The sequence below is a fragment of the Bidens hawaiensis genome, unplaced genomic scaffold (assembly GCF_021521415.1).
Source record: "Bidens hawaiensis isolate Kalapana, Puna unplaced genomic scaffold, B.hawaiensis_p1.1 tig00062292_1, whole genome shotgun sequence".
NCBI classification, from domain to species: Eukaryota; Viridiplantae; Streptophyta; class Magnoliopsida; order Asterales; family Asteraceae; genus Bidens; species Bidens hawaiensis.
The window spans coordinates 14,048-83,788 of record NW_027501175.1 but is presented as its reverse complement, the minus strand read 5'-3'; the positions used below and the strand labels follow the sequence as shown (position 1 = coordinate 83,788).

The following is a 69,741-nucleotide window of genomic DNA, read 5'->3' as shown; positions in this document are numbered from 1 at the left end:
AAAAAACGAACTGGTTCCAGTCACTTCTTCGTGGCCATTTCAGAAGTGGGCCATCGATGTGACAGGCCCATTTCCTACAGCAGCAGGAAATGTTCAGTTCCTAGTGGTAGCCATCGACTACTTCACCAAGTGGATAGAAGCAAAACCTTTAGCACAAACAACCGCAAAGCATATCAAAAAATTTATTTGGGAATTTATAATTTGTCCGTTTTGGACTTCCACAGAATTTGGTGAGCGGATAACGGCACCAACTTTGCTGACAAGAAGCTACAACAGTGGCTGAAAGAACTTCAAATCACCCACACCTTTACCTCAGTGGCACACCCGCAAGGTAATGGTGAGGTGGAGAGAGCAAACAAGAGCATCGTCGAAGGCATCAAGAAAAGACTTTTGAAACACAGATCCGGCTGGGTGGACGAGCTTCCGCACGTCCTTTGGGCAAACAGAACGCTGAAGAAGGCCAGTACGGGGAAACCCCGTTCAGCCTCACTTATGGCACGGAAGGCCATGGTCCCGGTCGAAATTGGTCTACCCTCACCAAGGGTCTTGAGTCAGCCAGAAGACAATGATGCGGAAAGACGGTTGGATCTTATGCTAACCGAGGAACGCAGAGATTTAGCCGCAGTGCGTGAAGAGAACTACAAACGACAAATGCAAAAGTACTACAACACGCGGGTAAAACTCTGCAACTTCAAGGAAGGAGACTACATACTGCGTAACAACGAGCTTCGAACCAAGAACGCCCAGGAAAGTTGGCCCCAGTCTGGGAAGGGCCATATGTTATCAAACAAGTTCTGGGAAAGGGCGCATACCGGCTCGAAAGGCTCGATGGCACTCCCCATCCCAAGAACATGGAATGGAGCTCAATTACGCAAATGTTATATGTAGATCAATTCCAATACTTGTAAAGAAAAGGCCAAGAGCCACTTCTAATGGAAATGATTCTCCTTTCATAATGTGTTTACCTTTATTCTTATGAACTCCCCACTGGTGCCGGTGTTTACCACAAAGGGGGAGAAGTAAGTCGTTACGTGTGGAAGGCGGCAAAACCCGCATAAACACAACGTTAAAAATAAGGGAAACCTACACGCAGGTAGGATGTAAGTAAAGTTTAGCCATCCTTGTAAGTGCAAGTGACGGTCTTATCCGCACACATCACAAATAAGGAAGCAAAACTTTAAACTATCATTTACCACGTTCAAAGGTATCCTAAAAAAAAAAAAAAAAAAAAAAAAAAAAAAAAAAATACAAAGAAAAAAGGAAACCCTACACGCAGGTCAGGTATGGGTAAAGTTTAGCCATCCTACCAAGTGCAAGTGACGGTTCTATCCGCACAATCACGAAGGAGGAAGCGAAACTTTAACCCACTATCAACCACGTTCAAAGGTTAACTATCCTAAATACTTAGAAATGAGGAAAACCTGCACGCAGGTCCAGATAAAGGTTAAAGTTTAGCCATCCTACAAGTGCAAGTGACGGTTCTACCCGCACAATCACGAAAGAGGAAGCGAAACTTTAACCCATCATCAACCACGTTCAAGAGGTTAACTTATTCTAGAACACTTGGAAAATTGCTAACTTAAACTAAGTATGCAAGTCATGAGTTTATAAAGCAGGAATCCAAAGAAGGAAATAACAATCTTATACGCAAAAAAGATTTATATTTCAATAATATATTACAAGAATGGCCGGGTTACTACCCGCCTAGAAGAGAATCTATACAAGTTTAAGCAATGGAAAGGGATCTTCGGGTCCAAGCTTCAGGGCCGCCTCCACTAGGACCCGCTCCGTCAGAAGAACGGGTGGTTCGAGGAAAGCTTTGAGGACAGCTAACCCTCATCAGCAACAGCTACTTCATCCACCTTTTCCACCACTGGATGCGGGAAGGCGGCGTATTGGTTCAATGCTTGGTCGTAAATGGCTTCGGTATCCACATCGAACAAAGGGAAGTTGGAAGGCGGGACGCCTTTCTCAACAAACCCCTAGACCAAGCATGAAGCCGCCTTTTCCCTATCATCATGAGAAGCGTTGAGGGCTGCATCATAGCATCATGCTAGGAGGTCTCTGAAAAGACCCGACGCACAACCTACAGAAAAAAAATACAAGTATTAGAACCTTTTCTTACAAAAGAAATGCGTGAAGATAAATCTAAACATACCTGAGGCAACGCTTCTCGAAGAAGCCATCGGAGGGCAGCTTGAGCTTCGGTATGGGCGCGTCGGCTTCGCTCTTGTTAAGGTTGGCAAGTAAAACTTCCTTAGCGGCAGCCTCTTCGACGCCCTTAAGCTTCCGCTCGGTTTGGTTCAAGCACCCCCCTCTGGTCCAGGATTTCCTGGAGTTTCTTGGCATCTTCCATTGCCAAGGCATCATGAGCGCGTTGGAGAGCCTCTAATTTGCCTTTCAGCTCCTCATTCTCCAACGCAGAGGCTCAGCAACGGCTTCAGCCTGGGCAGACCCTCTCAGTTGCGTTTCGCGCAGTTTCCCTGGCCAGCCAAAGCTGTTCATTCACAGCTTGGGCAGCCTTGGAACGGGCCTCGAGTCGCGCCTGAACTTCAACCTCGAGGGCCTTGAAGGCCTTCTCCCTTGGTGGCGGCAGCTGCCGCCAGCTGTTGGTTCTCCTCCCGGAGAGCACGCGCTTCAGATACGTCTTTGGCGCGAGCTGCTTTCAACTTGTCGTTTTCACGACAAAGCAGCTCGATGCGCGGCTGCATCCGGGCCTGGAGAACCCGAAGCTCATTGGTTAGCCTACCCTCCTGGTAGCTAGCCATGGCTTCCCCCAACGCACCATGAGGAGCAGCGTGGCGAGCCAGTCCACGCACTCCACAGGGGTACGAAGGGTTGTTCCTCGGCGTATGTTCCATCGTGGAACATACACTTCATTGGAATCCGACACTGCAAAAGAAACAAAGACAGTAAGGAAAAGATGATAAAAAAAAGGGGAAAAACAAAGGAACCCTACGCACCTGTAGGGTCAATGACAGGCCGATATCCGCCAAACCCATCACCTGAACCTAAAGGAAATCCATCCAACAGTCAGGCAGATGGGAAGGTGGCAAAGATCGGCGGGAAGCCCTGCGCGTACCTGATGGTCCGGCTGTCGGTGCCGGTGGCGCGGGCATGGTGGCAGCCGCCGTGGGTCGCCGTCGTGGTCTCCGCCGCGGTCCGCCGCCTCCTTAAAAGCAGCAGTAACCGCCGGTTCCGTGAAGGATGCTGTAAAAAATCGCACTCAACGGCCGGCGGTGACGTCATCTCGGCCGGAACAGTTGGCTCGATGGAACGAGCAACTGGACCAGCGGATGCAGGCGCAGGCGACTGGGTCGACGCCTCAGGAAGCGTGACCGAGCCTACCGTCATTGGCGAGGAGGTACTCCCCTGCGTTTCACCCAGGATTGCGTCAACATCCACGCCTGCACAAAGAAGAAAGTGTTAAAAGAAAATTATGAAGTGACAAATCTACAAAGGCATTATGATTATACTTACGGGTTTTCTTGACCCTGAACGTACGGACGGCGGGGAGGAACCCGATGGAGCCGGCCTCTTGGTACCCGGTCACCGTCGTCTTCGTTGGTTCTCCCGGAGGTAACGGTCCGTAGCCTCCGGAGCAGTGGTCTTCTCACCACCCCGGGCTTCCCCGCACCTCTTCACTATCTGACTCCGTGTCAGATAGAACCACTGGATCAGCTGTGGCCTTCTCCTTCCCCTTCACGCCGGCAGCAGTCTTCTTCTTCCGCACAAGGGGAGGACCATCTGCGGATTCCTCAGAAGAGATAGGATGTAAGGATTTCCAACAGCGGGTACAGCATTGAGGGGTTCGGGATAAATATCTCCTTACCTGGCCGCCGGTGGCTCAGGATCTCTTGGCCCGGCTATAGACCTCCACAAAACCTATCCGCCGTTTGCTCCAGGATGGGCAACTCATTGTCGTCCAGAGCACGAGTGCCCACCCGCACGGGACAGTCAGCCTCCCGCGGGAACAGGAGCGACTCCAAATTATTCCCCTCTGAAAGAAAAAGAAACAGTTAGAAAATAAACTAATATCAGCAAGAAAGACAAGACATACCATAAGGAATAGAGTTCAAACCGTATTCGAGAAGGATAGGAAACCGAGACGCATCCTTCCATACCGGCTCATCCAGCAGCACCATCCGGACTCCGCAAACCGGTAAACCGGAGATTGGACCCGGGATATCTTCGCGAACCATTCCGCCTCCATGGTAGCTGGAAGCGTGAAGGCTCGGAAGCGCTTGACCCTTCTTGAACTTCATAGCAATGGGGATGGCGCGGGCAGAGATGTAGAAGAACTCCCCTCGCTTCCACGATCGGAGACTGCGCTCGGTCACGCAGATCTTCAAACCCTTAATACGGTTGTCAGGGTATACCACCCCTGGACGCACCTCCAAGTATAAAAAGTTATCAGGCGGTCCACGTAGGGCTCAATACCCAGAATCCGGCACACCCACTCGAAGTGCCGGACCTTGGCAATCGCCATCGGATGCACCTCGGTCAGGTGCACCCCGTGCCTCTCCAGGACACGGTACATAAACTTTGTCAATGGGAACCTAAGGTTTCCATAAACAAAGAATGCAGCATATACCCCGATCTTGCCACTGGGGGCATCGTACACGGTCTGGTGAGATTCAGGAAACTCAGGCTCGAGAGACTCGAGCATGAACCTTCCTGACGATGTACTGGTACTGATCGACAGGTAGAGCACACTGGCACTCGCCAGCAGTACTCCTATCGTCGGCTACAGCTTCAGCATCATGAGAAGACATTTTTGCAGAAAGAAGAGTGATTTCGGGAAAATGCTTGCCTGAAAAAGGGGAGTATTTGCCGGAAATCACTAAGAAGAAGAAGAAGAGAGGTGAAAGTGTGAATTGCAAATACCCTCTTCCCCTTTATATAGTAATCGCAATTAATGCGGTGAATTTAAAGCGGAGGAGAGAGAAATCGACAGTGCAATGAAACTATGACACGTGGCAAAAAGCAAGCTGGCAACAGCTGTTGAAAGGACGTGCCAGTAACTTCGCGCCACGCGCCCGAAAAAACACGCCCACAGCGCCTGAAAAAGCGACTGGAATGGACCATGTTCTGTCACGTCACCATAACTTCCTGCACGTCCTGACACAGTCAGAAGAAACTGTCGCACGACGTTTCAGATGTTTGGATTGTTCTTATCCTTACCAACCTTTTGAATTTCAAAATTCAAAAAGATTCAAAAGTAAGCGGGAAAACACCCCTTACCTTGGCAACAAGTAACCATAAGACGGACGCGGGTACAGTGTTAAGGCAAAACCCTTCACATACCTTGCACCCGCAGGGGAATTGAAGCCAAGAATACCGGCAACAAAGTAACTACAAGACGGGTGCGGGTGCAGTGTTAAGGAAAAAACCCTTCACATACCTAGCACCCGCAGGGAATTGATGCCAGGGGCACCTTGAAAGTAAAGTAACCGTAAGACGAGCGCGGGTACAGTGTTCAGGCAAAACCCTTCACGTACCTAGCGCTCCGCAGGGAATTGAAACCAAGAAGGATCTTCTGGGCAATGCTTGCGGAAACGGAAATAACATCCCCGCCATAGCGGGAACGTCGAGAACTACATTGTTTGAGGCTCCAGGATGGAATTGGTGGTTTAAACATAATTGATCACTATGTTCAAAACCACTAAAACCTCAAGGAGAATCCACACAAGTGAAACTCAACGCTCCTGACTTGCGAGAAGGTTACATACCTACCCGCATCATACCCAAAGATCAAGCAAAAAAAATAAAAATCGGGAATTTTTGCAAGTGACATTAGGAAACCCGCGGGAAGAATCCCCACGGAGAACCTTAAAACTAAACCCTTTTCAAAACCCCTTGCTTAAAGTCCAAAAGTTCACCTCACTTTATTAAACATTCGTGAGAAGAACATTGGACTGGGGGGACTTGAAGAGGTAGGTCCCAGCAGAGACCAGTTGGTCCCGAAAGACTCACCTTGAACAGGGACGTCTGCGCAAAGGCCATCTGCTCCCGCAGGACCCACCATGCTCATAGAATCTTACGCGCAGTACGCAAGCTGTACACGCAGGGAAAGCCTCCCAATGGTGAAGTACCCCGCCTGTTCCCGCAGTTGCGGATACAAGCCATCAGGGAAGGCTACCCGCAGACAGCAGGGCTACACGCACAAGACACTAGCTACTTCAGCAGTCACGTGAAGGAATGAGCAGGGCGGGAACAATCCCGCCCAAATGAGCCAGTCTGATTCTGAAAGATCTTTTGTACCATACCTACCAAGGTATGGATAGGACAGACGATCTGACCAGAACAGCCCATGAGCCAATCACAGGGTGACAGCTCACCGACAACAGTGCGAGGAGGAGCACCCTCTAGTACTGTTTGTCACTATTAGCCGCTGCCTACTCACCAACCCTTACTGTGGAGCATGCGCAGCCTACAGTTGGTGGAATAGTGTTACTGTTGGCCGTAACCTATTCACCAACCAGCATGGCCTGCGTACAATCCACAGTAAGTGGGACGTGCATAGTCTACAGTTGGTGGAATAGTGCAGCCGACTTTGTTACTGTTGGCCGTAACCTACCCACCAACCAGTATGGCCTGTGCGTAATCCACTGTTGGTTGAACAGGAATACTATTCAGCCGGCTGTACCTTCTAGAAAACCTACCTTCGGCTATAAATACTCCAACATCTTGGAATGGTAAGATCATCTGCTATCCAGTTATCTAGCAATCTCTTAATATACACTTATATTCAGAGCAACCTAGTCTGATTCTCACGCCGGAGGGTGGTCACAAGGAGGAACCCCCCCCCTTCTCAGTGACGAGCTTACGGTGTTTGTTTTGCAGGTCTCCTGAAGAACAGCCTTCTCAGCTAGACCTCATTCGTGGGAAACATTACTTAACCCCCAGATTATCTATAATCTGTACCGGGTCACTTAGTGTTTCTTCAAGGATACATCTCATTACAATTTCCAGTATGCATGTTAAGACATTTGTTGCTTTATATCTAGTTATTTTCTAGCATGGTATATATGTGGTTGGGTTGATTGGTTCTAGCCTTTTCAAATAATCTCGTATATCATGATAGGTTTTTGAGTGTTAGTGTCACTTTTTATACGTGTCGCTATGTAAGTGTAGATAGATGTGCCATTGTGCTCGGTTATATTCACCGGTATAACAGGGTTATTTTATCGTGATATCCCTTGAAAACGTCGACTTTTTATGTATTTAAGTTTTTGATATTATCGTATAGTCTTTTTAAAAAAGTGAAGTATACTACAGATACTCGAGATTTGAAAACGTGGTTAATGCTATCTTTTTTAGTTTTAAAACTATCTTTGGACCAATATATATGAGTAGATGATGAGTTCCTGGAATGGCGTCCCGGTGGGACTTAAAACAGGTGTTGAGTAGAACGAGTTGGTGGTCTTTTCACCGTCGCACGTGACGGACTTTGACCATAGTACACCGGTAGCCTAGGTGATCGGGTAAGAGATGATGCTGTCTGGCTGGTGACCTCGGAATCGGTCTTTGTGTGCGTTGATTGACATTGTTGGTTACTTCACTTATGGCTTGAGGTTTGAAGAGATGTCTGGAATCTTGAGGATTATTATTAATATGGACAAAATGAAGGTGAAGTGAAGCCAACTAGTGATAACAATCTGGTAATAATTTAGAGGATTATGAAAATGTTACTGCCGCTTAAGTGCTTAACTTTAAGTTGACGAAGTGGAAGTTAGGATCTTTTGGTCGGATGGAGTGATTTAGAGCATGTTTGGAATTGAGTTTCAAAACAACTTATTGTCTTATTGGTCGTTTCAAAAGGCAATAATTAAGTTCAAAAATGTTTGACAATCACAAAACCTTTCATATTTTAGTTTTTTAAAATGGTTAAAAAGTTGTTTTCTAAAAGCCACAAATCCTGATTTTTTAAATTAGTTTTTTGAAAAAGAAAATATGTCAATAAGTTGTTTTGAAATTCAATCCTAAACATGCTCTTAGCGGTGTTAGTGTTTTTTTTTTTTTACACAGCTAAAGATATTATATAAAGTTATACACCACCTCTAAAGAGGATCAAACACATGACCTCTAAATTCGCATTAAGCCAGCATTACCACCACATCAAATGGTGGTTTCGGTTTTTCTTGCTTCGCTTTTTTTATATTTTTTGATAGATGATGAAGAAATTGGGTTCATTGTGAAAAAACAAGAATTTTAACAACCTAGGTATTTATCGAAATGTAATCTGGCTTCTCATTTTAACTGAGTTGAGTTTTATAGAACCTAAAACTGATTAGTTATTTTGTGGCCACCCACCACCGTCCTCGTCACCACTAGGGTGGTGGTGGTTGAAGGTTAAATGGTGGTGGCTGGGGCACTTGTGGTTGAGATAGGCGGCGCCGACAATTGGGTGTGTGGTAGTGGTTGGTGGTGTCCGGGGCGGAGGTGGGTGGTGACGATGTGGGGTTGTCAGTTTTGGGGGTGGTTGGTTGGGATGGGAGTGGTAACCAGGGTGACCGGGTAATGGATGCGGGCTGTGTGTGAATTTCTTCACATTTTGAAATGGTGTTGAATTCATTTAAATAAATAAATTTGATGGAATTAATTTCTATTCGAGTTTAATTCTATAGTAACCAAACAATTAACTATGAAATTGAGATTCCTATTCCAACAAATTCAGCAATCCGAACACATTAAGATGTGATATTCAAATTTCTTGAATTCCATTTAATTTTTTGAATAGAAATTATAATCTTGTATGTAATCTTTTTATCACACCCGCACACATTTTTAACAAAAAAGGTAAGCAAATAAACAAGAAATTATATACTCAAAATCAAAACGGTAAGAAAACGACATAGAGGTTGTGTGGACATAGTGGTTAGTCAAATAGAGGTGTGACATATTTCAACACAACACACAAATTGTCAAACTGTGGTTTGTCATATCTAACACCATTAATAAAAGATCGTGTGTGTATGAATTAACCTGTTTAATGTGTTTAATTAAATAGGTTGGTCCACCGACCCATGTAATTACCTGTTAACCCCTTTTCGACACGCTTAACCTACTTTTAAAATCCGTCTATTTGATTAGCGCGTTTACAACTTCATTATTACCAACCAACACTTAAAACCGGTTAATCAATATCATTTTCTAGTTAGGTTAAAAGGTGAATAGGCAGGCTACTAATATTAACTGTCATCTTGAGTTATCGCTAGCTATATCTTCTTCTACCGGCTGTTGTGTTGGTAATTACATTACAGGTGCAACTCTTTCTCAATATTAGTTTTAGTTAGTTAGTATCTGCTGCTTCTTATGATCAAATAAATACTAGTCATAGGTATGTATTCGTTTCGATTCGATTCTCTACTTACTCAGTTTTCGCACAATTAGGGCTTCATTCTATAATATCTTCTTTCTTGTTGAATTTACTTTTGATTTAACATAATTATGCCTCAATACCAGCAACCAGTATTTGTTTAAACCCTAATTTTAAAGCCAAACTTGAGCATTTTCACCATTATGCACTAATTTAATGGCTCAAGGTTTCATTTCGGAGTTTATTCAGCCTCTTTAGACTGTAGCTAATATCAATTATAATATTCTCCGGTAACATCATCACTTTTACTTATACAAATCAGTTTAATAAGTTTTTATTTTGGACTAGTATAACATTAAATTTTAATGTTTCATATAAGTAACTGTTTCTAGTAAATAGTTATATCATAGTTGTCAATAGCGTTAGCTATAGCGCGCTACGTAGAGAAGTGGCAGTTCTCCGCTATATGATGCTTATAGTGACCACAAACTCACAATGCGTAAAAATAGTGACTGCTCAGTTTTTTTTTTTAAATATAAATAGCGTTTTTAGCCCCCCCACCCCATCCCACCACAAAACCAATTAGCACCTCAATTTTAGGTTGGCGTTTCTAAACATGAAATAGCAGGTGCTATCTCGTCACTATTGCTACATATCTTATAGGTAGCTTGTTGCTGTTGACCACAATTCTCTGTTGACAACTATCAAGTATGAACTATATATATAAACTTTTAGTTTGATAAATTTATATTTATTTTACTTTCATAGGTATGATTAGTGAGAAAATAACACATCTAGGATGGTTTTATGGAACTTCTTTTACAGCAACCCTTGCACGAAAGCCCCTTGCTCCGATAATTAAAACCACCATCAAGTTAAAGAACCCGAGAACTCAGATCTTGTACCGGTGTTGCAGAACAATGTCAAACACAAACGGGACAACTTTATCATCATCAGCATCAAGTCAACCAGTTATGGTTAAGGAAAACATTGATTTAACCGATAAGGAAAAGCAGATATTTGATCATCTTCGCCACGTTCTTCGTCACTTCAATCTTGAAAACAAGCTTCGTGTTGCTGGTGGGTGGGTTCGTGACAAGCTGTTAGGGAAGGAATTTTATGATATTGATATCGCTATTGATAATATGTTGGGACGAGAGTTTTGTGAAAAGGTGAATGAGTTTTTAGTATCTAAAGGTGAACAAACGCAAGGGATTGGTGTTATTCAAAGCAACCCGGATCAATCTAAGCATTTGGAAACCGCAAGGATGCGTTTGTTTGATGTTTGGATTGATTTTGTGAACTTAAGATCTGAAGATTACTGTGAAAACAGTAGGATTCCGACAATGCAATTTGGAACCACGGAACAAGATGCTTATCGAAGGGATTTGACGATTAACTCCTTGTTTTATAACATCAATACGTGCTCGGTTGAAGATTTGACTGGTAGAGGGTTGGATGATTTGAAATCTGGTAAAATCGTGACACCGTTACCACCAAAAGAGACGTTTTTGGATGACCCGTTGAGACTTCTTAGAGCCATTCGGTTTAGTGCTCGGTTTGAGTTTGAAATGGTGGAAGAGTTGAAACTTGCAGCTGCAGACAATGATGTGAAATCTGCTATTTGTGATAAGATTAGTAGAGAACGTGTAGGTCACGAGGTTGATCTTATGGTAGGTGGGAACCAACCGGCTAAGGCAATCGCTTGCATATCCGAGTTAGGGTTATTTTGGGTCGTCTTCACACCACCCAAAAGTTCTGACCCATTGATCTCAAAAGATCATGATCGGGTTTGGGTTGATTATATGGATTTAGCATGGAGACACATGATGAAACGGGATGTAGTGAAATTTTTAGTGATGAACAACGAAGGTTATATTTGTATGCATCATTGTTTCTTCCGTTTAGGAAAACCGTTTACTTAGATAGTAAAAAGAAAATCGTACCTGTAGTGAACTATATTATTAGAAATTTACTTAAGTTGAAAGCGAGTGATGCTGATGATGTCATGAGGTTGCACGCGGTAGCGGAGAAGATCTTGTCTTTGATTTCTTTTATATTATCTAGTGACGATATGCAAACTGGTGAAATCGGTTGGGAAACCGAGGTTATAGATGTTGACGTGTCATTGAAATTAAGAATCTTGTTAGGTTTGGTGGTTAGGGAAATTAAAGATTTATGGAGGGCTGCTTTGATGCTTTCTACTCTTTTGTATAACAATGATTCTTCTGGCGAGGTTATTGAACTGGATTTGGAGCAAAGAAGACAAGTGTTTAGAGTGGTTGAGGAAGAGATTTTGAAATTAGGGCTGGATAAAGTGTGGGAAATGAAACCTTTGATTAATGGGAAGGAAATAATGAGAGTTTTGGAGCTTGAAAAAGGAGGTCCGGTTGTTAGCGAATGGCAATGGAAGTTGATACAATGGCAGCTTGCTTATCCGTCTGGATCTGTTGAGGAATGCATTGATTGGATGACACAGTTGAAGCGTGCTAAAACATAACGCGACTCAAAATACCATCTTGTAGTGTTCTTGATGGTGAGTAGATTCTTAGCTACTTGCTTTTGTTTAGAATTTAATTTCCACCATTAAAATACATAGAATCATAGATCATTGTACTGTTATTGCTTGGATTTATCTTCAAAGTTTTGATTGGAATTGAAAATATAGTGCAATGATTTGTGTAAGTTTGCAGATATGATATGGGTCAGTGGATCAATTATGATAGGTGTCAAAAGTGAACCAGAACTCTGGGTGGCAATCTGGACCCGTTCCAGTGATTTTAAAACCGGATCGTACGAAGCGTGAAACGATGGTGTTACCGCTCCGGTTTTGTCACTTAAAACCGTTTGTCTAATAACAGGACGAGTATGTTTTTGTCACTTAAACCGCTCATCTTTGTCACTTAAACCGCTCGTCTAACAGGCTGACTGTTTTTTATCTGAACAAGAAATTTGGATATTGTTGGAGTTGGAAGGTTCTATAAATGGTTTTCTATGGGATTGAACTCAGGAACAGTTGAATAAAATCATTTAAATTTACTAAATTAGTTATTACGACATCAGGTTTATACATCCAGTCTAACCGATCCGACTAATGGACCAGTAAAACCGCCGGTTGGATGTCTGGTTCAATTTAGTAAACATTGTCCATTTCTCAAAGAAATGGTTGATTTGGGTAAAAAATAATTCGTAACTGAGTTCATTTGGGTCAGCTCAAGTTAGTCAATTTCGGTCTATAAAAATAAATCAACAAGTCAAAACATGTATATCAAACATGTTAACTTAAAAAGGGTTCAGATAGGGTAGTATCACTCATGACTATATTGTTTGTCTCCACCAGATGTCACCAATGCCATCAACGCATGACACCACCACAACCACCGTGGCGCTTCCACCACCACAACACCTCCATGGTCACTACAAATAATATGGTGGGTGAACCTATTTTTATACCCTTTTTTTTCTTTTTTTTCCTAAAATGGCTCATTTTAGCCCGGCTTCATTTTGCCTACAACTCGGTTTGACATGAACTCATTTTGGTTGGAACTCGTATCTACCCAAATCCGTTCAGATCCGTCACTAGAACGGACCCGTTTGAACCGCCCAGCTTCCGATCTTAAATATCACCAGTTTTCTGTGGCCTAAACCATATGTGTCATCTCTAATTAAATATATATATCACCAAATTCTACAAACTTTAGAGCAAGAAATGGGGGATACAAGATAACTAGGCCACCTCCTAACATGTAACATCCTGATTTCTTCTGCTTTTTTTGACCAAAAACCCTGGGGAGCATTAAAATGCATCTTAGTATATAATCTATAATGCCATGAAGATATATATATATATATATATATATATATATATATATATATATGATAATACAAAACATACCTGAAACTGTAGCGGCTCATATTCTTTAATTCAACTGCCTGATCTTTAACCATGTAAAGTATACTTACTCCAAATATATATCTATTTCAAATAAAATACCAACAATGTAAATAAAAAATAAAATCCGTAAACAACCACGAGACTTGAAAGATTTATTCGCGAAGCAGAAGCCATCAGTTGCACGTTTCCCGAGAAACTTCCAGAAGGACCTGTTGGTGACGTGGAATTACGGATCTCATTGTTTCTGCATACTCCAAAAGGTGCCCCAGCCTGCAAAAAGTCAAAAGTCAATCAAGTCAACACATGTTACTTAGGAAAAAGAATTGTAGCTAACTCAAAGTCAACAAAAGTCAGCACACTAATAATGAACCTGACACGCAGTAACCGAAACACACCCGCATAACGTATGACCATTCATTCTATCCAAAGCATCAAAGACACCTCCTCCATCACTCCTCTACAAAACTCACCAAGTTAAGAGTATTATGCTAAGAAAATAATTTACTATTTTACCCCTGGATCTTATAAGTGTGAATACCATGTAGAAGTTGACAGCTAGGAAGTTGGGCATGGTATTCCCAGCTGACTTGTAACACGTGGCAACCATATTCATCAATGGAGCTGAATTTTCCTTGCAAGCTTCGGCCTGTACCGGCATTGTTGGGAAGTAGTTTTGAAGGAAAAGAGATGCGGTTTTTGAAGTAAGCGGTTTTGATTCTTTTCGGTTCGGGCAAGAGCCTTGTTTTACTCCCGGGTCCCCAGCTGACAGGTGGTTACATTTAAGTTTTTATGATTGACAAAACACAAATAATATACACAATAATTGCTACTAGGGGTCTGCATAGGTTGGTTTGATGGCCAAAACTGTACCAATAACCGAAATACAGGTTTTCGAGTTTTTGAAAACCATCGGTCCAACATATTGAATTTGGACTGAAACTTTGTGCCTAAACATGTTTGTTAATTAGTGGGTAAATGGTTATTAAACATTTGGGCCTAAAATTTTTGGCTACACGGTTTGTTATCTTTTTTAAAAGTACTGAACATTCAAATATAAAAATTATAATCCATAAATTCAATAACAAAACTTGGTTTTTTAGGTTTTTACAGGTTCGGTTCGGTTTTTGGTGCACGCTAAACCATAACCAAGCCGTAAATTCGGTTATCGAAATCACATAAAACCAAACCGTCGTTTTTGGACTGGTTCGATTATTTCAGTTATTTCAGTCACGAGTCGGTTATTTCGGTTTTATACACACCTCTAATCGCTACTTCTACAAAGACTGGTTGACAAGTAATACGTGTAACTTACGTTCATTTTCCACCATGTATCTCCACTGATATGCGATACCTTCAGTAGCTTCCTTTGAAGAATCAGAAGTGAAAACCAGTAACCTGTGATTATCTTGTGCCATATTAGTCACAGTTGGCCAATCCTCACCCTTTTTAGGCATCCTGGAAACCGGAAACCAGTACTTGTCCAAACCCGCATCCGTGAATAGTTTAGTCAATCCTTTAGGCGTATGCACGTAATCCTCGATTATAATCGTGACAATCTCACTAGGATTTGAACTTAAGAACGCCTCCACTTCCCTCAATGTGTTAATTGCAGGTTGCTAAACAAAGCATAACAAGTATTAAGCAAGTTTGACTTTTGAGGTAAAACATAAGCTACAAATATCATATTAGCGGGTCGGTTTTTGACTCAAACCGAACTATAACTAAAATTCAGTTTTTGGGGTTCAAAAACCATCAGGTTTAAGTTTCTTCTATTCACCATTTCATCTTGAAATTTTTGAGCCAAAAAAATAGCCCAAAATAATGAATTTGGCCCTAAATTCTTTTTGTTAATTAATGATTATTATTATCAGTTTGGAACTAAAATTATTTGGTTATAGAGCTTAATAATTTGCTGTACATTACTTAAAATTCGTTTTTTTTTGTTTCAGTTCTGTTCTTTTTTGGTTGGTGGAAAAAGTGAAACCAAAATGAAAATTGGTTTATGAAAAAACATAAAACCAAACCGTCGGTTTTATGTTCGGTTTCTGTCACATCAGTTATGCTGGCTACGGTTCGGTTTTTTATAGATAGCAAAAGCGAAAGCAACACTAAAAACCAGTTTTTGAAAAAACATAAAGCAAACCTTCAGTTTTATGTTGGGTTTCAATTACTTGGGTTATGTGACATTGACTATTCCGGTTACAATTTGGTTATTTTGGTTTCATGCGCACCATACAAAGATAGAAATTGTAGAAAACATGCTTACGAAGGCGGTGATGTTGTAACACTGGCCATGGAGCGAGTGACAGAGCCAGATATCGTTCTCAAAATCATACATATCCAACATCAGTCCTCTAACTCCATTCTAGCATAACACCAATTCAAACAGACACATTAATCAGAAACTAAGTTCAGCAACAATAAAAACAATAATTGGATAAAACATATACATACTCTTAATTGGTTGGTGACAGAGTCTTCTTGATTGTAAAATGTGATCCTCTGAGGACCAGATAACAGGGGAGCATCCAAAATTGAGAATGCATTATGTGCTACAAGCCACGTGTACTTGTTGAATGGCAATCCATTAATCTGAAAGTTGAAGTTAAAAACTGAATTTTGATCAAACCATTGTGAATTAATGAGTGATTATAACGGGAAATACTTACAATGGCAGTGGGGATATTAGCTTGGCCTCTAATGCACAAGGGTTGATTTTTACCCAGTTGAGGGCAATTGCCGCAGTAGAGGCCAGGTGCACAATCAGTTGCGGCAGAGCATGATTGTAACATCTGTTGATATTTTGGCGGTTAATTCGGTTACAAATTGTATAAACTTAAGGGAGAAAAATGCGGCTTGTTCAAATTTATTTTATTCTAAAAGTTTCAATTTGCTATTTCCGTCCACAGAGTTACATTTTTGGTCATGTGGTTTGTCAGGAGTAGGACGAAAACTGCAGTGAAAATGAAACTATAGAGACGGAAATAACAAATTTTAAACTTTTAGAATAAAATAGAAGTAAATTTGAACAAGTCACATGGACACGAAAACCACATTTGTCTCTAATAGAATAAATGTATAGAGATTGAGAAACCTGGCAATCGCCTGAGATGAACAGCAGAAGAAGAATAAGAAGAAGTAATGATTTCTTCATGAGATGTGCTCTGCTCTGCAAAACCCAAAAAGTTAAAAGAAAATGGGTGGGGATTAATTAAATTAAAGAGAGAAAAAGCAAAAGTTGCTTTATTTTAGGAATTGGAATTTAGAGGAAAGAAGAAGGCTTGGTACAGACAAGGGAAAGTTATGAGGTTCCCACCACCCTCCATAACTGTTTGTTTGTTTTTGTGTGTGTTATGTGGTCATAGTTTCACACACAGTAGTGTATGTGTATGTGTGAATGACAATGGTGGACTGATTATTGTTTGTTGTAATTATTAAATGCATGCATGTTCGCATGTCTTGGAAATAGGTCACCAGAAACCATTTATTTAGACCAAGTGTATAGTGGCAACGTTGTCACTAACATTATGGACAAAAACGCGGGGGTACACCGCCCCCCTCCCCCGGCGTTATGGGATATTTTTTTGGCTGCGTTGTATATAAAACGCGATGAAATGGCACACAAATAAAAAAAAGAGCCGTTGGGCCATTTTGGAGCCGTTGGGTTTTTAAAAAAAAAATTATATTAATTATATTTATACTATATAAACAAACCAAACTCATTTTTTTAACACATTCCTTCCACTTCTATACCAATTTATATCTTTTATACAAATATTTATACCATCATGTTTCCGAATAACAACCAAAATATTTTCGGTTTCGGTCAATATGACCGTCAAGGTAACCAAAATCCACAACCGAACCAATCTACCGCCCCAACGCCGACCGTACCCGTCCCGCATATGTTTGACCCGCAAATGGCCGCGTACTTCGCATATCTACAAAACTCTATGCCAAACGCGGTGCCCGGTTTCCAAAACCCAACGACAAACATTTTTGCCGGTTCGGGTTCCCAACCCGCCCCGGAGACCCAACCCAAGGTCGAGTTCGTGCCGGAGACACAACCCGTCCCGGAGACCGTAGGCGGTTCAAGCCAACGCGGACGTCCGAGAAAACACGGAAAGAAGGCCGCCGGCGAACCTCGGGTTAAAAAGACGGTGATAGCGTGGAGTATCGACAAGTGCGTACTATGTGCTCGTGCTTGGTGCGCGATATAGGAAGATGACAAATGCGGTAGGTTTTTAAAATACATATATATTTTTTTAAATTTCTTATAACAAACATTAAACTTGTAATGTTTTTATTTTTAGCGAACTATAAAAAAATTGGGGTATTTTGGCACAAAATTATAGAGTTGTTTCACAACCTTGGCGGGGACTCACGTCGAGAAAAAAGATTCGTTACTATCGAAATGGGGCGACATAAACACCAAATGCTCGGCTTTCCATACGGTTTTCTCTCGGATGAATCGAAATAGGAGTAGCGGTGTCTCGGACGCGGAAGTCATGGAAAACGCGTTGACTGAGTTTCAACATACGATCGGCGGGACCTTCAACTACTTTGGCATTTGGAAAGACCTATTGAGGTTTCACCCAAAATGGGGCATGGTGTTGGATGCCGAAGCCGAAAGTGGTCCGCGTAAAAAAAGTCTAAAACATCGTCTTCAGTTGATCCAGACATGCCCCGTTCCGACGCTCGAAACTTCAACTTAAGCGATAATGATGCCGTGAATACTACCGAGATGCCTCGACCGGGGGGTAAAAGAACCAAAGGCAAAGGAAAGGGGAAAAGGGTCGCTTCGTCGTTGGCAACGTGTTCGAATCCCGAATTGGAAAGCCAATTCAAATTAATGAACTCTCGACTCCAAGATTTACACGAACTTGGAACCCAACGACTTCAAGTAAATTTGGACGCCGTTGACCTACTTAGAAGGAATGAAATGGATAAAGACATCGAGGTTTTATCAAACGAGCTATCCCAAGACGACCCGATAGTCCAATCTCTAAAAGCCACTCGACGAGCGAAAATTTTAGAAAAATATAAATAAGTTTAGTTTTATTAGTATTATTTATGTATTTTTTTAATTTGATGTTTTTTTAATTTAGTTTTTATTTGGAAGTTTAATGTATTTTTTAATTTTATGTTAATTTATTTAAAATTTTATGTTAATTTATTTAAATGATTTAGTATTTAAAAAAACAAATAAAATTAATAATGATTGGGCGCCACGTGGCGCATAATGCCTAGGAGTAGAGAGTTATGACTACAGCCTGTTTTTGTAAAAAATCATAACTCTGACTGGGCGCCACGTGTCGCATAATGTCTGGTAGTGAAGCTTTATGACTACACATGGTCTATATAGGTGAAACACAGACAGGTTATAATTCATTAAATTAAATTATACGATAATTCTCATATCGACCATTTTGAGAGACAGGGAGAGAGATAAAATGGCACTATAGATTTGGACTGTAGCAATATTTTGGTAACGTTTCAACGAGATTTCTCTGTCAATTATAGACTGGCATGTGTAAATTAACTCACAAGACCAAACGAAAAGTTGAAAATGTAGAGGGAGCCGTCCAAAATTTTCCATTAAACGTTTAGCTCAAAAGGAGTCGTCCCCGACTGTTTTTTTTCTTTCTACCCGATCCGTACAAATTCCCAGCCTTTTGAAATTTGTGCCTTTTGAAATCCGTATGCTAAGGCGCATTTAAGAAGAATTTGTTCCAAGGAAACAAGAATCATTATTTTTGTTCTTATAAGTTTATGTTTCATCTACATCTCCATTTCTTTTCTGTCATCCATTTCTCTTCAAATTATCATATTCATCCAAAATAATCAAGTTTAAGAGGGGCGATTGTGTAGAGGTTGCTGATATGGGTCCTGGATTCATTGGTTCCTACTGTGACGGCAACATAATCCCAACGTTCGGAAACGACTACATTGTTCAATTCCGTACCCTACTCAAATTACGACACTAAAATTAAGTGTTATGTGTTTCTAATGTAACTGTTAGATGTTATGTATTTCTACACTAAGTGTTCTTAGTATTTTGTTATTAAGTGTTTTATCTAGTTATGTGTTTCTTCTTGTTTTTTCATAGTTACTTAAGGGTCGTTAATTGAGTTTTTGCATAAAAAATATATAGAAAACAGAAAGAACTAAAGTACATTAAAAAGGATTAATACATTAAAAAGAAACAACAAAATACAACACTAAAATGAAAATTCCATCAATTAAAAAGGGTTAATACATTAAACAAGAGAAACAACAAATTTCAACACTGGAATTAAAATTCAATCAGTTGATTTCCACAATTATTAACTAATAATTAGTTAATCACAATTACTAATATATATAAAAAAGAAAATTTGGTGACATTGATACACAATTGGTCCACTTGACAATATTTCATTAGGCCATTGTTTTTTATATAATTTTTGTTTTTTTTGGTTTTGCTTTTCTTTTTCTAAATTTTTGATAATTATATTTCTAACTAGTTTTGTCATATTTTTTATTTGTTTTATTTTAGTTTCGATCCGTGACGCGTGATGGAAACTGACCTAATTTGCGTACACTTACCACATTTTGTTTTAGTTCTAGTACCGTAACGAATAACGAAAACCAACCCAATGCCAATTTTTTTTTAGTTTCCGGTTTCGTAACAGAGATGAAAAACCGACCGAATTTGCATAAACTCACCATCTCAACGTCATGGATCAACAACACTCGAGTTTTACCAACCGACGCCACCCCATTGATCCATCTCAATTTTTATAACTTTTTGGTTTTAGTTCCCATACAATAACATACATAACCAAAACCGACCATATTCACGTCGACTTACTTCCTCAACACTTAGGACTTGTAATGCTTGGGTTTACCACCGTCCAGATTTACCGACCTGCCCGGCGCAATGCGCCAGGTAAAAAACTAGTTATTTATATTAAGCATGTCGGATTCGACATAATTATTATTTAATTTAAGAAGGCAGGGTCCACCTTAACAATATTTGGAGAAAGACGTCAGTGTGGACGGGATTCCAACCTCATAAACTTATAAGAACAAAAGATATGAATCGCGTCTTCTTGGAACAAATTTTTTTTTGAAAGACGGTATTTTATATAAATAAAAAAACAGTCATAGCAAGTAGCAAGAACAAAAAACACAAAACATTACAAATAAAATAGAGGGTTCTTAAGCCACTTGATCCTATAAATATTACATTTACGATTTCTGCAACTATACCATGAGAACGAGAAATGTAAAATTTCATCAAATATCGTTTCTTTGTTATGCCGGGTCTTCTCAAATACCAAGTCATTTCTGAATCTCCAAATAATCCACCAAGTGACAAAAATAATCATCCCGATCAAATCTTGGAACAAATTCTTTTCAAGTGCGTCTTGGCAGAAGGATTTGTACGGACCAGGTAGAAAAAAAAACAGTCGGGGAAGATTGCTTTTGAGTTGAACATTTAATGGAAAATTTTGGACGGCTACCTATGCATTTTCAACTTTTTGTTCGGTCTTGTCAGTTACTTTACACGTGTCAGTTTATAATTGACGGAGGAATCTCGTTGGAACACTATCCCAAGTGTCGTCTCAGTCTAAATTTCTAGTGACATTTTTGGGAATATTAAGAACTGTGGGTCATTTTCTTTTCTCTCTCTAAAAATGGTCCATTTTTAGAATCCTCCCTTAAATTAGACTATATGGATGGAGCCCCTATAAGGGGTGTTTTGCGTCATATTACGTTAGATAATCATAGAGTCCTCTTACAATAAAGTGGTGTAGTTGATTGAGCCCCTTCAAATAATTACCTTATTATTATATTAGTAAAAACAAACAAAAAAGCAACCAATTACCTTCATCTCCTCCCTTCCTACGCTTTGTGGAAACCTCCCCCCCCCAACACACACACACACACATCAAAGCACCCCAATGCGTCCAGCGGTAGTGTTCCCGACTCTTTGGAGACATTTTGGGTGGGAAAACGCCTCACTACACATGGTCTTATAGAGTTCCTGTGTTTTTGAAACAAATACAGAAACACGAAACATTCTAGGACAAGTAAAGTATATGTCATGTAAACGGGCATGAGACTAAGTGTTGGATTACTTTTGAAACCATTTGCGGTTATGAGATTTGATGATATACTCACCCGATAACATAAATTTGTTTGCCCAATTACATACCTCACATGATTTCCATTATTATTTTTATTTATGTAAGTATAACTACTCTATTTATTTTAATTGTCTTTCCAAATCTCGAAATTATCACCATCCCACGCCATTCCCAAATGTAACTGATTAATTCTTTCCTAATAGATACCCGACGGGTATACTTGAAACCCATAAGTATACACGATACCCAATATATAATTACCCCCGATAAATGCCCAACGGGTTATAGGTCAGGTCAAGCATGAGGGATTGGAGGAAGCATACACGATTTATTACATCAGGAGTCTTGGATTTTCAATTTCTTCCTCCTCTTCTTCAATAATCTGAAGTTGAGGTTGTATCACCATTTATGGTGAAACTGTGGTGAAAATTGAGGTGGTGTATAGGAGTGAGTGTTGTTTGAAGGTGTTGAATTGTTTGGGGCTTCACTCGCTTCAATGTTGGTGTGTTGGTTGTCGATGGATTGCCATTGGTTATAATAATTATTTAGAAGATGATGGTTGACGTAGCTCGTTTGAATCACAATGTACACTAATATAAAACTGATATAAATCTTGAACCGAACAAATGACAATGCACACCAACTTTATGATTAACGTTCGTAAAAGTTGACCATTGATGGACATCTTTTGCCTTTATACTAGCTCAACTTTGAAAAATTGAAACTCTGTGTGCATTACTTAGAGGCTGTTTGGTAGCATGTTAATTGGTTATTAAGAGGCTACATATTAATGATTTATAAGCTCTTAGTGGTTAAAATGAAACCTTAAATATGAATGGTTAAAATGTAACATAACCATTCATAGACTATAAACTATTAAAATGCAATCTTTTAATGACCAACCAACGCTTTGATATAAGAAACTAAATCGATGTAAATTGACCAATTCAAGAGTTAAGATTATCTGTGTATCGTGACTTTAATGTAATATTTATGTACTTTAATAATAAGTTTGTGTTTCTTGTTATTTAAATTGAAAGATAAATAAATATAGTTTGAAGATAATGTTGTTACTTATGATAAAGTGATAAAGGTACTTTTGTAATCTAGTAAAAGAATTGTAACATTGATATATCCAATAGCATTGATATGATCACCGGACTCACTACTCCATCTAATATTAATATATATATATATATCCAGGCCTACCGTCGCGTCACACCTTATTCCGGCCACGGTCGATCTGTGTCTGCAATTCCGACCCATCGGAGGCTAATCAGTCAAGTAAGTAAGCATCACTTTTGAACATACGTGTTCGAAAATTGGATTAAATGCATTCATTACCAACTTATTATCATACTGCACTTAGTATTTGATAGTTTTGAGTCTCACAAAAGAAACGGTAATCTCTATTTTTAATTTTTAAGCATGTGTATGAATGATATTGCAAAACTTGAGCTTTCATGTAAATGTTTCAAGGATGATAACACATCATAACCTATTACTCACCTTTGTTTTAGTTTATTTTTTTTTTATTATGATTGTTCTCTTACATTATACCAATGGGCTCTATTTGTTTTATGTTGTTACGTAGGTAGAACTCGATGGCTTATTCTTCATCTACTCAGTTGGTATGTATCTCTTCTTCATTTTTTGTTTCTTTACCTAATTATGTTATGTTGTTACTGAATTTTCCAACTAACATTGTTGTTTCAGTTGCTATATGGTTGGTTTTAAGGTCTTAAACTGTTATCCATATAAAGACTTAAAGGCCAAGTATTCTAAAACTTGTAAGTGACCCTCATTCCTCTAGTATGATTCTTTCTTTTCAGCCATATATTCATTATCACCAAAAGATACATATAAGATTATCATCATGTTTTATATAATCATAGTGATTCCGTTTCCTAAGGGGAACTAAATTACATTAACTACTTATTTTATTTCTTCTGCAATAGCATATCAGGTTCTATAAATGCTCTTCAACTACACAATGTTTTATGCAGATGGTATTCGACAATGCCTTATGTTTGATAAAAGGAAAATCCTGTGTTCGCTTAAGCAGACATTTCATCTGGATGAGATGTTTACTTGCAGAACCAACTGTTATAAGTTGCATAACAGGTGCAAAGTTTTGAGGTCTGTCATAGTTAGATCAGAAATTGCTGGGACTGGATCCCCTGCAGCTGCCTATAAATATCCAGGTTCTTCACATTTTCCCTTTTCATGACCTTTTTTTCAATTGGATGCTGCTAATTATAGTTATTAGCGTGTTATTGTTACGGTTTATTATAATTATATGCCCCCTAGGCCCAAGTTAGGTTTCTCTAGGGTTTCTAGGTTTCCCATAGGCCTGTAAACGAACCGAACTTTCAGTGAACCGTATGTGAACTGATCGGCCGAAAGCCTGTTTATGTTCATTTAAATAATAAACGAATGAACATGAACAAATGCCTCGTTTGTTTATGTATGTAAAAGTGAATGTTTGTTTATCTATGTTCGTTTATGTTCTTTAGTTTAGATTTGTTTAAGCTTGTTTGCTTACACATTTATTATGTTTCTTAGGCCCATCATGTTTATGCTAGTGTTTACTTTTAAATTTTTATTGGTGTTTACTCAGTTGTATTTGTTCATCTGTTTTCAGTTATGTTCGTTCGTTTACATTTGTGAACCGTTTGTTTATACTATTAACATGAGCACACTCATGTTCTCAATGAATGATACGAACAAGAACAAGAAAAATCTTGTTCATTAATTATTTATGTCTGTTCGGTTAAAGTCAAATGATCGAACACTAACATGATCTGTTCGTGTTTATTCGGCTCATTTACAAACGTTTTCACTTGTATATATTGGAGTTTCTCCTCCATTCTAATCACAACATTCCATTAAATATTAATTCCAGTCTCTTTTACAGACGAAGAATTACAGTTGACCTCAAAACTCAAAGGAGTTTGTTTCTATGCCGTTACATCCACCGTTGCCATATTTTTATTTATCTTGATGGTATTGGGGCATCCGTTCGTGCTTTTAAAAGACCGTTACCAAGGAAACTTTCATCATTGGATAGCCAAGTTATGGGCTTCGATGACCATCTTTCCGTTTTTCAAAATAAAAATCGAGGGTTTTGAGAATCTTCCTCCAAAGAATCTTCCAGCTGTGTATGTGTCCAATCACCAAAGTTTTTTGGACATATATGCCCTTTTGACACTTGGCAGACACCTTAAGTTCATTAGCAAGACTGCAATTTTCCTCTTCCCTATTGTTGGTTGGGCCATGTTTATGATGGGTGTTATTCCACTTAAGCATATGGACAGCAGGAGCCAATTGGTATTGTCTTTAAAAAGCATTATTTGACCCTAATTGACACAAAATAGTTTATAAATTTGACTTATGTTTTATGAATAATAGCAAACTCTAAGAAGATGCATGGAGATCGTCAAGAATGGTGGATCTGTTTTCTTCTTTCCAGAGGGTACCCGCAGTAAGGATGGACGTCTTGGGACTTTTAAGGTGAGACTGACTTACAGGCGTAAATGAGGCGAGCCGAGGCCGTCTAGGCTCAAGCCGGGCATGCTTAGTTTATGAGAGTTCGCGTTCGACCTCGGCTTGTTTAGTGCTCTAGTTCTAAAGCTCGAGATCAGCTCACGAGTAAATTTTTAAGCTCGAGTTCGCTCGTTTATTATTTATCCAATTAGCTTAATTTTATAATTATTTCAATATATAAGTATAATTATTAATTTTATATATAACAGAATATATATTATTTTAATTATTTTTATCATAATTTTAATATATTAAATGAAACTTATATAAATAAAATCTCGATATGTGAAGCTTGGGCTCGTTTATTAAACGAGCCTCAAAAAAAGCTCGCGCTTGAGCTTGATTCGAGTTTTTAACAAGCCGGCCTCAAGTAGCTCATGAGCGGCTCAACTCGCTAGTGGTTTATCAAGCTCAAACTCGTTCATTGGTTATTTCATAGTTAATTATTTTATTTATATACATGTATAATTTTTTTATATATATTTATAATTTAATCATTATATAATAAAGTCTCTTTTATCTAGTTATTTTAAGCTTAATAATCTCTAAGCTATCTTGAGCAGCTCATGAGTGATTCAGCTCGTTTACACCCGTGATCTACTTCAGGGCCTTTTAGGAGCTAGATTTCTTATTCTGGAAATGACTTGCACCTACTGATTACAAAATTAATATTGCAGTTTGTTGCGAACATACTGAAGAGTAAGATTTGTTTTTGTGTAGAAAGGTGCATTCAGCATTGCTGCGAAAACAGGAGTACCTGTGGTTCCCATTACTCTTGTTGGAACAGGCAAGATAATGCCAGCTGGAATGGAGGGTATATTAAACCCTGGTTCAGTCAAGATTGTAATCCACCAGCCAATCCAAGGAGATAATTCCGACACACTATGCAATGAGGCCGAAAAAGTAATTTCCAATGAGCTTATTCACCAAGGTTAATGGTATACCTCAACAAATTTTGTTCGATTCGGATCTGGTATGATAGCCTGCTTCCCTGCATATCTTTTAGTTCTTGGTTGCAAACTTATTGTAGTGATGGTTCCTGATAGACAATTTGTACTAGACTAGACATGCTAGTTAAAAAATATCTGAGCTTACTTTAAGTGAGAAAGAACATATTAAACGTTCCTTTTATGGTGAAGCTATGGGATACGTGATCACAGCTCGTGTAATTCTTATAGTTTCGTGTATGAACGCCATATTTTTGTTAGAATTTGATACTCTTTTGTTCTAGCCATCGTTCATATTTCTTTGTTTTTCATCTTCAAAAGTTCATAATTTGTTGTTACCAGTATATAGATGTATAACTATACATATTCAAAAATTACATAATCGAACGTAAACATAATGGATCAATGAGAAACCCAAGGTCCGGTTGCTTTTCAAACAATAAAAAATGAAAAAAATAGAAGGTCGATTACTTACTAATCACCGATTTGACCGACCATAAATTAATAGGTCTGATTAGGTGAAATTGCATCTGTCTAGGGCCAATTACTGATTAAAAGCATTCTATATTCGATTTTTACAACACTACTATCAACTAGGCATATATTGTTACAATTGGTAACTTATTAGGGTCAAAACATGTAATGTAAGACGAGATGAGAACATGTGCCAGTAATATTTTTACCAAAACATCGACAATGTACACACCATTTGAAATGCATGCTTGGTTGGATTTGACTCATATATGCGTTAGTCTTTTGGTAAGCAAAAGCGTGGTCAAGTAGGAACGCAAGTGGTTAATGTGGACTCTAGTATTGCCATGGATCTTCATAGTGTTGAAGTCCAATATGAGGTTAAGAAGAACGTGTGGCGACTGACGAGCACATAAGTCATCTATGAGTCTTGCTATTGTATGTGTAGAACTAACCACAAGTAGAAGGTGACAAACAATCCTACCATTTTTGGTAACTCATAAAAGTCATAATACTAGAATCTGATAAATATAGTCGCCTTAATTATCACCTAGTTGCTAATCTCATATCAAGACCTATCATCACTACCAGATCAATGTTACATCGATACCTTGTTATTTACATATTTGATTTCCATCGTTGTATGACAAATCGACCCAGTTAAAGGTCTTTAGGGAGGATTAAATATATGAAGATTTCAAACACCAAATATTTGTATTTAGTGCAACTAGCTTTCGAACCCGTGTATTACACGGGATTTGTCAAATAATAAAAATAATTTAGATTCTTTATTTCAATGGTGATTCTCAAAATACTTATAAATTAATTTAATATAGATTTAATAGAAAAAACAAACGGATGATTAACAAAAAGTACTAAGAGAGCATGGTTATAATGGAAACATCAAGAAATTTTTTTAAAAAAGTACTAAAGTTGCGTAATTGGTCAAACCTCGGGTATGAAAATGAAACTTAATTCAATAATGAATAAAATTCACATGATGTTATAACCCATTTGACAAAATGGTTTAGACCCATGACCCATGAATAGCTAGAATGAATGAGATAAGATTAGGAATTAGAAAAAATATGGGCTTGACACCTAAACTTCAACATTTTCTTTTATTAGTTTTGTTAGATGTAAGATTGGACTAATTAAGTGATACTTAAACCATGTATATATAAACTCAAACAATTAATTAAGAAAAATAGATATTTTAATAGGATGGCTGGTTTTCACTTGTTAAAACTGTGTTATATGAAATATCACGTCTCTTTCTTACAACTCCACCAGTTACCACTTGCTCATTGGCATGTTGTTTTCCCCCTTAATATATAATTTTTTTTATTTTTACTAATGACTACTAAAAAAAATTAATAATAATAATAATAATAATAATAATAATAATAATAATAATAATAATAATAAAATGGGTAAAAAACATGGGCCTTAGGATCCATGCAATAACTCACCCAGAAGGAACACAACATGAACATATTTATGGTCTTTTATTATCCACACACACAAACACAAAAACCAACACTTGGTTGTGGATTCAATTCAAACAAATGAAAGCCGGCGGTGGATTGGTGTTCGGAGTTCCACGCGCCGCCGCTCTGCCCACGCTACTCCTCCGCCGCTCCACATTCCGATGCTACTCTTCTTCTTCTTCTTCCGGTATGGTGATTCTTGCTCGTCTCAAAACATCTATTATTATTATTATTATTAATATTATTTAATAAATGCAGATCATGTTTCATTTATAAAGGATGTGGCTGTAGCTCAGCCTCCTGAGAATCTGCATCATCTTCTAAAGATGCTTCAGGTCAGAGGTAATATAACATTCTTCTAATGAATATTACAGTTAACATTACTATTTGAGTTGGTATGTTACTTGTGAAAATTGTTATACAAGCCCATATGATAGGTGGTAAATGTTAGATATGACTTTATCTTACAAATGTGTCAGTGTTGTGCTCTGCAAAAGTTGTACCGGTTGTGTGATATTGGGAAAATGTTATGCAGGCTACGAGCCCATATGATATGTGGAATAAGTTATACGGGCAGTATTAATAGCAAGGTTTTTATATGAGCCCGTATGACATGTAGAAAACACTATACCAGCTCATATGATATGTGTAAAATACTACCCGAGTGATATGCTTTTATGTGACGGTGGTGTGTTCTGCAGAGCTTATACAACCCGTGTGGTGGTGTACATATATATATCAACACCCTATATTCATATCTAACTATATCATTTTGTGACAGGTGAAACTATAACTTCTCCCGCCATGAAGCAAGGGATGATTCCCCTAGCAATTCCTCTATCCAAAAACAATTCAGGTTTCTACTTTTGCATAACTTCTAAAAACTTAGAAACAGTGAAACATCATACAAGCTAATAACCCTTTGTTCTAGGCTCTGTAACTGCATTGTTGAGATGGCCAACAGCCCCACCCGGGTAAAGAAATTTACACTTTTGCCCTTCACCATGGAGGTTATTCCGTAAGCATAATCCATTTTTCCATTTACAGGATGGAGATGCCCGTGGTGGAGGTCCGTAGTTATGGCGTGTGGCTTTTGGCCAAGACTGTGAGTTTGCACTTATTTTCAGTTGTATATTATTAGTTACTAATTATTACTAGAGTTTTATTTTGTTTAGACTATAGCCCACAAATATATTATTATTTCAGTCCCTTTTACGCATATTGAAAGTTATGAATATGATCAATTTCAGGTAGACCAATATATTCATAGAATTCTAGTTGAAGAAGATGCTAATGGTTCTAATGAAGGTGTTGATCAGTTGTTTCAAGCTTCAGGTGTAGTGGGTGAAAAGCTATATACAAAGGGGGATTTTGCAAAATCTGTTAATCCAAATTTAGATGTGTATCTTCTCCAGAAGGTACTGAGAATATGATGTTCTTAATATTAATTTGGATTTAGAGACAGTTTTAGAACAATATAAGTTAGAGGTGGAAAATGGGTTGGGTGTAAATAGTGTTAAAAAGGATTTAGAGACAGTTTTAATATTAATATTAAATAGTGTTAAATTTAGATGTGTATCTTCTCCAGAAGGTACTGAGAATATGATGTTCTTAATATTAATTTGGATTTAGAGACAGTTTTAGAACAATATAAGTTAGAGGTGGCAAATGGGTTGGGTGTAAATAGTGTTAAAAAGGGGATCAAGTTGAAACATATCATATTTAGTACCTAGTGAGGTAGGTTGTGTGAAGTTGACCCGCAACTCTTTCTTATGCATTAGTTAGGATTATAAGGATAGTGTGATTACAAGCATAATATGATCTTTGAATTAAGATGATTATGAGGCACTATTAAATTAAGTATAAGAGCATTCCCATCCTATCCACTATTTCCTGTGAGTGGGCTTTTTATAATTTAGGAAGTGATTTAGAGAATTAGAGTGTTGTGAGTGAAGGTGACAGATAATGCAACGATTTTTCTGTATATTTGAAAGTTCCCGTGGCACCCTATAATTTTTTTAATATTTTTTGAAAGTGGTTGTGAGTGGAGTAGAGAAAAAATCTAGTGATTTTTCTGTATATTTGACAAATTCCTGTAGCACCCTATACATTTTTTAATATTTTTTGAAAGTGGTTGTCAGTGAAGTTGAGAGAAAGTATTATGATAAAGGTATAAAAAAATTATTTAATTGAGAATGAGAGAGAAAATGTAGTGATATTTAATATAATTTTGGATTTGGAGATTAGGAAGGGATGAGAAAGCTCTAATATATAAGTTATACCTAAAAGATAACCCAAATTTTGATCTGTGTAAATTATAAATTTGGTGGAGTATTAGTTATGCATTATGCATATCCGAATATATTATAATTTTCTTTTTTGCTTTTTACACATTAATGTGTAAAAAATACAAAATTTGTGTTTCTTTAAAATAAATGAGCTGAGCCACAAGCTTGCTCAAGCTTTTTACAAGATGAGCAGAGCTCGAGTTCAACTTCCAGCTCATCAATGTAAACGAGCCGAGCCCGAGCCCAACCTGGTTTGGCGAAGCTCGGCTCATTTAACAGCCCTAACGCAATCCAAGTCATTTATTTAAAAGTAAACAAATATATGCTGGCAGGTCGGTCTGTTTCCAGACATCTTGGAATGCAAAGTGATGAACCATTTCAAAAAAGGAGATCATGTAAGATGACCGTTTAGTCCTTCATACTTAAATTTAATCATCTATATCTGTCACAAGGTTTCAGCCATGGTGACTGGAGAATTCTATACCAAAAAGGACCATTTTCCTGGATTCGGACGACCTTTTGTTTTCAATGCCGAGATTTTACTCAAGTACGAGAATCTATGTCAACGCTGATCTGGATTAAATCAAAGTTAAATAATATATTTTTTATTTATGAAGCCGATGCTGATATTATTTGTAGGGTAGGGCGAAATCCAGAAGCTAAAGATGCTGCACGAGGGGCGTTAAAGTCACCGTGGTGGACTTTAGGTTGTTCATACCAGGTGTGGTTGTTAAGGATTGAAATTTTGATCGGTTGTTTTCAGCTGTATTAACTGATTTTGAAACTGTTTTTAATGAAGTTTTTTTTTAGAAAGTTGCTGAGATAGCTGAATGGGATGATGAACAAATTGAGTTTATTAAGGAAAAGGTGTCGGAGCAGGGAAAACAAGAAGATTTGTTGAAAGGGAAAGATGCTCTTCAGGTGAAAATATTGTTACTTATATCGGGCCCCATGGGTGTTAAGGTCTGGTTTTGACGGTTTTTAGGTCTACTGGGAGTCACCGTTAGTAAAGGTTTTTCTCCATTGTAAACCAAACCAAATTATTTGTTAAGAAACTGACTGTGACACCAAACCGTCAAAATGGGTAGATGAGTAATTTTAGCCACGGTGGCATTGCAGTAATACTTAATGATAACAGTGGGTAAATAAGTAAATTTACTGTTTTTAACCAATTTCTGAAAAGTGCAGATTTCATTGGATGAAGCTGCTTTTCTGTTGGACTTGGCATCGATTGATGGGACATGGGATGAACAGCTGGAACGAATTGCTGAATGTTACAGCGAGGCTGGGCTCCCAGAAATTGCCAAATTTGTGAAATATAGAGACTGATATTAATATAGCATTTAATAATGAATACGGTGAGGATCAATGCTACCTGGAAATATGTTTCTGGTTTTTTTGCATACAAGTGATTGCGCATGCTCCCAAATACAAGATTTTGAAAATGTAAGACAAAAAACCTTTGTTCTTTGCAGCTTTTATATTTGTTATGCAAGTGACGGTGTACATCTTATTGAAGTCATAATTGACAAAAACACTGGCACTTCTAAAGAAACTTTGTACGGTTCTCTATTTAAAAATGGTTATATAATGGGCGCGGCCTTATAACCAGTTATTTGGTTATACATGATTTTATTCCTTTATGAATTCAGTTATTTGGTTATACATGATTTTATTCCTTTAGGAATTTGGAACAGTTTAAAACTACAGAAAATGATTTGGTCAAAAGTAAAAGCCAAATGTAGTTGTATGAAAATTTGAATGGTAAAGTCACAGGTTCACTTCATTTTCATTCCCCATGCAATCATAGTCTTCTCATTTGATTGATATTTTATTCTGAAGCCATGCTCTTTGCTAAATAAAGTATGTATAGGTAACTTCAATCACATAGACCTACAAGAAATACTCATTGTGTCTGTTTGGAAGGTAGGTAAACACTACACATATACCCCAAGTATTCACAAATCACAAGATGTTTGTGTGTTTTACAACTATTTATATCTCGCAAATTCTTTTCAACTATATGGTCTTCACTGTTCATTAAAACCAGCACATTTGCCCCTTTACACTAATTGATATTTAAAAAGGATTTGAAGTGCGTGTGACGGACGGGGAAAAGTTAAAGTTCATGTAATTATAGCAAGAAAAAATATATTAATATGCAGAAACACAAGAATCTTGTGACATCTTTTTGGTGTCTATCCTAAACATTGCGAGAGGGGTAGGTGTGATTATAAAATGAGCAATGTATTATGTGGTAATGTTGGTTATGAAAAGAACGCCCTACACATGTATATTCAGTTTTTATAAAAATTACAAGTTAACAATGGACTGAAAATACTGCTCATAAGTTTTAAGATAAACGAGTGAAGAGACTGCAACCAGTGAGATTCCCGACTCTTTAACTTTACTTTTCACATGTAAAGTAATAGTAATATGATAACATAAGGTGTAACTATGGGAATTCAAAAACAAAAATTAAACGTTATTTAATATCAAAATCACAAAATAGTAAATACATTTGGCTGGTCACCACCATCATAAGCCTCTAGATGTTGAGAACTCCTTACCGTATTCTTAATTCGATGAATATGTAATGATCTAAGTTGACAAGTCTGTCAAGTTTTCTAATTGCATTGTAATTATAATTGACAAAATGTCTTGGCTAAGAAGTTAGGGTTAGTCTGTATAAACCGAGTTATGATTAGACATTATAAAACATATGAGATGCAACCAAATTATGATTTATCAAGAGATAAACCGAGTTATATTTGAGAGATTGTAATCAATTTTGTTATTCGTATTGGTTCGTTAAAAATAACAAAATGGTTTGTAGATTTGGGCCGGACACCACCATCACGGGCCTCTAGAAATAATATTATTGCTGCTGCCGTATGTATTATAATGTTTAGAGCCGGTCCAGAAAGTCGGATAACCCTAACCTAACCACCGTGAGCCGATTGAGCCAGCACTGCAGTAACACCAACAACACCACCTTCATCTAAATCTAATACCTTCCAATCAATTAACCTTAATAATAATAATTAATCATCTACACCACTCATCACACTCTCTTTTTTAAATTTCAATATCCAAACATTCACAGTTAGTTAGGGTTTTCCTGTTGTTGATTAATTATTCCTTTATAAACTAATAATTCACAGGCTAAAAAGACCGGAAAACAATCCGAGATATCCGAGTTTCGAGCTTAGCTCGACGCGCTAGGCTTGAATATTATAGATGTTACAGCAGATGGCAATTGCTTCTTCAGGTTTATGTTTAACTGTTCAAACTAGAAGAAGCTTGTTTGGCCGATGCTTGCTTATGTATATGTTACAGAGCGTTAGCCGATCAGTTGGAAGGCGATGAAAACTTGCATGCAAAGTATAGAAAAATGGTTGTGCACTATATCATGGTAACATAACATTAAATATTCAATAATTTATCGCGTTTACGTGTTAATTCCAGTTGAGCGTACCTATCAGTGAACAACTGTTTTGTAGAAAAACCGTGAAAGCTTTGAGCCGTTTATTGAAGATGAAGTACCGTCTGATGAATACTGTCAATCCATGGAAAAAGATGGCACGTGGGCCGGAAATATGGAGTTGCAGGCTGCTTCTCTTGTTACTCATAGCAATATATGCATACACCGAGTACGTTCTTTTTTAGTTTCCTATTATAGTAAACTACATATTGTTGAACTGTTGATGATGTAATCGATTGTATAGCTGCCAAATGATATACGTTTTTGCATTACTTTGTGTGCTGTTAAGAAAATCTTTTTCTTGATATTTACAGAAGTCATCAAGTCGGTGGTATATAAAGAATTTTAGTGACTTTGATGCAAAGATGGTCCATTTGTAAGTACTAGTGTGCTACTAGCAGTTAGTGGTGTAAACTAGCCTGACCCGAGCTTGTCTAGGCTTGGCCTTGGCTCCTTTAACTTACGAGAGCTCGAGCTCAGCTCGTGAGTAGTTTCTCAAGCTCAAGCTTGGCTTGTTTATTATTTATTAATTAGTTTATATACAGTTATAGGTTTTAATTATATGTATTTGAATGATAATATTATATATAGCATAATATTATGGTTGTTTTTAATTATATAGTGTTTTTTTATCATAGTTTTCTATATAATAATAATTATTATAAACATATATATATTAGATATATTATATAAAAATTATATAAACAATAGGCTTGTTTAAGCTTGCGAGCCAGCTTGAGCTCGATAAGTGAAGCTCGGTTTCGGGTCGCTTTGAGCTTGTAGTGAGCCAATATTCAGTAACTCACAAGCGGCTTGGCTGCTTTACACCCCTACTAGCACTTCAAACAAGGTTATTTTAGTAATCATGGATTAAAGTGTTTAGATTGATTGCAGGTCTTATCATGATTGGGAGCATTACAATAGTGTGCGATTAAAGGACGACCCCTGCAATGGACCAACACTGCCAATTATAATAAAGGTTTTTTGGCTGCTTTTTAGCTATGTATAATAATATCTATTTTTGTTTGTAAGCGAGTAATAACTGTTGGTTATATAAATAGGCCGATGCTGATCTGTCGGTGAAGTCTCATAAAACAAATGACGCTGTTTCTAAGACCAATGGAAGGTCTGCTAACGATGCTATTAAGTTAGAATCAATCAAAACTGTTAAAGCTGGAAGTGGATGTGAAGATGAAGAAAAGATTCAGCAGGTATAATGCTATATATATCATATGTCATGTGCCAGTTTATGTGGAAATTGATTTTAGTTTATCTTGTATTAATGTTAGGTGTTATTACAAGTGGATGGAGATGTTGATGCTGCAATAGAGTTTATTATAGCAGGTCAAGGAACTGAAGATTATTTATCTGAAAACAATGGCGTTACTTGTTCAGTGGACGATTCTTATGGTAATGACTGGTTAGTACATCTTTTCATTAGCTGGTCATTAACGTTTTAATGTTTAACTCCAGAAATAGGAAATATCGTAGAATTATGAGTAGACGTTATCACGTTAAGAAGATTAAGTCGGCAATTCTTTCTTTTGTAAACCTGTGCAGAGATTTTACTTTTTTTAAAACCTTTTTGGGCATATTCTAGTAGACAATGAATTTGGATTAGGCTTGGAAAACTGGCCGGTTCGGGGAGGTTTGGTTCATTTTGGGTTCTGAGCAACATGAGTTCTGGTAAAAATGGGCCGTTTCGTAAAAGACGATCGCATGCCAATACGGATTCTGATCAAAATGGATTCTGGTTGGAATGAGTCATCTTAGAAAAATAGGTTCACCCGTCGTATTTTCTTGTGGCGGCAGTGGTGCTTGTGGTGCAGATGATGGTGTGGTGCTGGAGCCTGGAGGTGGAGGTGGAGGCGGTGGTGATGGATGTGGCAAAGATGGGGCGGCGACTGTGGTGGAGACAAACAATGGTCATGAGTGGTGCTAACCCATCTAGACCCTTTTTAGTTAACCAGTTCATAATAGTTACCCTTTAGACTAATTTATTTGGACCCGCATTGACCCATCGACTAATTTGAGATGACCAGAATGAACTCATTTACATTTTATTTTTGCCCAAATCAATCCAATCTTTGAAGACTGGGGCATGATTGCCACTTATGATTTGGATCATACCTGCTATTTTATTTTCGAGTTAGATCAAGCGTGCTTGTACATGTTTCATGAAATGTGAAGTAAGTTAAATTATAAATAGCCTTCGTCTTTTTTCTAAAACATTTTTTTTATAATGTTAGTCTGGTCACACATGTAACACAAGAACATATTTTTTTGTGTTGTGCATTTATGGTGAAAGTGTGATTTTATCCGTTTGTTCACAACTTCACTAATTACATTAAAGAAAATGTTTTTTGCTCATACGACTACAAGTCTACAATTAAGTTCCGTATGGGTACAAATGCCACTAAAACAGGGACATAAACTAGGTAAGACACTGTTAGGCCTGTGATAAATATCAACATTTGGTATAGGAATCGAATATAAATATAAATATTAGTATACATTAGATATGCTATTATGAAACTTGTATAAATGTGGAGTAGGACCAAGTATATTTTTTTTATTTTTTACTTTTGTTTATTAAATGTAGCGGTGTCTTACTTTTACTTAATTTTCTAGCAGGCTATAGTAAAAACAAACTTGAGCAGGGTGATGCGAAGACTGATGAAAAAAATGTCAAGGAAAAACAGACTTGCAGCAATGCTGAAAAAGAAACTAATAAGACCAACTCATTGCACGATGAAAAGGTTTCCCTGATTTCTTATTTGATTAAATGTTTATACGTGTTAGTTAAAATCCGTTTATATCTCTCTTTTTTTAAGACAAATGCTCATTTAATTATTTCAACTTTCGTCAGAAGATACCGAGAAACAAGGCGTGCCCGTGTGGTTCAAAGAAGAAATACAAGTCTTGTTGTGGTACAGCAGCAGGAAGACCGTCAACAGTTACAAAGTAAGTATTGATTATAAAATATATATTGTTACATAGTTATTAAACTTATGATGTTGGTATGATGGATGATTACAGTAACAATGGTGTTGAGAATGGAAAGCATAGAAAAGATAATAAGAAACAGGGAAAGAAAGCAGGAAACGTGGTGGTTTTGAATGGTTGTGATGGAACCTCACCTGATATGGGTGCACTTTGTATATGAACATCATTTTCTTCTGCTATCCATTTTAACACTCACTTTGTCCCTTTGTTGGCACACTTGCTTTTGATATATGATAGTGTTTTTATAAAATTAAGTGAATTTTTAGATTTTAGAAATTGAAGTAGGAGAAGCAAAAACTACATTTTTTTCAAAGGTAAGTTGTTTCATGTGTCTTTTAAATCCAGTTGGAGATTTTAAGAACCAAATCAGCCTTTTTTAATGGAAAATTGTTTGATAAAACAAAAAAAGAATGTTTTTTGAGGGGTTTTGGTAATCTTTCAACATTCTCATAGAATTCCTTCACACTAATGAAGGGAATTTAAATTTAAATATTTATCTTTTGAAGTGTTTTAACCTTATAAGGGTGTGGTCTATCTTTTGGGGTGTTCTAATGTGTAAAGGTGCAGTACGTGTTAGACGTGTAGGTACAACATTGTCGGGTTAGGGGTCATTTTCTATTTAGTTATGATGGAACGAATGAATCTTGATGGTATGTGGGATCAATGGCTGGTCATTAACTTGAAGGAAGACGCACGACGAGCTTGCCAAGACATGTTCTTGACAAGTGGTATATTAGCAAGGTCAACCCTCATTTTAGTACACAATAGAGAAAAACACCCGAGTTCACAATTTCTAGACACCACAATTAGAGATGATTGTATATAGCCATCCATAGAGGTGTCAGTTTCTACCCATAAATTTATTTTAAGAGCGAGCAAATTGTGTAGAGGAACATTTTGCATTAGGAATGTTCAATACTAATAAATTTATTAACAAAATTTTGAAAAGACACGTATAGAAACAAAACAACTGACTGTAAAACACTAAAACTGCTTCAGAAAGCCTTTGAGGAAATAGCCCGTCGACCGTCGTACTCTGTTCTTCAAAGATCCCTTTTGAAGTTTTCTTAGTTGTTCATTTGGGGATCAAACTTATGCTTTTTATTTTTGAGGCTTTTGTTCACTTTTGTATGGTTTTATGTGTGGTTTTGTGTTTCTTTTTAGTTATTGCTTAAAAAATTGTATGTGTGAACAAGAATATATATAAAAAGGAATGGAAAATAAAAGGAGCCCTTGAACTACAGCGGTGCTCGATCAAGTTGTCACCCCAAGTTGCCGATGGTGGTTTAAATATGACGGTGGGAGTATTGATCTAACATGTCTAATGTATTATGCTGATGGATGAGATCATTATCTGTAGGTATCATGTGGGTTAACGTACATGTGCACAATGGTGTTGGAAGCATTGATATGAGGACGAGGCTTGTGTTTGCAAGTCATGGTAGGGGTGAGGTCAGATCTCGGGATGTCATGATGTGGCGTTGAGACACATGCATTTCTTGATGGGTTGCTTGAAAGAGTAATGACCATGTCAGTGACAAGTGTTGGTTGTTGCAGTGGGAGCCGGTCTTCATAAAGAGTAGTGGACCGACCTTGGAGGTTCGTAGTTGGATATTATGGGATAATAAATTTTCACCAACCGGTACACTCACTACACGTTTGGGTTGTATGTGTTAGTGTCGAGCACCTCTTTAGCCAAGTGACCCAATGGTTTTGTGCGGAAGCATGTTGAAGTATGTCGTGATTACTATTCATTCCTGATTATCTCAAGTATAGAAATAATATCAACAACAATAATATTATGGTATATGTTAGATGTTATGTGTAACAAATTCTTTACAAGAGTGCACACACACAAATGGGTAGTCAAAATAGAAAGATATACAAAATTAAATATCTCACAATAAAAGTACTGATTTGAAATTATAAAGCATGGAACCGATAATGTAGAGACGTGCACTCATTTATTAATTGTAGATACAACTTGTTGATGTCTAATTAATCAATCTCTTAATGTAAGAATAATTGATAATAATATGCCCGAATGAATAATTTATTCGAAACATGTCTTATGACTTAAATTGCGCGCTATTTCTTGAGAACCATAATCAAATTGAAAAATTTTTATATAAACAAAATAGTTAGACACACATGATACAATTGCCTAAGTGAATATGTAATGGATGGATCAGATATTAACATCAACAACCTAAGCTAAATTATTTGCAACTTTAAGGTAGATTAAGACCATGTCTTATTATAGTACATGATTCAATGTACCCCAAAGAATGTGGCCTTAAAACAGTCAAGAAAACCTGACATTAACAATTTTTTTCCCATGCATGCATGTGTATATTTATTTACTACAATAACAATTTCATCACATATCCCTTTCGTTAATGAGTAAGTAGATAAAGTGTTATAAGAATATGTTTCTACTTGCATGTATAGTCGTATTGACATATCAATTGTACTCCCTTGCATCCAAAATAATTGTACCCGACATGCACAGGAGGCAATTAACTTGGGTCCCAAAGGTAAGGATAGTTTTATGTACATGTAGGATGTTTTCATTTCAACTATTATATAAAATCAATTTTATGTAATTTTGTTAGAGTTTATTAAATAAGTTTTGAGAGAATTATATTATTATTATTATTTATTTATTTTATTATATTTTTCGGAAAGAACATTAAAATAATATTGCTTTTTACGTTCAATTTTCCTTATAAAATAAAAATATATGAATATTAAGGTTACGGAGTGTGGTCCTCGCTCAACATGATAGTACATGGTCCCTTTTTTGTTTCTACCCACGCTTTCTATTTAATTCGAGTGCAAACATATATTCAAGTTACGATTATTTATTTATACCAGGTTGCATGTTATTATAAAGTGAAATAATGTTTGTTCCAAAATTATTAATTACCTTGAGAACTGTTAGAAGTGTTTTAGTTCTTCTTAAACATAACTCAAACACAAGTAAAATTGGATTTTAATAATTCGAATTTTAAGCTATTCGTCACGCCCGGCTCAAGGGAGGGGTAAGGTGGGCCAGCCCAATGCCCACTCCTTCTTGAGAGCCTAAAACATTTAGGAAAAAAATGTATATTTGTTATGAATCACCGATAATATTATTTGTATGACATCAATTATATGAGTTCACGGACAATCTTTTTGTATGACATCAATTATATGGTTTTGTCCCCCCTAAATAGTGTTTCTAAATAATGTTTTGACATTATAAATATGATGTATCTATAACGAGTAAATGTATCCAGGAGAATTTACATTCTCATTTTCCCTTTAGCCTCTTGTTTCTTTATTCAAATATCACTTCAATAATCTTGTTACAATTAGGGCTAATATTATAACACGTTATCAGCACGAGCCGCTTATATCCTAATCAAGAAAGGTAATAGGCACAAGGGTATCCACATAAATATCATAAACGCTACTTTAATTATGTACATTGGAAATATATATATGCATATACATATATTAAGTAATAGCAATAATGTGTATAAACATTGTTATTAAAATTTGATAACTATTCTAACTTTTATTTATATATACACACTACTCTTTCATTTAGAAGTTAGATTTATTTACACTAACAATTCTATTCTTATTATTGTGCATACTAATTATATATTTTATGAAATAAACGTTATTTAATATATAATTTATTATCTTACTTAAAAATAAGTAATATTACACACACACAAACGGTAATGTTATCGTTATAAAACGGTAATATAACCGTTGTAAAACGATTATAAATTTTCAACTATAAATAACCAATTATCAATCTCAAATCTTCCACAAATACAAAAACTTTCTTCTCGGGAATACTCAAGATAATATTTGGAAAGATGATTCACCTAGTTTTAATGTTAACTACCATAATTCTGATAATCTTATTGTTCTTAATTTGTAATCTCACACATAGAGATTTTAATCTTTTCTTTTTTCTTTATCTATTTATAGTTCTACCTTTGTATTTTCTTTCAATTTTAATAAGTATGTAATCCTGATATCTATCTTATTTGTGTTTAGTAATAAAATGGCAAACATCGCAAAACTTGAATTTTCGGCTCTTAATATCACCGGAGATAATTATATGTCATGGACGACACATGTCAAACGACATCTCAAATCAATGGGTGTTTTGAATACGATAACAGTGGGAAATAATTGCGAGGATCAAGACAAGGCAAAAGCTGATGTCTTCCTCCAAAAACACATTAATGAGATGTTACAATTTGAGTATTCAAATTGTGAGGATCCATGCATTTTGTGGAAAGATTTAAAAGCAGATTTGATCATCAAATGGAAGTTCTACTTCCCACTGCTAGAGATGAATGAAACAATCTCAGGTTCCAAGATTTCAAAAAAGTAAATGAGTACACCTCTGCTTTGTTCAGAATATGCTCAACGCTCCGATTTTGTGGGAAAACTGTTACTGAGGGAGATATGTTGGAGAAAACTTTCTCCACATTTCATGCATCAAATATAACCTTGCAAACGCATTATTGATTTTAAAATTTTAGGAGATACTCTGATCTAAATGCATTACTACTTGTAGCAGAGAAAAAATAATAAATTATTGATGAAAAATCATCAATCTCGTCCCAAAGGTTCATTAGCAATACCTGAAGCAAATGTTGCTCACAAAAATTCTCATAAAAATCATGGTCATAAATGGGAACAAGGTCGTGGACGAGGCCATGGACGTGGCCGTGGTCATTTTGACAAAATGCATTTTAATGATCGTGGCCGTGGTCATTTAAATGGAACACTAATTCTTACGTTCGTGGTCGTGGCCGTGGCCGTAGTTGTAGCCAGAGAGCCAATAATTATCATGTTCCACAGAATACCAATTCCAACTAACACAATAAATGGAATGAAGCTGGTAGGTCCGAAAACAATGGCGCACCCTGTTTTAGATGTGGAAGTACAAACCACTGGGCAAAGGCTTGTCGCACAGCTCCACATCTGTGTGAACTATACCAAGCCTCTCTCAAAGGAAAAGAGAAAGAAGTGAACCATGTTGATAACTTTAATGATCTCAATGCTGAGCTGAGCATTGCAAACTTTGATGTGGATCTCTGAAACAAATGTTGCTTAACAACAATAATTATATGCAATAATTAAGTGTATTTCTCATTTTCTTTAGTTATGTAGTTTCCTTCATGTACTGTTTTTTAATCAATTAAATAAAGTTCTTATTAACATATCACAATGTCTTCGTTATACACTTATTATTTTTCTTAATATTTTCAAGATTTAAAATGAAAATCACTAGAGCACAAGATCAAACAAATGAAGAAGATATATGTATATTGGATAGTGGAGCCACGCATACTATACTTAGATCTAAAAAATATTTTTATAAACTGAAACCAACAAAAGGGATCATCAATACAATATCAGGTTGTCACACCCCGACTTAGGGCCTAGGCGTGTGACCACAAGTTGGTACATGTTTTGTAAATACATCAGAGTTGCGGTTTAGTTTAGCGGAGTCTTTAATAAAATATTATTATATTAAAAACTTATTAAATTCCTGGGTTAATATATCCGTTTGATATTTCATGTAACATCCTGAATATTATAATGATAAATAAAGAAAGTTACTTTTAGTGATTTCGCGTTATTAATTAAGTAATATCGAGTAAAGAACGGATCATGGACTTAGATTAATTAAGGTGGGTTAAATGGGAATGGGCCTTAGGTCCATGGGCTTTAAGGGATATAAATATCCCCTAAATCAACCTAAAACCCTAAACCCTCATTCATTTCCATCTTATTCTCTACACACTCAAAACACACACACACACCCTACACCACCATAAACCTTACGGCCGAGAGGGAAGAGGGAAAACGAGATCGAGCGAACATCCGTTTGTGGTAGATCTTTGCTATAAGAGCCATACACGAAGATCTAGAGTCCATAAGCAAGCTAACCGAGACCGAAAGGTAAGCCGTTTTACTTTAAAGTTTACGTTTTTAGTAATGTTTAACCTTGAAACTTAGAACGGGTATAGATCGGATACAAATGAAACGTAAGGTTGCGAACTTGATGCTAAAACGAACTCGTTAGACCTGCAAACATGTGCGGCTCGTGTAAAATGAACCCTAGATCTAGTAGTAAACGTTTAAGCCTTAAAGATTCATGCTTTATGCTGTTACGTGTTAAGTTTTATCCGAAAATGAACATAAGAATGTTTACGGGTTTGGTTAAACTTGCATTCAAGGCTTTCGTGATGAAACGATGATGATTATGGGGTTTGGGGACGAACAGTAGGCCGCAGCTGGATAACTTCGCCTAAGGCCAAGTTCGCTGTCAAGGTTAACTTCGCCTAAGGCCAAGTTCGCCAAGCCTAACTTCGCCTGGCTTAAAGTTCGCCATCAGCTAAGTTCGCCCTATATGTTCGCTTCCTAGTTAACTTCGCTAGATACATAAGTTCGCTGGTTATATAAGTACGCTGCTATATAACTTCGCCCAAAGCTAAGTTCGCTTAAGGATTAACTTCGCCTAAAGTTAAGTTCGCTTAGAAAATAAATTAAAAACCTAATGGAAAATGTGTTAAGACAGTTAATGTCCCTTGGACCCTGCTAGGGGCTGCCGCCCCTAGACCCCGCTGCCAGGGGCGCTGCCCCGGGACCCCCGTTCGTTGTGGGTTATATAAAGATAGAAATACAACATGAGTAGTAGTAGTTAATTGATACATGTAAATATTATACAGTTAGCCGTGCACAACTCAAGAAGGGAATAACGATTAACGGAGAGCATAACAGGATTCAGGTGAGTTTCTAGCCCCACTTCTGTGTTATGTTTTCGGGGCTATGTGCATACTCGATATGTTTGTTAATACACTTATCCTAAGTGATAAGTGTATGCCTTATATGAATGATGTGAAATGTATGAATGATTGCTTGTTAGTACGTGAACGATCTTCGGATATTGCACATACTGTCAGGTTGTAGTGTTACGTATAAGGTAAGTATAATGTATTTGCTTATATGTATGAATGCGATAAAGTTAACAAACGAAGGAAAGACATGGTTGTATGGTAACGAAGAGGGACCAGACCCTAATAATATCTGTGATGTTAGGGACCAGACCCTAATAATATTTGTGATGTTAGGGTACAGACCCTAATAATATCTGTGATGTTAGGGACCAGACCCTAATAATATCTGTGATGTTAGGGACCAGACCCTTATAATATCTGTGATGTTAGGGACCAGACCCTTATAATATCTGTGAGGTTATAGGGCGAAAGGCTCTTTAAAACGTATGATTATGTATGTAAAGAAAGTATGAAGGTAAGAATGAAAGTATATGCACTTATGTGTGTATGAAAGAAAGTTAAGAGGTTAAGTATGAAATGTAAGAAGGTATTGTATGATTATGTGATTAACTATAACTCACTCAGCGTAGCTGACTTTTAGTATGCACGCAGGTGAGTAGAATGAGGCAGGTAGCTTGAGGAGGACACATGGCAGAGTTGGACAAAGCTAACATCTGAAGATTTTGCTATGATGTTTTAATTTAAAAGACTATGTTTTGTTTTTAAATGACTATGAATGCTCGATAAGACAAGAATTATGATTATGAAATGTAATGGTTTGAATGTTTTTAATATTCCGCGAATGTTTTAATTAACTCTGATATTTAGAACTGCGTTTATTAGTAAATCCAACACGAAAGTAGGGCTACCGGTAACGGGGCCTTACATTTCAAATACATTTCTTTGAAAAACATAATTCTTTATAATACATTAAATTATCTGAGCCACCAGATAGCATCTAATGATTATAACTCCAATCTTTTATTCCTTCTTGTCTGTTCTAACTTTTCTTGTTTTCCTGTAAAATGGGTTGGAAAATACGTCAGCACACAGCTGGTGAATTACGCTGACTCTAAAAATATCTTTTCAATACCTTTGTGAAACCAACAATAATACCTTTGTGACTACTTATTAGGCACCCAACTAAATTGGGATCAAATTACCCTAAGTAACTTGTACAATTAATTATATACACTATATCATTTCTCTGAACAGTCTCGTAGACCTTCAGAGGCATGTTGATGATATGCATGGCCTCGGGGAAATGCCAAGTCACCATGTATGAATGGATCCAGACGCATGTATACTCTTAATCAGAGTGTCCGTTTCTTATTATTGTAACACAAAGTTTTAAGGATTCGTAAATCCTATGCAAACATTCCGACTCAATATAAAAGGTTTGGGGCGTATTCACCTTTTTTGTTTATAATCAGTTTCTGATACTGATTCTTGTTTTCTGAATCTGCTTCTTGTTTTGTTACCTCGGACCTATAGTACGAGAGTAACATTTTGTATAAATAACTAGATCATCGATCTAGCTTCAGACCTTTAGTCCGTTTTGTATAGCTTTAACCTTGATGAAATCATTTGTTTATATAAAACATTTGGACCTTTAGTCCCTTTCTTTATTTACCAACTATATGTTCGTTTCTTCTTCAAGAAGAAACATCTATACTGAGTTTCTTCTTCAAGAAGAAACACTAATTTCTTAACTATAATCCCTTGTATAAATATTATATTTCTTAGTCATAAAGAAATACTATTTTAACTATAACCTTCGCTTAAGAAAAGTTATATGATTCTTAATCATAATGAAAGGTTCGGGCTATACCCCCGACTATGGTCTAAGCTATTTATAATAAAATAATAACTTAGGCAAAACCCCTACCTCGCACGGGTATTCGGAGTTAGATATTCATAAGTTTATAAGGGCAGCACTTCTACTCTATATCGCGTATTAAGCATAAACCGTCAGAACTTCGGAGCTTGGCACGTACTAGATGACTGGCACGCAAATCGAGGCGACATCCGAGGTTGCTGGGTCGTGCACGTACTTCGAGGAAACGTCGAGTTTTGGCACAGATTTCGAGGTAATATTTATTGGGTCGGTGCCATGTAAAACGGTGTTCGTCACGTAAAACGAGGTAGAGAGAGTATAATTTCTAGAGAGAATGGCTGTGGGTGTGAGAAATGAGCCGTAGCCCCTCATATTTATAGCTGATTTCTGGTCCCATCGCGATACGCGATGGGCCCCTTCTTCAATGGCATCGCGTATCGCGACGCCCAATTTTCCGAGATCACGCCACGTGTCGCCACGTGGTCTGCACGCCTGCCACGTGTCGCCACGTGGCCTGACATGTCTGCCACGTGGTCTGACACATCTGCCACGTGTCGCCGTGTGGTTTGACACGTCTGCCACGTGTCCTGCCATGCTGCCACGTGTCACCTAGGTGTGACACGTGTACCTGAGCCATCACAGGCATAGTCATAAGGATCGCTAAACTTGCCACGATTTTCGTTCTGGATCGGCTGTACCGAAACACTGTACGAACACGACCCGGGAATGCCTTGGATCGAGATTCCGAGATTGAAATTGATGTTACGGATCTGCGATTAAATGGTGCCAGATGCGTTTAGGATCGCGAACCGGTTCAATTTGAATCACGAACCGACTCAATTAAAACTTCGAACGGGATTTGGAAACTTACAGAATTTGGATTTTGGCAAGTCGCAAGGTTTCCTAAAATTCAACAATGGTGCAATTAGGGTTTACACATATATTATGTTTCCAATTTCCTATATTATGTTTTCAATTTCCATTGCTGATCTTGGTGATGATAGATGAGGAAGACAACTACAATGCGTCTCATATTGTTAAGGAAGGTAACTTTGTTGATCTTGCAATATTTTATTATTATTTTTTTGTTTATTAGTAGTTATCCTTTTACTTTTTTACTTTTGTTTATTACCTTTTTAATTTTATTTATTTCTTCTTTTTTGAACGGCCTTATTAATTAAAATATTGTATTTGATGTTAATTTTTTCGTTTCTAAGTATTATCACTTTGTTATTTATTTTTTTAGTACTATTAGATTTTATGACTTTTATCATTTAAGCTAATCAATATATATTGAATTTTGAACTAACTATTTTGAACTTAATTCTTGAATTTATTATGAAATTTCATGTACAAAAATAGCACCTAGTTTAATCGGTACATCGTATCAAATAATATGGTACACCGTACCAAAGTGATCCGAAATGAGCCTACCCCCCATCGTACCGGATTTTAGCGACCTAGCGAATTGCGATCCATGTGACTATGATCACGGGTCATCGCGATACGCGAAGCCCGTTTTCTTGGACTCATCGCGTATCGCGATGGGTCCCTGAATATTATTTTTTCGTTTTGGTATTTTGTCTTTAGTAGCTTGTCATATCTGGGTTTAACTATCGTTGTTCAAAAATACTAAGGCGTCTCTCAACGCGGCTTGCGGCGATGCGAGCGTGCGAAGTGCGCCATCAAAGCGCCACATTGCGCCCAACGCCCTTCGCCTTCGCCTTCGCTGTAACATCCCCAAAATTTCGATCCATATTTGACAACTTAGGAAAGTTGAGGGATCAAAAATAATATCAAGACAAGTCATGAGAAAATATTAAATAAGGAAATATAAGAAAAAAATAAGGAAATAAAAATATATCTTAAGTTTGCCCACATAAAGAAAATAATAAAAAGGAAACTTCATCCCACATGGAAGGATGTAAGAAAGTGCAAGCACTTTACTTGGTTGTAAGTAAGGAATATGAATCTCATCCCACATGGAAAGTGGTAAAGAAATGGAAGCTCTTTATAAGTAAGAGATTTTCCATAGTAATATTCTTTTATGCATATCATGCACCAAGTGGTCCTAGCGGAGGGTGCGTAGCACCCGACGAGCACGGGCTCGGGCTCAGTCGAGGGCGAGGACGATGGCGAAGGCGACGACGACGGCGAAGGGCGTTGGACGCAATGTGGCGCTTTGATGGCGCACTTTGCACTTCGCAAGCTCGCATCGCCAAGAGCCGTACCGCGATGACCCGTGATGACTCAGGGACACGTGTCACACCCAGGTGACACGTGGCAACGTACCAGGACACGTGGCAGATGTGTAAGGCCACGTGGCGAAATGTGGTAGATGTGTCAGGCCACGTGGCAACACGTGGCGTGATCTGATAAAAGGGGGCGCCGCGATACGCGACGCCGGAAAAGTAGGACCCATCGCGTACTGCGATGGGATCCAAAAACAGCTATAAAAGGGTGAGAGCTATAGCTCATTTCTCACACCCACATCCACTCTCTCTCTAGAAAATTACTCTCTCTACCTCGTTTTACGTGACGAACAACGTTTTACATGCCACCGACCCGACAATATCACCTCGTAATCCGTGCCAAAATCCGACATTTCCTCGAAGTACGTGCATGACCCGGCAACCCTGGATGTCGCCTCGATTTATGTGTCAGTCTCGTAGTACGTGCCAAGCTCCGAAGTGCTGACGCTTTATGCTCAACACGCGATATATAGTAGAAGTGCTGCCCGTATAAACTTAGGAATATTTAACTCCGAATACCCGTGCAAGGTAGGGATTCTGCCCAAGTTATTATTTTATTATTATATATAGCTTAGACCATAGTCGAGGGTATAGCTCGAACCTTGATTACGATTAAGAATAATATAATTTTTCTTAAGTGAAGGTTATAGTTAAAATAGTATTTCTTTACGACTAAGAAATATAATATTTATAAAAGGGATTATAATTAAGAAATTAATGTTTCTTCTTGAAGAAGAAACTCAGTATAGATGTTTCTTCTTGAAGAAGAAACGAACATATAATTGGTAAATAAACAAGAGTACTAAAGGTCCAAATGCTTTACATAAACAAATGTTTTTATCAAGGTTAAAGCTAAACAAAACGGACTAAAGGTCTGAAGCTAGATCGTTGATCTAGTTATTTATACAAAATGTTATTCTCGTACTATAGGTCCGAGGTAACAAAACAAGAAGTAGAATCAGAAAAAAGGAATCAGTATCAGAAACTGATTATAAACAGAAAAGGTGAAAACGCCCAAAACCTTTTATATTGAGTCGGAATGTTTGCATAGGATTTACGAACCCTTAAAACTTTGTGTTACAATAATAAGAAACGGACACTATGATTAAGAGTACACATGTGTCTGGATCCATTCATACATGGTGACTCGGCATTTCCCCGAGGCCATGCATATCATCAACTTGCCTCTAACGGTCTACGGGACTGTTCAGAGAAATGATATTGTGTATATAATTAATTGTACATGGTACTTAGGGTAAGTTGATCCCAATTTAGTTGGGTGCCTAATGATTAGTCACAAAGGTATTGAAAAGATATTTTTAGAGTCGGCGTCATTTACCAGCTGTGTGCTGACGTATTTTCCAACCCATTTTACAGGAAAACAAGAAAAGTTAGAACATACAAGCAAGAAGGAATAGAAGATTGAAGTTTTAGTCATTAGAGGCTATCTGGTGGCTCAGATATTTTATTTCAATGTATTATAAAGAATTTTGTTTTTCAAAGAAATGTATTTGAAATATCAAACGGGTATTTTAACCCGAGAGTTTAATAATTTTTGAATATAATAATATTTTATTAAAGACTTTCACTAAAACTAAACCGCAACTCTGATGTATTTTCAAAACATGTACCAACTATTGGTCACACGCCTAAGCCCTAAGTCGGGGTGTGACAGGTTGGTATCAGAACCATCAATCTTAGCGAATTAGGTATTTAATTATACCTAGGCTTTGATTAAGGATAAGTTTTGAAAACTTATTATACAAATATTGATTTATATAGACTAGATACTTAGTTGAAAAGTATCAAGAAATTATCCAAAACTGATACGGATAAAATATAAATAAAATGAATAAGATATGAGCGTCTCCTATCCCTAAATCAAACCTCGCACAGATGTCCGATTCTCAATCTAGTCAAGGATCATGTCAGCCTCGATCTGGTAAAGGAAAGGGATTTATGGGAACGTCTTTTCTCCCAATTCCTATATCTAGCAATGAAAGTACATGCCAAACAAAAATGGAGGAAGATTCAGATTCATTTGATTCTGACATTCCACTAGCTCAGATAATTCCAAATCAAAACACATATGAAGCAGGATCAAATAGATCCAAGAAACCAATGATGTCAAGAGAAAGAGAAGTAATGACTTATCCGGAAGAATATCCTCACGGACAAGAATATTTTCCGGCAACACAAGAACCTTACCTTGCTTGCACTCAAAATGAAGAAACAATGAAAGAAATGGAAGTAGAAGAAAAAGAAAAGGAGGCTAGTAATAACATCAAGAAAGATAGCAAGATTAAGAAATTAGTCATTCGTTGGAAGAAATAAAACCTTAGTAATTGTAGAAAGTACAATTGTAACAAATAATATGCAATCTTGTAACTATAATAAGATGAATAAATATATGTTTTGAATTCTTCGAATATTTGACTTATCTTTTTAAATTTTATTGTGGTATGTCAAGAGAAGAAAGTGCAAACTCCCACAACAGTCCTCCCAAGAAAACCTGTTAATGAAGAAAACGTTGAAAATAAAGATAACGAAATTCCCGTTCAATATATAGATAGAATTCAAAAGATGATTAAGGAAGCAATGAATCCAGTTATTGACGCAATCAAGGACATTTCTACAAGTCAAAGTCAACCAAAATCTAACAAGATAAGTCGAAGTAAGTCCGTTCATTCAAGAAAGGAAGAACCTCATGATAGTTCCACGTCTGTTAATAATTCAAGAAACAAGAAACGAAAGATCCAAAAAGTATGTAACTTTAAGAACTTTAAAGTTTACAATCCTAAAGAATTTCATGGAGACTCGGATGGTATAGCCGCTATGAGATGGCTAGAAGAACAAGAATCAATCGTCACCATAAGCAAATGCACCGGTGAGGAAGCTATCCAGTATTCCTCACAAATGTTCAAGAGAGAAGCTCTTGAATGGCGGAACACCCTGATTCAAACCAAGGGATGAGAAACAATGTATAATTTAAGTTGGAAACATTCAAAGGTCTTATATTAAAGAAATTTTGCCCAACTCATGAGATGGATCGAATTCAAATTGTGTTATTGAATCACAAGGTTGTTGGCACAAATCTTAGGGAATATAACACTAAATTCCTAGAATACTGCCGAATGGTTCCACATCTAGTAACTTCGGAATATAAAAAAGTAACTCGTTACATATATGGACTACCAAGTGAAATACGAGACATGGTACGATCCAATATACCAGAAACAGTTGATTCAGCTATGGAATTGGCCGGATACTTTATCACCAGTATGATAAGGAATCAAGAAGAAGAAAAGAAGAAAGATAAAGAAATTAAGAAACCAAAAGATTCCGAGAAGTTAGGAAAAGAAGAAAGTACTACCAAGTCAGCATGTAAGACTTGTGGAAGAAAACATATTGGAAAATGTCGACTAGAAAATACAAACAATTATGCATACTGCAAGAGAGCAGGACACACAATAGATGAATGTCGTAAGAAGCTAGGAGTATGTTTTACATGTGGAGAAACGGGTCACTTTAAGACTGAATGCCCGAAAAGAAAAGCTAGTCAAGACTAATGAATGACAAGATCATATCAAAGAAATGTCAAGATAGATTAGCTAACTTTTGTATATTAATTGTAACTCGTTCTTAAACGAGAAGTTTTGTAATTAAAGAAGGGTATTAAATTCCCTAAGTTATAAATGAAATATTAACATATAGATCGTGTTAATACACAATAATGCTTATATTCATAACCTCAAGAGGTTTAGACACCAAAAAGTTTTTATCCGAAACTTAGAATGAAAAATGTTTAAACCTGTCATCTAGGAAGATGATTCATCAAGCATTAGAAAATATCGTTCAAGAAATACAAGGACAATATATCATCGAAAAGAATTTGTTTAAGAAATACAACCGATGGAATAATATACTACCTACCTAGTAAGGTTGATCAAAAGTCAAAGAAAAAGAGCTCGAAGATATTCAAGAAATACAATCGCTAAGTATAGCAAATGAAATTAAACCAAAGTATAAGAGTACTGTTTGAATATAAAGAACATCATTGATCAAGATCAAGGATAGAATGGATTCGATAGACTGAATCTAAAACAACTTAGTGGAATATATTCAACAGACTGAATCCAAACAACAATGTAGTTAACATCGATAAATGTTTAGAATACAAACGGTAAGATAAATAGTTAAACACAACTGATCACTGTGTTTATCAATTTATATTTACTAATGATATTCTGAATTATTGACTGGTTACATCATTCAAGGATGTAAGTTAGCAACAGAATAAAGACCCTAGTCATTCTGCATACGGATTATAACAACAAAAACCAGATTAGATAAGAATGTTATCAAAAATCAAAGAGTAAGAACCCTGCACTCTTAAGACAACGAATCTCGAGGACGAGATTCATTTCAAGGTGGGGAGGATGTAACATCCCCAAAATATCGATACAAATTTGCAACTTAGGAAAGTTGAGGGATCAAAAATAATATCAGGACAAGTAATGAGAAAATATTAAATAAGAAAATATAAGAAAAATAAGGAAATAAAAATATATCTTAAGTTTGCCCACATAAAGGAAATAATAAAAAAGAAACTCCATCCCACATGGAAGGATGTAAGAAAGTGGAAGCACTTTACTTGGGTATAAATAAGGAATATAAATCTCATCCCACATGGAAAGTGGTAAAGAAATGGAAGCTCTTTATAAGGAAGAGATTTTCCATAGTAATATTTTTTTATGTATATCATGCACCAAGTGGTCTTAGCGGAGGGTGCGTAGCACCCGACGCGCACGGGCACGGGCTCGGGCTCGGGCGAGGATGATGGCGACGGCGACAGCGACGACGACGGCGAAGGGCGTTGGGCGCAATGTGGCGCTTTGATGGCGCACTTTACACTTCGCAAAGCCGCCTTAGTATTTTTGGACAACGTGAGTCAGACCTAGATATGACAAGCTACTAAGGACAAAGGACCAAAAAAATATATATATCCAAGGACCCATCGCGATACGCGATGAGTCCAAGAAGATGGGCATCGCGTACCGCGATGACCCGTGATGGCTCAAGGACACGTGTCACACCCAGGTGACACGTGGAAGGCCACGTGGCGTGATATGATAAAAGGGGGTGCTGCGATACGGGACGCCGGAAAAGTAGGACCCATCGTGTACCGCGATGGTATCCAAAAACAGCTATAAAAAGGTTGAGAGCTACGGCTCATTTCTCACACCCACATCCACTCTCTCTCTACCTCGTTTTACGTGACGAACACCGTTTTGCGTGCCACCGACCCGAAAATATCACCTCGTAATTCGTGCCAAAATCCGACGTTTCCTCGAAGTACGTGCATGACCCGGCAACCCCGGATGTCGCCTAAATTTGCGTGCCAAGCTCCGAAGTGCTGACGGTTTATGCTCAATACGCGATATAGAGTAGAAGTGTTGCCCATATAAACTTAGGAATATTTAACTCCGAATACCCCTGCGAGGTAGGGTTCGTGCCCAAGTTATTATTTTATTATTATAAATAGCTTAGACCATAGTCGATGGTATTTTTTTATGGATATCATGCACTCTCCGCTAGGACCACTTGGTGCATGATATCCATAAAAGAATATTACTATGGAAAATCTCTTCCTTATAAAGAACTTTCATTTCTTTACCACTTTCCATGTGGGATGGGATTTATATTCCTTATTTATACCCAAGTAAAGTGCTTTCACTTTCTTACATCCTTCCATGTGTGATGGAGTTTCCTTTTTATTATTTCCTTTATGTGGGCAAACTTAACTTTATGAAATATTTTTATTTCCTTATTTTTCTTATATTTTATTATTTAATATTTTCTCATGACTTCTCTTGATATTATTTTTGATCCCTCAACTTTCCTAAGTTGTCAAATTTGGATCGAAATTTTGGAGATGTTACATCCTCCCCATCTTGAAATGAATCTCGTCATTGAGATTCGTTTTCTTAAGAGTGAATGGTTCTTACTTTTCAATTGTTGATTAGATTCTATCTAATCTGGTTCTTGTTTTATAATCTGTATGCAGGATGACTATGGTCTTTATTTTGTTTCTAACTTACATCCTTGAATGATGTAACCAGTCAATGGTTCAGAATCTCATTAGTAAGTGTAAATTGATAAACACAGTGATCAGTTGTTGTTAACTATTTACCTTACCGTTTATATTCTAAACATTTACCGATGTTAACTACATTGTTGTTTGGACTCAGTCTATCGAATCTATTCCACTGAGTTGTTGTTTTAGATTCAGCCTATCGAATGCATTCTATCCTTGATCTTGATCAATGATGTTCTTTATATTCTAACAGTACTCTTATACTTTGGCTTAATTTCATTTGCTATACTTAGCGATTGTATTTCTTGAATATCTTCGAGCTCTTTTTATTTGACTTTTTGATCAATCTTACTAGGTAGGTAGTATATTATTCCATTAGTTGTATTTCTTGAACGAATTCTTTTCGATGATATACTGTCCTTGTATTTCTTGAACGATATTTTCTAATTTTTAATGTATTATCTTCCTAGATGATAAGTTAAAGCGTTTTTCATTCTAAGTTTTGAATAAAACTTTTTGGTGTCTAGATCTCTTATTGTCTTTTCGAGGTAATGAATATAAGCATTTTTGTGTATTAACATGATCTATATGCTAATATTTTTTTTATAACTTAGGGAATTAAATACCCTTCTTTGATTACAAAATTTCTCGTTTAAGAACGAGTTACAATTAATATACAAAAGTTAGCTAGTCTATCTTGACATTTATTTGATATGATCTTATCATTCATTAGTCTTGACTAGCTTTTCTTTTCGGGCATTCATTCTTAAAGTGACCCGTTTCTCCACATGTAAAACATACGCCTTGCTTCTTACGACATTCTTCTATTGTGTGACATGCTCTCTTGCAGTATGCACAATTGTTTGTATTTTCTAGTCGACATTTTCCAATATGTTTTCTTCCACAAGTCTTACATGTTGTCTTGGGAGTATTTTCTTCTTTCTCTAACTTCTCGGAATCTTTCGGTTTCTTAGTTTCTTTGTCTTTCTTATTTTCTTCTTCTTGATTTCTTGTCATACTGTTGATTAAGTATCCGGCCAATTCCATAGCCTAATCAACTGTTTATGGCATATTGGATCGTACCATGTCTCTTATTTCTCTTAGTAGTCCATATATGTAACGAGCTACTTTGTTATATTACGGAGTTACTAAATGTGGAACCAGTCGGCAGTATTCTAGGAATTTAGTGTTATATTCCCTAAGATTTGTGCCAACATCCTTGTGATTCAATAACTCAGTTTGAATTCGATCCATCTCATGAGTTGGGCAAAATTTCTTTAATATAAGACCTTTGAATGTTTCCAACTTAAATTATACATTGTTTCTCGACCCTTGGTTTGAATCAGGGTGTTCCACCATTCAAGAGCTTCTCCCTTGAACATTTGTGAGGAATACTGGATAGCTTCCTCACCGGTGCATTTGCTTATGGTGACGATTTATTCTTGTTCTTCTAGCCATCTCATAGCGGCTATATCATCCGAGTCTCCATCAAATTCTTTAGGATCGTAAACTTTAAAGTTCTTAAAGTTACATCCTTTTTGGATCTTTCGTTTCCTGTTTCTTGTATTATTAACAAATGGAACTATCATGAAGTTCTTCCTTCCTTGAATGAACGGACTTACTTCGACTTCTCTTGTTAGATTTTGGTTGACTTTGACTTGTAGAAATGTCCTTGATTGCGTCAAGAACTGGATTCATTGCTTCCTTAATCATCTTTTGAATTTTCTCTATATATTGAACGGGAATTTCGTTATCTTTATTTTCAACGTTTTCTTCATTCACAGTTTTCTTGAGAGGACTGTTGTGAGAGTTTGCACTTTCTTCTCTTGACATACTACAATAAAATTTTAAAGATAAGTCCAATATCCGAAGAATTCAAAAACATATCTTTTATTCATCTTATTTTAGTTTCAATAGTGCATATTATTTGTTACAATTATATTCTCTACAATTACTAAGGTTTTATTTCTTTCAGTGTATGACTAATTTCTTAATCTTGCTATCTTTCTTGATATTTTTGCTAGCCTCCTTTTCTTTTTCTTCCACTTCCATTTCTTTCATCGTTTCTTCATTTTGAGTGCAAGCAAAGTAAGGATCTTGAGTTGTCGGAAAATTAAAATATTCTTGTCCGTGAGGATATTCTTCCAGATAAGTCATTACTTCTCTTTCCCTTGACATCATTGGTTTCTTGGATCTACTTGATCCTGCTCCATATGTGTTTTGATGTCAGAATCAAATGAATCTGAATCTTCCTGCATTTTTGTTTGTTATGAATTTTCATCCCTAGATATAGGAATTGGAAGAAAAGACGTTCCCATAAATCCTTTTCCTTTACTAGATCGAGGCTACCATCATCCTTGACTAGATTGAGAATCGAACATTTGCGCGAGGTTAATTTTTGGGATAGGTAGACGCTCCTATCTTATTTGTGTTGTCATATCTTAACCGTATAAATTTGATAATTTCTTGATGCTTTTCATTAAGTATCTAGTCTATTTGAATCAATATTTGTATAATAAGTTTTCAAAACTTATCCTTAATCAAAGCCTAGGTATAATCAAATACCTAATTCGCTAAGATTGATGGATTTGATACCAACCTGTCACACCCCGACTTAGGGCTTAGGCGTGTGACCAATAGTTGATACCTGTTTTGTAAATACATCAGAGTTGCGGTTTAGTTTTAGCGGAAGTCTTTAATAAAATATTATTATATTGAAAACTTATTAAACTCCCGGGTTAAAATACCCGTTTGATATTTCAAATAAATTTCTTTGAAAAACATAATTCTTTATAATACATTAAATTATCTGAGGCACCAGATAGCATCTAATGACTATAACTCCAATCTTTTATTCATTCTTGTATGTTCTAACTTTTCTTGTTTTCCTGTAAAATGGGTTGGAAAATACGTCAGCACACAGCTGGTGAATGACGCTGACCCTAAAAATATTTTTTCAATACCTTTGTGAAAACCAACAAAAATACCTTTGTGACTACTCATTATGCACCCAACTAAATTGGGATCAAATTACCCTAAGTACATTGTAGAATTAATTATATACACAATATCATTTCTCTGAACAGTCCCGTAGACCGTTAGAGGCAAGTTGATGATATGCATGGCCTCGGGGAAATGCCGAGTCACCATGTATGAATGGATCCAGACACATGTATACTCTTAATCAGAGTGTCCGTTTCTTATCATTGTAACACAAAGTTTTAAGGATTCGTAAATCCTATGCAAACATTCCGACTCAATATAAAAGGTTTGGGGCGTATTCACCTTTTCTGTTTATAATCAGTTTCTGATACTGATTCCTTTTTTCTGATTCTACTTCTTGTTTTGTTACCTCGGACCTATAGTACGAGAATAACATTTTGTATAAATAACTAGATCATCGATCTAGCTTCAGACCTTTAGTCCGTTTTGTATAGTTTTAAAATTGATGAAATCATTTGTTTATATAAAACATTTGGACCTTTAGTCCCTTTCTTTATTTACCAATTGTATGTTCGTTTCTTCTTTAGGAAGAAACATCTATACTGAGTTTCTTCTTAAAAAAGAAACATTAATTTCTTAACTATAATCCCTTGTATAAATATTATATTTCTTAGTCATAAAGAAATACTATTTTAGCTATAACCTTCGCATAAGAAAAGTTATATGATTTGTAAGGCCCCGTTACCGGTGCCTCACACTTGGACGTTGGATTTACTCATTCACATAGTTCTATTAATCAGAGTTAAATAAAAGACATTCGCGGAAATTAAAACTTTCATAAAACATTTCATAACAATCCAAGGCTTGTCTTAAACAAACAACTTGTCTTTCAAAAACTAAGTAATTTAAAACATAACACGTCTTGAGTCATCCGATGCCAGCCTCTTATTCAATGCCACGTGTCCCCTAAAGCGACATGCCTCATTCTACTCACCCGCGCGCATACTAAAAGTCAGCTACGCTGAGTGAGTTCTAGTTAATCAAGCAATATACAATACATTCACATATTTACCTATGCACCCGAAGGTACATGCCTTCCTACTATCTTACATACTTACACACTTGCGTACTTTCATTCATTCTTTCATAATAACATACGTACTTTCGTTTCATACACATAAGTTTCAAAGAGCCTTACGTCCTATAACCTTCGCCGATATTATTAGGGTCGGTCCCCTACATTCGCCGATATTATTAGGGTCGGTTCCCTACATTCGCCGACATTATTAGGGTCGGTTCCCTACATTCGCCGACATTATTAGGGTCGGTTCCCTCGTTCTATCTATACCTTTCGTACCTTTCTATACATTCATAATTATAACTTTCATACGTCCATACATTATCTATACATCATATCTTTATACTATCCCTTAACGGCACATGCAATATCCGAAGATCGTTCATGCATCGTCAAGCATTCTTCATACATAAATCATATAGGGCATACACTTACCACTTAAGGTAAGTGTATTAACTAATCACATCGAGTATGCACACAACCCCGAAAACATAACAAGGAAATGGGGCTAGAAACTCACCTTTATCCGGTTTCTTTCTCCGTTTATCGTGATTCCTCTCTTTAACTGTGCTCTGCTAACTGTATATGAATCACACGTATCAAAACTCATCCTGTCGTATCTGTTACTTTAACTTAGTGTTAAGCGAGTTTAATCTATGCGAAGGTAAGCATTTGGCGAACTTAGCTTAGGCGAAATTAAGCTTGGCGAAGTTAAACATTAGCGAACTTAGCCTTAGGCGAAGTTATCATTAGACGAACTTATCACTAGGCGAAGTTACAGTTTGGCGAACTTTGCTCAGCGAACATGCTTGGCGAACATACTGGGGTGAAGTTAATCGGCAGCGAACTTGGCTGCGGTGAAGTTATCCAGCTGCAGCCACTGTTCGTCCCTAATCCCCCCATACTCATCATCGTTCGACGTGAAACCCTTGGGTATGACATCTAACCAACCCGCGATCATTCTTATGGTCGTTTTGGATATTATTTGGCCCGAAAATGCATAAAGTTTGGACCTTTAAGTTCGAAAACGTTCAATACAAGATCTACGGTTTACCTTAAACGAACCGTTTAAGTTCACGGGCTCATTAGGTTCGTTTTAGCATCAAGTTCGCAACTTTACGTTTCATTTATATCTGATCTATTCTCGTTCCAAGTTTCAAGGTTAAACGTTAATAAAAACGTAAACTTTAGGGTAAACGACATACCTTTACGTGCTCGTTTGATCTAGGTTAGCTTGCTTACGAGCTATCGATGTTGTACATATCTCGTGTAGTAACGATTTACTCACCAACTCGTGTTCGATTGGACTCGGATCTCACTCACCCTCTCGGCCGTATATAAGGAATAGGTGTATGTGTGTGTTTTGAGTGTGTAGAGAATAAGATGGAAAGAAACGAGGGTTTAGGGTTTAAGGGTGGTTTAAGGGGTATTTATATCCCATAAAGCCCATGGACCTAAGGCCCATTACCCTTTAATCCTTATTTATTATTCAAGTCCATCATTCTTCTTTATTTAACACTAGTTAATTATTTAACACACGATAATTAAACGCGACTTTCTAAATTTAATATTAGGATATTTTAGGATGTTACAAGTCTTCCCTCCTTAAAGAGGTTTCGTCCCCGAAACCTAACTATTACTTAAACAAACTAGGGTAGAACTTGCGCATCTCATCCTCAGCTTCCCAAGTAGCATCTGAACCCTTGCGATGTTTCCATATCACTTTTACCAATGGTATAACCTTGTGACGAAGCTGCTTCTCCTTGCGATCAATAATTTTTTTATCGGTTGCTCGATGTAGTTCAGTTGTTCATCAACCTCGATGTCCATCAATGGCACGTGAGACGTGTCATCAGCTAGACACTTCCTCAGACGAGAAACATGGAAGGTTGAATGAATTCCTTCTAACTCATCGGGTAAATCCAGCTTATAAGCTACTTCACCCACACGATTTAAGATTTTAAACGGTCCAATGTACCTTGGACTCAACTTTCCCCTCTTTCTAAAACAGATAATTCCTTTCCAAGGCGAGACCTTAAGCATCACGTTGTCACCAACGTTAAACTCAATCGGTCGTCGCCGCTTATCCGCATACGACTTCTGCCTGTCTTGAGCGGCTTTCATTCTTGCTTTGATCTAATTGAACTTTGAAGACGTTTCTTGAACAACTTCTAAACTTCCCATTTTTTCTGGCCAATCTCACCCCAACACACCGGGGTTCTACATCTTCTACCGTAAAGCATCTCAAACGGTGGCATGCCAATACTTGAATGGTAGCTGTTGTTATAGGAGAACTCTGCTAGATGTAGATGATCATCCCAACTCCCTCCAAAATCTTGAACGTAAGCACGTAGCATATTCTCAAGGGTTTGGATCGTCCTTTCAGACTGTCCATCGGTTTGAGGATGATACGCCGTACTGATGTTCAATCTCGTTCCCATGGCTTCATGGAACTTCTTCCAAAACCTCGAAGTGAATCGAGTATCTCTATCTGACACGATCGATAACGGCACTCCATGCTTGGCCACAACCTCTTTTATGAACAAATCTGCTAACGTTTCTGACGAGATGGCCTCTCGTATAGGCAGAAAGTGAGCACTCTTGGTCAAAAGGTCCACAATCACCCAAATGGTATCATGATGCTTAGCTGTACGAGGTAGCTTAGTTATGAAATCCATGGTGATGTGTTCCCATTTCCACTCAGGTATCTCAAGCGGTTGCATCTTCCCATAAGGCTTCTGGTGTTCTGCTTTGACTTGTAAACAAGTTAAGCACTTACTGACATAATCTACTACGTCATTATTCATTCCCGGTCACCAATAATCTCTTTTCAAATCTTGGTACATCTTAGTAGCTCCTGGATGAATCGAATATCTTGACTTATGAGCTTCATCTAAGATTTGACCTCTGAGATCTCCATGGCGTGGAATCCACATTCGGTCAAATCTAGTCTTAACACTATGAGTGTTTTCCATCAACTCATCTTGCTTACCATAAATCCTTTCTTTCTTAACTAACCCTTCATCTACTAGCACCTCTGACTGTACCTTGACAATCTCTTCAAAAAGTGTTGAGTTCATAATCAGCTGGTATGACTTCACTGTTGCAAGGACTTCTTCGTTCTTACGGCTTAGCGCATCGGTGGCCACATTAGCTTTACCAGGGTAGTACTTAATGCCGTAGTCGTAATCTTTAATCAATTCTAACCACCTTCTCTGCCTCATGTTCAATTCTTTCTGCTCGAAGAAGTACTTTAAACTCTTATGATCTGTATAGATGGTACACTTAGTACCATACAGGTAATGCCTCCATATCTTTAAGGCATGCACTACTGCTGCTAGCTCTAAATCATGCGTCGGATAAGTACTCTCATGGACTTTCAACTGTCTAGACGCGTAAGCTATCACTTTCCCTCGTTGCATCAACACGCAACCTAACCCATGATGCGAGGCATCAGTACAAACAACCAAATCCTCGTCACCATCGGGTAAAGCAAGGATTGGAGCTTGCGTGAGTCTCTTCTTTAACTCCTGAAAAGCCTCTTTTTGAAACTCACCCCAACTGAATACTATCGACTTTCGGGTCATACCAGTCAATGGTGCGGCTATCTTGGAGAAACCTTCGATGAATCTCCTTTAGTAGCTAGCTAACCCTAGGAAGCTTCGTATATCAGTCAGATTCTGTGGAGTCTTCCAATTCGTTATTGCCTCAATCTTAGCTGGGTCCACGGTAATCCCTTCAGGATTAATCACGTGACCTAGAAATTGCACTTCTCTTAACCAAACGTACACTTCGAAAACTTAGCAAACAACTTCTCTTTCTTCAGAGTTTCCAATACCTCTCTCAGATGCTCAGCATGATCAGACTCGCTCTTTGAATAAATCAATATATCATCAATGAAGACGATAACCGACTTATCCAACATCGGCCGACACACCCTATTCATCATGTTCATAAATGCTGCAGGAGCATTTGTTAAACGGAATGACATCACGAGGAACTCGTAGTGTCCATACCGCGTCCGAAACGCTGTCTTTGGGATGTCTGCCTCTTTCACTTTGAGCTGATGATAGCCTGATCTGAGATCTATCCGTGAGAACCAACCTGAACCTTGTAGTTGGTCAAACAGATCATCAATCCTTGGCAAAGGATATCTATTCTTTACCGTAAGCTTGTTCAACTCGCGATAGTCTATGCACATTCTCATATTTCCATCCTTCTTCTTCACGAATAACACTGGTGCACCCCACGGGGAAACACTTGGTCTAATAAAACCTTTGTCGAGGAGTTCTTGCAGTTGGGACATCAATTATTTCATATCGAACGGTGCTAGACGCCAAGGCGCTTTCGCGACGGGCTGGGCTCCTGGTACTAAATCTATCTGGAATTCTATCTCTCGCTCCGGTGGCAACCCCGGAAGATCCTCTAGGAATACTTCTGTGTAGTCTCGCACAATAGGAACATCTTTCATTTCTTTTGACTCGACCGTAGCGTTGACAACATACGCCAGGTAGGCACCAGACCCTCGCCTTAACAATCCTTCGGCTTTTATCATCGAAATGACATTACGCCCATAACTTTCCTTATCACCATAAACCGTCACCGCACTACCATCCAAGGAATTTAACCTTATTATCCTACTCCTACACACTATCTGAGCTTCGAACTCAGATAACCAATCCATTCCCAATACCACATCGAACCCTCCTAAGGTCATTACATACAAAGTAACAGGGAACTCATGTCCCTCTAACTCTATCTTACAGTCCTTAACCATTCTCATTATTTTAACCGAAGTGTCACTAGCGGTTTCTACTATAAAATTTTCGGACACTCGGCAACATTTCATTTTAGCTAATTTACTAAATGGTGTGGCTACGAAACTTTTGTTCGCACCCGAGTCAAATAATACTGAAGCGGAAATACCGTTTACTAGAAACGTACCTGTGACGACGTCCTGAATCTGCTTGGCTTGTTCCTGAGTCAGCATATAGGCTCTAGTTCTTGGCCTAGCTTGATCGGCATCCTTCTTCTCACTTCCACCAGCTTCATCGCTCGTACAAGCCCTCGCCAAATGACCTATCTGTCCACACTTATAGCATGCGGTATTTGCATGGCAATCCTGAGCAAAATGCCCCACCTTGCCGCATTTGTAGCAAGCATTCGACCCTGATCTGCACTCCCCACCATGGGACTTTCCATACTTATGGCACACATCAGACCCAGTGCCCCACTTGCATTCTCCAGCGTGCATCTTCCCGCATGTCCTACATGACCTCTTCTCCCACACTTTCTGCTTCTTTTCCTTGGAGTTCCACAACGGAGTACCGGGTCGTTTGACGTTGACCCACTTCTTATCTTTCTTCTCTTCCTCCACCACAATATCATCCGCAGCCAGGTCCGCATAAACCATCTCTGCGAGCTTGACAGCAGAGTCAAAGGTAGCAGATTTACTTGTCCTGACTAGCGTGCGGACTTTCTGTGGAAATCCCCTCACATAGCACTTGATCCTCTTAGCCTCAGTGTTAACAATATCGGGTACCAACCTAGACATTCGGTTGAACTCGGTGGTATACTCACGATGTGTCATCGTCCCAGCTTTCAGGTTCAGAAACTTCATCTCCGCCCTCTGAACTTCTGCGTCAGCACATAACTTCTTCATAACCAGTTCTTTCAGATCCTCCCACTTCATCGCTTTGAGCTCTTCACGAGTCTTCCTCTGCTCCACACTCTCCAACCTATACATAGCTTCCTCTTCAAACGATTGGGTGACATAGCCAACAGCTTGATCGGGACGGCACTCGCTAATGCGGATAATTTAATCCATGGCGGTTATCCACTAAAGGGTAGCGATTGCGTCTCCCAAACCGGTCAGCTTTGGCGGGTCACAACCCTTAAAGGACTTATAGTTGCAACCACCTCGGCCTCTTTTCCTATCGTCAACTTTCACAGACTTAACTACACTCGAGGCCTCTCTTTCTTCCTCATCATCTTTCCTACCACCTCCTCCCGCTCCTTCAGCAGTTCTTTCACGGTCTCCAGCAGACCTCTCTGGGTTCATGTTCTTCACCGTAGTAGCTACAGCTTGTACAATAGCTGCTTAGATTAAGGGATCAAGCTGAACCACTTCTGTTCGAGACTAAGCATGTAGGATGCTTAAATCTCTCGAACTTTGCTCTGATACCAACTTGTAAGGCCCCGTTACCGGTGCCTCACACTTGGAAGTTGTATTTACTCATTCACATATTTCTATTAATCAGAGTTAAATAAAAGACATTCGCGGAAATTAAAACTTTCATAAAACATTTCATAACAATCCAAGGCTTGTCTTAAACAAACAACTTGTCTCTCAAAAACTAAGTAATTTAAAACATAACACGTCTTGAGTCATCCGATGCCAGCCTCTTATTCAATGCCACGTGTCCCCTCAAGCGAGCTGCCTCATTCTACTCACCTGCGGGCATACTAAAAGTCAGCTACGCTGAGTGAGTTCTAGTTAATCAGGCAACATACAATACATTCACATATTTACCTATGCACCCGAAGGTACATGCCTTCCTACTATCTTACATACTTACACACTTGCGTACTTTCATTCATTCTTTCATAATAACATACGTACTTTCGTTTCATACACATAATTTTCAAAGAGCCTTACGTCCTATAACCTTCGCCGATATTATTAGGGTCGGTCCCCTACATTCGCCGATATTATTAGGGTCGGTTCCCTACATTCGCCGAAATTATTAGGGTCGGTTCCCTACATTCGCTGACATTATTAGGGTCGGTTCCCTCGTTCTATCTATACCTTTCGTACCTTTCTATACATTAATAATTATAACTTTCATACGTCCATACATTATCTATACATCATATCTTTATACTATCCCTTAACGGCACATGCAATATCCGAAGATCGTTCATGCATCGTCAAGCATTCATTCATACATAAATCATATAGGGCATACATTTACCACTTAAGGTAAGTGGATTAACTAATCACATCGAGTCTGCACACAGCCCCGAAAACATAACAAAGAAATGGGGCTAGAAACTCACCTTTATCCGGTTTCTTTCTCCGTTTATCGTGATTCCTCTCTTTAACTGTGCTCTGCTAACTGTATATGGATCACACGTATCAAAACTCGTCCTGTCGTATCGGTTACTTTAACTTAGTGTTAAGCGAGTTTAATCAAGGCGAAGTTAAGCATTTGGCGAACTTAGCTTAGGCGAAATTAAGCTTGGCGAAGTTAAACATTAGCGAACTTAGCCTTAGGCGAAGTTATCATTAGACGAACTTATCACTAGGCGAAGTTACAGTTTAGCGAACTTTGCTCACGATAATTAAACGCGACTTTCTAAATTTAATATTAGGATATTTTAGGATGTTACATGATTCTTAATCATAATCAAGGTTTGGGCTATACCCCCGACTATGGTCTAAGCTATTTATAATAAAATAATAACTTAGGTAAAACCCCTACCTTGCACGGGTATTCGGAGTTAGATATTCCAAAGTTTATACGGGCAGCACTTCTACTCTATTTCGCGTATTAAGCATAAACCGTCAGAACTTCAGAGCTTGGCACGTACTAGGAGACGGGCACGCAAATCGAGACAACATCCGAGGTTGCTGGGTCGTGCACGTACTTCAAGGAAACGTCGGGTTTTGGCACAGATTTCGAGGTAATATTTATCGGGTCGGTGTTCGTCACGTAAAACGAGGTAGAGAGAGTATAATTTCTAGAGAGAGAATGGCTGTGGGTGTGAGAAATGAGTCGTAGCCCCTCATATTTATAGCTGATTTCTGGTCCTATCGCGATACGCGATGGGCCCCTTCTTCAATGGCGTCGCGTATCGCGACGCCCAATTTTCTAAGATCACGCCACGTGGTCTGACACATCTGCCACGTGTCCTGCCTTGCTACCACGTGTCACCTGGGTGTGACACGTGTACCTAAGTCATCACGAGTTATCGCGATACGCGATGCCCGTTTTCATACGCGATGAGTTCCTGAATATTATTTTTCGTTTTGGTTCTTTGTCTTTAGTAACTTGTTATATCTATGTTTAACTCTCGTTGTTCAAAAATACTAAGACGGCTCTCAAAGCGGCTCGCGGTGATGCGAGCGTGCGAAGTGGCCATCAAAGTGCCACACTGCGCCCAACGCCCTTCGCCTTCGCCTACGCCATCGCCATCGCCAGCGTCCTCGTCCGAGCGTGTGCGCGTCGGGTGCTACGCACTCTCTGCTAGGACCACTTGGTGCATGATATCCGTAAAAGAATATTACTATGGAAAATCTCTTCCTTATAAAGAGCTTCCATTTCTTTACCACTTTCTATGTGGGATGGGATTTATATTCCTTATTTATACCCAAGTAAAGTTCTTCCACTTTCTTACATCCTTCCATGTGGGATGGAGTTTTCTTTTTATTATTTCCTTTATGTGGGCAAACTTAACTTTATGAAATATTTTTATTTTCTTATTTTTCTTATATTTCCTTATTTTGATCAAAATTTTGGGGATGTTACACTGAAAGGTCAAAAGATCCACAAAATAGATAAAATGTCTCAATGTACATCTTGTTTCGTTGGCAAATTATTTACAAGACCTTCGCCATTAAAAGTCGATAAAGAAACACCAATGTTTGTTGAAAGAATTCAAGGTGACATATGTGGACCAATTTATCCACCATGCAGACCATTTAGATACTTCATGGTCTTAATAGACGCATCCGGTAGATGGTCTAATATCTATTTATTATCGACTCGTAATGTTGCTTTCGCAAAATTTCTTGCTCAAATTATCAAATCACGTGCACATTTTCCCGATCATACTATTAAGAGAGTAAGGCTTAATAATGCGGGAGCATTTACATCACATGCTTTTGATGATTATTGCATGTCTGTGGGGATTGTTGTAGAACACCCTGTTGCTCATGTACACACACAAAATGGCTTAGCCGAGTCGTTGATCAAACGCCTACATCTAATAGCTAGACCATTAACAATGAGAACGAAACTCCCTGTTTCTATTTGGGGTCATGCAATTATGCATGATGGATCATAAATTCGTGTGAGACCAAGTGCAAATCATAAATACTCCCCCCACACAACTTGTTTCCGGAAATGAGCCAAACATCTCTCACCTTAGGATTTTTGGGTGTGCTGTGTATGTTTCTATTGCACCACACAACGCACAAAAATGGGTCCCCAAAGAAGGTTGGGAATATATGTTGGATATGAAACTTTTTCCATTATAAGATACATTGAATCTTTCACAGGTGATGTATTTACAGCACGTTTTGCTAATTGCCATTTTAACGAGACATTGTTCCCGGCATTAGGTGAGAAATGAAAAGGAGAGAAAGAGATATATCATGGTGTGTGCCATCATTGTTACACCTAGACCCAAGATCAAAACAAAGTGAGACAGAGGTTCAAAAAATAATACATCTACAAGAAATTGCCAATCAGTTACATGATGCATTTACTGATATAAACAGGGTCACTAAATCTCATATACCAGCTGCTAATTCTCCAGCTAGAGTTGAGATTCCAATCAAGCAAAACCATAATAATGAACCTCATGAATCCCAAAAACGTTTAAAACGTGGAAGGCCAATCGGTTCAAAGGATAAAAATCCTCGAAAAAGAAAGGGCTCTGAAAAGGATATTGGCCCTAAGGAAGGAATGATTAAGAAAACCTTTCATCAGGAAAGAATAAATAATATAACATTCCCCCAGGAAGAAATAAATGATTCCAATAAGGAATTGTCAATCAACTATGGTCAATCACATATAATGTGGAATCGAGATGAAATGGAAAATATTGATGATATATTTTCTTATATTGTGGCAAGTGATATCATGGAAGAAAATGATGACCCTGAACCAAAATATGTAGATGATTGTAAAATATGTTTAATGACCCTGAACCTACTAAAAGACATTAAAATGGCATAAACATATTTTTCGGTATTTAAAAGGAACTTCTGATTTAGGTTTATTTTATCCTAACGATTCAAAAGAAGGGTTAGTTGGTTATGCAGATGCAGATTATTTATCTGATGCCCATAAAGCAAAATCTCAAACTGGATACATATTTAAGAATGGAAGAACTGCGATTTCATGGCGTTCTCAGAAACAAACACTCGTTGCAACATCTTCAAATCATGCTGAAGTCATTGCATTGCACGAAGCCACAAGAAAATGTGTATGGTTAAGATCTATGTCACGACACATATTGATTTCTTGTGGACTAGAGAAAGATCGAATTCCAACTCTTATCTATGAAGTTAATGCAGCTTGTGTCTCGCAAATGAAGGAAGGGTATATCAAAAGTGATAGAACAAAGCATATACCACCAAGATACTTTGAGTATACTCGGGACCTTATTAAAGACAACCAGGTTGAGATGAGATATGTCCAATTCAGCAACAACTCGGCTGATCTTTTCACAAAATCACTTCCCACAACAACATTCAGGAAACATGTTCATGATATTGGCATACGCCATGTACGGACAATGTAACGACCTGCAATTTGAGGGGGATCTATATACTGCACTCTTTTTCCCTTAGCTAAAGCTTTTTCCAATTGGGTTTTTCTTAAGCAAGGTTTTCAATGAGGCAGTACTTCAAGACCCCAAAGTTTTGAAAATGTGTCATCCAAGGGGGAGTGTTATGAATCATCGACAATATTATTTGTATGACACCAATTATATGAGTTCAGCGACAATCTTTTTGTATGACACCAATTATATGGTTTTGTCCCCCCTAAATAGTGTTTCTAAATAATGTTTTGACATTATATATATGATGTATCTATAACGAGTAAATGTATACAGGAGAATTTACATTCGCATTTTTCCTTTAGCCTCTTGTTTCTGTATTTAAATATCACTTCAATAACCTTGTTATAATTAGGGCTAATATTATAACAATATCATGTATATATAATATTTATTTATATAAATAGTTCAATTAAATACAAATGGTAGAGTGAAAAAAAAACCCTTATTTTGTTTTAAGAGCTTGCGTCTTGCACATGCAGGTTCGAGTCTTCTAATTCACTGACTATGACGATGGGATCAATTACTCTCCGAACCCGGACACTCTGGTTCGTGATGAGATTTTGGTGGCTCTCCGTGCTAACTCTCAAGCTACCACACTGCTGCTAATACTGTTGAAGCCTCACAAGCTCCAAGGCGTAAAAGGAAGAAGCTTCACACTATCAGCAATCGAGCTAGCCTGAGAGATCGACTATATTCATACTTGGATGATTCTCTGATCGTGTACTGCAAATGCCATCCAAGCAGCGAGACATGGGACATCGTCGAGCTAATGGAGATCTCACGTATATGCATATCACTGACATGCATACTCTCTCCCAGCTCGACATGAACTTTTTTAGAAGAATCGTGGGCCATTATGTGACATGGAAGTAGCTCAAGGGTTGGTTTAACAGGTTTTTGAGCAAGTAGTGGCAGAAGGATTACCCTAATTTCAAGCTCAACAAGAGTGAAGCCTTTCATCATCATACAGAGATTGATCCAGCCACTGGTAAGATGAAAAAGATGTGGCGGTACAAGACACACAAGGAGGGGAGACCAATCTACCATAGTGAACCATTTCTTCCCAACTTGTTTGAAAACTTTATTTGTTGGGAGTTTGACAGTGACACTGGAGAAGCGGTGATACACTGCATGGAGATGCACCATCTCCGATTCCTTAACGAGCATGAGCCTGCATCGCTCAGTAAAGAAGACCTGTTGAGGCTCTACAACTCACCGCTAGGAACTGTTGATGACGTCCATCGCGTTAACACAAATGATATAGTTGAGAAGTTCAACAAGTTTGTACGTTATTTTGTTGACAATCAACTATACAACTGCGAAGACGGCTTCGACTATGAAACCGACTAAAGACGAGAGCTAACGGAATTAATACTAAAGACTAGAGGGAGATGTAGGGTCTCGTTATGTATATTAGTCTTTTGTATTTACTCGTGTTGTAAACGTTTATATTAGTTAGCTTGTTGGTTTATTTCCTTTGTATGTTTGGGCCTTAGGCCATGTAAACAAAGCCCA

At 37.7% G+C, this 69,741-nt stretch overlaps 4 protein-coding genes and 1 pseudogene across 6 annotated transcripts; 4 read left to right on the top strand and 1 right to left on the bottom strand.

The window, feature by feature from the left end:
* The first annotated feature begins 9,202 nt into the window (after positions 1-9,202).
* Positions 9,203-11,978, top strand: LOC143603622 (tRNA nucleotidyltransferase cca2-like; annotated as a pseudogene). The gene is made up of 2 exons (XR_013148099.1): positions 9,203-9,343; positions 10,091-11,978. The product of XR_013148099.1 is annotated as a tRNA nucleotidyltransferase cca2-like (transcript).
* Positions 11,979-13,284: 1,306 nt separating this feature from the next.
* On the bottom strand, positions 13,285-16,009 carry LOC143603617 (PI-PLC X domain-containing protein At5g67130-like). Its single transcript, XM_077080368.1, has 7 exons — positions 15,887-16,009; positions 15,672-15,809; positions 15,484-15,582; positions 14,530-14,833; positions 13,756-13,979; positions 13,588-13,674; positions 13,285-13,487 (listed from the first exon to the last, which is right to left on the bottom strand). The coding sequence occupies exons 1-7, from the start codon at positions 16,007-16,009 to the stop codon at positions 13,299-13,301; spliced, it is 1,164 nt and encodes a 387-aa protein (XP_076936483.1). The 3' UTR covers positions 13,285-13,298.
* Positions 16,010-22,921: 6,912 nt separating this feature from the next.
* Positions 22,922-26,327, top strand: LOC143603619 (1-acyl-sn-glycerol-3-phosphate acyltransferase BAT2, chloroplastic-like). The gene is made up of 6 exons (XM_077080370.1): positions 22,922-22,983; positions 23,091-23,142; positions 23,359-23,556; positions 24,270-24,682; positions 24,764-24,865; positions 25,619-26,327. The coding sequence occupies exons 1-6, from the start codon at positions 22,957-22,959 to the stop codon at positions 25,832-25,834; spliced, it is 1,008 nt and encodes a 335-aa protein (XP_076936485.1). The 5' UTR covers positions 22,922-22,956; the 3' UTR covers positions 25,835-26,327.
* Positions 26,328-27,822: 1,495 nt separating this feature from the next.
* On the top strand, positions 27,823-31,514 carry LOC143603618 (protein IN CHLOROPLAST ATPASE BIOGENESIS, chloroplastic-like). Its single transcript, XM_077080369.1, has 11 exons — positions 27,823-27,993; positions 28,065-28,148; positions 28,588-28,662; positions 28,738-28,780; positions 28,854-28,911; positions 29,057-29,224; positions 30,427-30,489; positions 30,547-30,641; positions 30,734-30,815; positions 30,905-31,015; positions 31,283-31,514. The coding sequence occupies exons 1-11, from the start codon at positions 27,885-27,887 to the stop codon at positions 31,421-31,423; spliced, it is 1,029 nt and encodes a 342-aa protein (XP_076936484.1). The 5' UTR covers positions 27,823-27,884; the 3' UTR covers positions 31,424-31,514.
* Positions 31,515-33,266: 1,752 nt separating this feature from the next.
* LOC143603621 (OVARIAN TUMOR DOMAIN-containing deubiquitinating enzyme 7-like) lies at positions 33,267-36,869 on the top strand. 2 transcript variants are annotated; one of them, XM_077080372.1, is made up of 10 exons: positions 33,267-33,365; positions 33,434-33,509; positions 33,598-33,747; positions 33,893-33,954; positions 34,473-34,557; positions 34,640-34,789; positions 34,868-34,988; positions 36,213-36,337; positions 36,448-36,542; positions 36,618-36,869. In XM_077080372.1, exons 2-10 carry the CDS (start codon positions 33,489-33,491, stop codon positions 36,742-36,744), a joined length of 936 nt encoding a protein of 311 aa, XP_076936487.1. In that variant the 5' UTR covers positions 33,267-33,365; positions 33,434-33,488; the 3' UTR covers positions 36,745-36,869. The 2 variants fall into 2 exon arrangements, with proteins under 2 accessions (XP_076936487.1, XP_076936486.1); XM_077080371.1 differs by having other exon boundaries at positions 36,210-36,337.
* The last annotated feature ends 32,872 nt before the right edge of the window (positions 36,870-69,741 follow it).

Excerpts from the sequence above, each read along its gene's own strand:
- LOC143603619 (XM_077080370.1), top strand. The coding sequence starts at position 22,957 with ATGGCTTATTCTTCATCTACTCAGTTG. Across the intron at positions 22,984-23,090 it reads ATTCTTCATCTACTCAGTTG|GTCTTAAACTGTTATCCATA; the intron begins GTATGTATCTCT and ends GTTGGTTTTAAG. Across the intron at positions 24,683-24,763 it reads TGGACAGCAGGAGCCAATTG|CAAACTCTAAGAAGATGCAT; the intron begins GTATTGTCTTTA and ends TATGAATAATAG.
- LOC143603618 (XM_077080369.1), top strand. The coding sequence starts at position 27,885 with ATGAAAGCCGGCGGTGGATTGGTGTTCGGAGTTCCACGCGCCGCCGCT. Across the intron at positions 30,490-30,546 it reads ATTTCAAAAAAGGAGATCAT|GTTTCAGCCATGGTGACTGG; the intron begins GTAAGATGACCG and ends ATCTGTCACAAG. Across the intron at positions 30,816-30,904 it reads CTTTAGGTTGTTCATACCAG|AAAGTTGCTGAGATAGCTGA; the intron begins GTGTGGTTGTTA and ends GTTTTTTTTTAG.
- LOC143603617 (XM_077080368.1), bottom strand. The coding sequence starts at position 16,009 with ATGTTACAATCATGCTCTGCCGCAACTGATTGTGCACCTGGCCTCTAC. Across the intron at positions 13,980-14,529 it reads ATACATGGTGGAAAATGAAC|CTGGGGACCCGGGAGTAAAA; the intron begins GTAAGTTACACG and ends ACCACCTGTCAG. Across the intron at positions 13,488-13,587 it reads TTTCGGTTACTGCGTGTCAG|GCTGGGGCACCTTTTGGAGT; the intron begins GTTCATTATTAG and ends GACTTTTTGCAG.
- LOC143603621 (XM_077080371.1), top strand. The coding sequence starts at position 33,489 with ATGGTTGTGCACTATATCATG. Across the intron at positions 33,510-33,597 it reads TGGTTGTGCACTATATCATG|AAAAACCGTGAAAGCTTTGA; the intron begins GTAACATAACAT and ends ACTGTTTTGTAG. Across the intron at positions 34,989-36,209 it reads TTCAGTGGACGATTCTTATG|CAGGCTATAGTAAAAACAAA; the intron begins GTAATGACTGGT and ends TTAATTTTCTAG.